Source organism: Malus domestica, chromosome 16 (assembly GCF_042453785.1).
Source record: "Malus domestica chromosome 16, GDT2T_hap1".
NCBI lineage: Eukaryota > Viridiplantae > Streptophyta > Magnoliopsida > Rosales > Rosaceae > Malus > Malus domestica.
The window spans coordinates 12,689,981-12,762,069 of record NC_091676.1 but is presented as its reverse complement, the minus strand read 5'-3'; the positions used below and the strand labels follow the sequence as shown (position 1 = coordinate 12,762,069).

The 72,089-nt window shown below is 37.6% G+C and overlaps 4 protein-coding genes and 2 long non-coding RNA genes across 17 annotated transcripts; 3 read left to right on the top strand and 3 right to left on the bottom strand.

The window, feature by feature from the left end:
* Positions 1-4,065: 4,065 nt before the first annotated feature.
* LOC114822196 (uncharacterized) lies at positions 4,066-5,318 on the bottom strand. The gene is made up of 2 exons (XM_029096428.2): positions 4,883-5,318; positions 4,066-4,785 (listed from the first exon to the last, which is right to left on the bottom strand). Exons 1-2 carry the CDS (start codon positions 4,967-4,969, stop codon positions 4,318-4,320), a joined length of 555 nt encoding a protein of 184 aa, XP_028952261.1. The 5' UTR covers positions 4,970-5,318; the 3' UTR covers positions 4,066-4,317.
* Positions 5,319-10,473: 5,155 nt separating this feature from the next.
* On the top strand, positions 10,474-11,899 carry LOC103452863 (RING-H2 finger protein ATL2-like). Its single transcript, XM_008392399.4, has one exon. The coding sequence runs from the start codon at positions 10,747-10,749 to the stop codon at positions 11,683-11,685; it is 939 nt and encodes a 312-aa protein (XP_008390621.3). The 5' UTR covers positions 10,474-10,746; the 3' UTR covers positions 11,686-11,899.
* An 11,380-nt stretch (positions 11,900-23,279) lies between these two features.
* LOC114822124 (condensin-2 complex subunit H2-like) lies at positions 23,280-28,238 on the bottom strand. The gene is made up of 11 exons (XM_029096242.2): positions 27,723-28,238; positions 27,539-27,638; positions 26,571-26,680; positions 26,345-26,487; positions 25,819-26,254; positions 25,548-25,723; positions 25,312-25,476; positions 25,131-25,226; positions 24,403-24,504; positions 24,092-24,250; positions 23,280-23,948 (listed from the first exon to the last, which is right to left on the bottom strand). The coding sequence occupies exons 1-11, from the start codon at positions 27,922-27,924 to the stop codon at positions 23,565-23,567; spliced, it is 2,073 nt and encodes a 690-aa protein (XP_028952075.2). The 5' UTR covers positions 27,925-28,238; the 3' UTR covers positions 23,280-23,564.
* A 5,419-nt stretch (positions 28,239-33,657) lies between these two features.
* LOC139192788 (uncharacterized) lies at positions 33,658-35,889 on the top strand. 4 transcript variants are annotated; one of them, XR_011577149.1, is made up of 6 exons: positions 33,799-33,997; positions 34,564-34,656; positions 35,039-35,108; positions 35,283-35,350; positions 35,447-35,545; positions 35,653-35,820. It is a non-coding gene; the product is annotated as an uncharacterized lncRNA (long non-coding RNA). The 4 variants fall into 4 exon arrangements; XR_011577150.1 differs by lacking the exon at positions 35,039-35,108 and having other exon boundaries at positions 33,658-33,971; positions 35,653-35,889; XR_011577151.1 differs by lacking the exons at positions 35,039-35,108; positions 35,283-35,350; positions 35,653-35,820 and having other exon boundaries at positions 35,447-35,551.
* A 76-nt stretch (positions 35,890-35,965) lies between these two features.
* On the top strand, positions 35,966-60,545 carry LOC108171068 (uncharacterized). 9 transcript variants are annotated; one of them, XR_011577142.1, is made up of 11 exons: positions 35,966-36,134; positions 36,222-36,317; positions 36,533-36,611; positions 36,731-36,844; positions 37,449-37,557; positions 37,642-37,695; positions 37,784-37,849; positions 51,459-51,531; positions 51,613-51,660; positions 51,932-52,054; positions 60,379-60,545. It is a non-coding gene; the product is annotated as an uncharacterized lncRNA (long non-coding RNA). The 9 variants fall into 9 exon arrangements; XR_011577144.1 differs by lacking the exons at positions 51,613-51,660; positions 60,379-60,545 and having other exon boundaries at positions 36,734-36,844; positions 51,932-52,227; XR_011577148.1 differs by lacking the exons at positions 51,613-51,660; positions 60,379-60,545 and having other exon boundaries at positions 37,670-37,695; positions 37,784-37,843; positions 51,932-52,227.
* Positions 60,546-67,926: 7,381 nt separating this feature from the next.
* On the bottom strand, positions 67,927-70,167 carry LOC114822193 (putative pectinesterase/pectinesterase inhibitor 28). Its single transcript, XM_029096424.2, has 2 exons — positions 68,989-70,167; positions 67,927-68,743 (listed from the first exon to the last, which is right to left on the bottom strand). Exons 1-2 carry the CDS (start codon positions 70,013-70,015, stop codon positions 68,049-68,051), a joined length of 1,722 nt encoding a protein of 573 aa, XP_028952257.2. The 5' UTR covers positions 70,016-70,167; the 3' UTR covers positions 67,927-68,048.
* Positions 70,168-72,089: the final 1,922 nt, after the last annotated feature.

Genomic DNA, 72,089 nt, shown 5'->3' with positions numbered 1-72,089 from the left:
TTTTATTTTTATGTGGTGGATACAAAGTAACTCGTAAATAACTAATTATTTATATTACTACAAGTATTAATTATGGTTATAAAAATAAAATAAGTATATGCGGGTTGGTTCGGTTAACTGCATCCGAAGAATTTTGAAAACCGCTTGCCAAATCGATTAAGATCGATGCGGTTCGGTTTAACCATCGAAAATTTAAAATAAAAAAAAATCGAACCAACCCATCAGTGCGGTTTGGGTAGTTCAGTCGGTTTTTTTTTAATGCACCCTAATTTATATAGTTCGGATTTATAGCCTACATCTAATTCAGAGACGACAATATTTCACAAATATCAATATGAGATTACAAAAAAGTGTTTCAATTAAGCGATGACAACCCTTAATTCACTAGTGTAGAAATAGGCCAATAACAATATTTAAATTCTTGCTCACAAACAAATGCCACAAAGAAAAGGAGAAGCCAAAATTTCTCAACACATGAGAGTCGAACTCTAACAAGATGAGGAAACACCAAATAGATCAAGAAAAAGCAAACCCAACGGTGCCCAAGTGTTTCATATCCCCCTTTCATGAAAGCTTAATAACCTTGTAAACATATTAGAACTGAGAGGTTTTTCTAGAACAAACGATATTATTAATTGAATTTAAACTTGAAATATAGTGAATTGAACGGAAACATCTTATTCACTAAGATAATCCACCGCTTGTAAAATTAGAAGCTTTTAGTTTAATATGAGATGACAGTTTCATACCCTTCATACACATTCTCAGGCCTACTCAACACAACGTTTGGGCTGTTTAAATAAGTAAAAAAATAGCGCAACCTTTGTATCTAAACCTACCATTCAGGCCCACTTAAATGAAAAGGTGAAAAGTTGGAAAACCCAGAAACTTTGAGGCTGCTCTCTCTCCAGCAAAAAAGTTGAGCTGGGCTCCGAGGTTCTTCTCTTCTACTTCCAATCCAGTAAGCAACTCCAATTGTTGCAATAAATTTCTTGTCGACAACGCCGCATATGGTGAAAGTTAAAGTTTCATTATAAAATTAATACATAAACAACAAAGTTCTAAAAGATGTTAGTCATTAGTCGGGTGGTTAGTTGGAGGCTAGAGCCTAGGTGGCTAGGCGGGAATTTAGACGGACCAAACGGATTTAAGTAAATTTATTATGTATCGTATATATAAATGCATATGTATACTTAAAAATACAGAATTCTATTGGAATACATAAATTGAAAAATAAAATGACATAAATTATAAAGTATTCGAACCTAATGAAAACTTGAGGAACAAACATATAATGTGTGGTATTCAAAAAGTCTTTTACAATTTATTGAAAAAATAAAATGCAAAATATAAGTTCTCTATTTTATGTTTAAGTGAGAATCGCAAAAGGTCTAGGTACCTTTTCTTAATTTTCAAACGCCTAGACATTAATCAGGCCGGTGACTAACCACGTAGCCCCTAGGCAAGGATTTTTAGAACAGTGATAAATAGTAGTCCAATTCCTTTTAAATCCTTGTAAGGTTGGGTCCTTCAACAACATGGGACTTTATCCTTCACACTTTCTCACACTTCTTCAAATGTGGTGAATTTTCAAGTCAAACACGTAGACAACACAAGAGTTACATGGAGTGCTTGTGGCAGTTGAGCTTCATACATGGGCCAACACGGCTATAATACCGTGAAGGAAGTTAATGTTTCACTATAAAATCAATTGACAATATAGAGTAACTCAACTCTTACAAGCCCTTGAAAAGTTTAATCATTCACTGACGTGAGATTTTATCCTTCGCATTCACGTTATAGACAAAAACTTAAATACATTAGTCTTCAATAGTGTGAACTATTAGATAGTTATGCTTTATATTCATTAAATTGGTAAGTAAGAAAAGAGTATTGTTTTCTTAATTCAACCATGGCATTTCATTTCATTTCTCGTACTAATTCAGAATGTTAAGAAAAATTGCTTCACATTATTGGTGGAGAAAGACACGGTAACTCTATCCATGTGCATAGAAATCCTCCCCAATCCCAAATCCAATGACAGAGACACGTTAATACGGATAGCGAAATGACGTGGTGAGCAGGTTAAGTTGCATACAAGATTGCAGAGAGAGGAGCGGACCAAACAACAAATGGCACATGAGAGATGTGGTTGTTTGTTTGTTGCCTGCCGCTCCTTAATTTGGAGCCTTGCGCCTTGTTTCTTTCTCTTTCCTTTCTGCTTTTCATGAAACCGATCCATCATTCCCTTCCATCCACTTTGACCATCTCCTCGTTCTTCTGCTTGGCAGTTGGCATATGATCTTTTGGTCACATTAAGCCATTGTACTTGCACATCTTATTGCCCTAGTCAAAAGATGAAAAGATGTGCGTCGCCATTTTTGCCTATTACTCTTCACTCACCAAGAAAAGTGCTTCAATGTTTCAAACATGGCTTGGTGTGTTTAGTTTAAGGTGATGGAATTTTATAGACTACAATGAGTGCTCTTATAGCTAGAAGTTCTTCGAGATAAATTTTGTCAATCGACCAGTTGCGTTGAGCCGATGAATCAACATCTGCAACTATCTTGTATTGGAGAAAGTCTATTTCATTTAGTCTCCAATTTAAACAATAGAATGAGAATTTCTCGAGAGAAATAATACCCATCATATTTCTAAAATTCAATTATCCATAAAAAGACTTTAAGATCAAATTATATTCCTCACTCGTCACACATGTCCCATCTCTAAACTTCGGACTCCAACCCAACCCTTGAGTATGAGACCTAGAAACTCGATCAAAACTCTTGACCTAGATTCTGAATCTTGAACATGAAAAATATCTCAATCTTAAATTCGAAGTCATGACTTAAAGTACTTAAGCTCTAGATAGTGGGAAGAGAACAAATCATTAATTTTGACATTTGATTCTTATTTTCAACACAATAATGTTATTTAAACACACAATACCACTTAAACACTCACTGATATACTCTCCAATAGAAGTGAACTTCAGCATTATGTATGGGACTCATATGCATAAAATAGTGTATCAAGTTTGTGCGTCTAAATAGCAGCATGATCGTTTTCATAAAACTAAACTGGTTTAAATAGAATAAATTTACTGATAAAGTTGGATCCATACTTCATAATAATGGACATTTAAGAGTTCAAGTTCAAACTAGCTAGCTACATATATTTGGGACAAAACAAAACACGTACACGGGAAAGTAGCCGAAGAGATTTGGCTCGTACGATGGTCTCTTGTGTTGTGGGGGCTGAAATTAATCACTCCAATAAACAAACGACAAATGAGATCGTATAAGATCTATCAAACGAGAAATTTTTAATGATGGCACATGAGGTTATACTCAACAACAACTGTGGGGAAAATTCAGAATTAATAATTTAATTTAAATATTTTTTACAAAGTTAATGAGAAGGGTTACCCGCCTCACACGATAGGTAACATGATTGGAGGTATGATGGGAAAATTGGAGGAGTTGGGTGACAAATAAGAAGATTGAATCGGTTGAGAGGGACCCTAATGGAGTTGAACCAAAGAAATTATAATTAACATACTCATTCTTTATTCTTTTAATTGTTGTTAGATAAAAATTATGGGAAATGCTTAGCATTATTCCTCAATGACAATTCGATTTGCCCTATCGACTTTCAATTTAGTTCCAAACCTTGAAGTCTAATAAAATCTGTCGAATTTTTTAGCAATGCATTCTATGTGTATAGAAAGTGGCCTCATTTAACGAAAAATTAACAAATTGAATGGCAAATTGATACGTTTTAAAAATTCTAATAAAGTCTTAAGTTTAGTGATAATAAGTGAAGAAATAATGTCTTATTTAATGTTCATCCACTTGTATTATTACACGTTATATATCGACCGGTGCCATGGGTACATAAAGAATTAGTCCACATAAAAATGTTGCTAGCTTTCGCTTTTTCGGTAGAACTAACTAAACTAACACAGTTTTTTCCAATACAACTAACAAACAGCTTTTTCCATTACAAAGTGATTAACAGTTAATAGGCATGATAACGAAAGATGGGAAAGTGGAAAGTGATCGCTCAGTCAAAGCGGGGTTCATTAGTTTCACAACTTAATAAAAGTGAGCAACAACAAACACCAAAAGGAGGACCTAACTTTCCTCCAAAGGATCAAACGCTTTTGCAGTTTGCAAAACCAAAAAAAGGGACAAACAAATCCAACCCCATTTGGCATCCCACTTAATTAATCAAAAGAAGACCAATTACTAAAATATATATGGCTCTCCAAAAGATCAACAATATAATTAAAATTTAAACACCCCAAATTACTAATTAAGTAACCAAATATATAGGCATGGCAGATGTAGAGCTCCTCTGTTGCTGCTGCTCCATGTTAAGCTCCCTCAGGCTCAGGTAAGGGATGCCCATCTCATCTTTACTCGCCGGAGACATTGTTCCGGCGAGCGGTCCCGACGACGGCCTGCTAGTACTCCGGTAAGGCGTGCTCGACCCACTTCTGCTCTCAGTGATGTAAACCGGCCCAGAAATCGAAGCCCGGAAGGCTTTGGCCCTGGCCTGATGAACATCTTCATCACCGGCGGGGCCACGGTGGTAGTGGTGGGTTGTCAGCTTGTTCCATTTGAAGAAAAGCAGAGCGCTTTTCCACCAGCGCTTCTTCTTGGTTTTCTTGTGGTGGGGTTTTTTGGGGTCGTCTTTTGAGATGGGTTTTTGGAGCTTGAAGTGTACGGAGTCTATGGATCTCGTCGTCTCCCGCTTGTGCCTCCTTGCGTCCTCCAGAACCTTCATTTTTTTTACATGAAAAGAAATGGGTCAGATTAAAATTTGTTGCAGAGTGAGAGAGGAGAGAGAGAGATGGGAGAGAAGGAAGAAATGGGACCTGAAAGTAGTCGATTTGGGGGTCGAAGCCATAGTCGCTGAAGTGTTGGGTTTGTGGCATCGGAAAGATTGGTGACTTGTTGGACATTCTGCTCTCTGTTTTTTTGCTGTTTTTTTAAGTGCTTTTGGGGTATCTGCTTTGTGGGAAAGCAGAGGGAGCAGGTAGTGGAGGGGGAAGTGGAGTGGGAAAAGTGGGAGGTTTGGGGGCTCAAGGGGAAGTAATGGCCGTTGGGTATTGGTAAACCCTAGTAAATGCTGTGTGCACCTTTTAGACTTCTAAGTTCCATTCCATTGACACTATCCTGCTCCCTTTTTATTAATTAAGTGCATTTAATCTCCTTCACACGCATACGCATGTAAAGATTGTATCTTTTTTCTTTCTCAGAAAGTAAACTTCATTAAAGTACAGGGAAATTACAATTTGTGATAGATGGATTAAGTCCAAAAGAAACACAAAATCGGAAATAAGCAGAGGGAGATAAAAGGAGTGAAAAGGCCCAAGCCGAAAGGTCGCTGTAACCAAAGATACAGCGGGAGATCCAAACAAACTTAGACATTTAGGCAACAAAACAAACAACAACAAAAAAAAATCCTAAATTCATCCCCAAGGTAAGCCATCGCCCTAAAATTAAAAAACACCCAAACTAAAACCTAGACCCGAAAGTGATCAGCAAGGTCAATCCACCAAGAACCACATCCGCAGCCACACATGGAAAGAAGGTCATCAAATGTAACAAGGGGGGAGGGCAAAGGGTTTGTGTAAAACACCTTGTTTCGACGTAAATTGTGTCACACTTCACCCACTATTTTTGGCATATGCCGATTTGGTAGTGGGCTGTTAGTGTAGGATCTTGGGTCAAGACCGAGTCCAATACTCTAAGATCTAATTCATGATTATGGGTTAGAGAAGAGGAGAGGGAGCAAAGGAGAGGAAGGAAAAGAAGGTATGATAGGGCTGGGAAATGGGGATGGTGGTGAATGAGTTCAAAACTAAGATTAGGATGGAGAAGAATAGGAGATGGAGAGAAAGGAAAAGCAAGACCAGAGGAGAGGGAGGAAGGAAAACTAAAAAACAAAAGGTAGTGAAAACTGACGAAGAATGCTAGAGAAACAGCGATGAACGCTGAACAAGGGGCATGAAGCCCAAATCCGAGACAAGCTCTTAGAAAATTGACACCAAACTCAAAGAAAACTGAAATAAAACTCAAAAGAAAACTAAAGCAGGAGGGAAGGAGGAGAAAGAAAAGGGGGGGGGGGGGGGGCAGGGTGGGCGTTGCCACCGGTACCCAAGCCAAAGGCTAGGGCTATGTGTTTTTAGCGAAAGAGTGAAGGTTAGCCTCCATGTAAAGACTGTACTAGTAAGAGCAAATAAATTACAGAATATTTTTTTGGAAACTTTAACGAAAAGCTACCGATACTGTTCACTTTAATGAAAAATCACATTTTTACACTAAAATATCAATCTTGATACTATTCATTTTACCCTTTATTTTATCTTTATCGTTAAAACTCAAGGTTTTCAAGTCCTTTTCATTAGTTTTCCTTTTTTTTTTTGGAGGTGCATATGATGTTTTATTTCTGAGGCTTATATGAATTCTTGTGCTGAGTGGCTCTTCCATGCTATTTAGTACTATAAGCAAGCAATTTACAATAGTAGACATATACTCTCTTAGAGTAGAAAATGTACTAATGGAGGAACTAATGGATTTTTTGAATCTGTAAAGCAATTTCAGGAAAAGAAAAAAAAAAGTGATCTATGAACTCAGAACACTCTCCAACAATGTATAAACTACTTCACTGTATTATACGAAAAACTGGTCATGCGCATTGATTGTTTACACAATTGTACAAATTGAATCGAGTCGAGTGGGCATTAATATGAAATGTTTGTGTGGAATAATTCACCATAACCTACTAACGGTTTGATAATCTTACAGACTTTTTTGGAATAGCTAAAAGTGTGCATAACATCGTTTTATAAAAATAGAGAGAAAACAAAAATGCATGTAGGTCATGGAACACTACTAGGTCTCTTCATAAGCAATTCCAAAGTGTTTATTCATGAGATGCTTGAATTATTTTCATAAAAAACTTCGACATGTTACTACATATATAGATCAATCTCAAACGAATTAGTGATTGGTGTGAAAATGGCATAGATATGTCAATTTGAAATCTCCAAAACTAAAGTTTTTGCAAAGAAACAGTTAGTCAAAATACAGTCACAACTCACAAGCATCATAAAAATGAGAAATGTATAGTTTACAAGTGACAAGGTAGAATAATAGAAGTTAGGTACTTTTGCTCTCAAATCCCCAAGCAACCTAATCATCTTGGAGACCCATATATCATGCATATGTTTAGTTTAATACTTTGATTATTCAATAGAAACCAAATCACGTGACCTCCATACAATCTTTGCTATTTTAATGTGCACAAAATTAAAAGAAAAATGAATGAGCAAACCCCACGGGGTTCATATTGCAGCATTAAAATTGTCTATGTAACCTCAAAGTGCGAACAAAGAAAAACTCGCTCACATCACGTACATGGTCACATGTGGGCGTGGGGATGTAAGAATATCGGTAGTTATCGCATCCCACTCAACCTTTGTCAAATAGTTCTCTCGACCGATGACTGATCGACCAAATTGGTTATGTGCTTTTCAACTGCATGCATGCATGTTGCTGCACTCGCTTCCTGAGATCGATATATTTCCATGTGAAAGATCTTATTGCAAGAAGTTTTTCTACTTCAAGTGAAGAAAGTAAGAATCAAACTCTTGTTGTGAGTGTGAGGATTAGTGTTTTGCCGCTGAAACTACAAGTCCACATTAAAAAAATATTAGAAATAAGTATAACACCACCACCAAGCACCGCCTTCCTTTTCTTTTGTTTTTCATGTTTTTTTTAGATGGAAGTAAAAAATGTCCTACATAAGCCAAAGCATCGGCAACAAAGTTAGCTTCCCAATAAATGTAGCAAAGCTAAATACAATGAAATATGCATACCAACTTTTGAACATTCATCAATGACATCATGAAGACCTTTGAATCCACCTCCAACTTCCCTTGGACAAATCCATTTATTTTTATGTTGAAAAAACTATGTTATGGATTTTTTCTTTTTCTGGTGAATTAAATTTAACAGAAGGAATGTTGCTAAAGCCCAGCAAATAAGTTTCATGTTTACTATTTGTGTCACTGGTCTGCAATAGGCCCGCCCAGTTTACTCCACCATATTATTTGGTTGCTGAAAGGCCCAAAATTCTTTGATGAGATATGGGCCAAACGCCTCCAAGTATATGTTAGCCCCCAATTACTTTAGATTCATAAATATTAATTGTGTTAATTTTTATCATAACACGTGGATTAGTAAAATTTCAAATTTTGTTACAAATCTATTCCAATATTTAGAAGAGATTAGCAAGAATTGACAAGATTTTTTTGAAAGCAAAATTTATCTCCACATTAGGAAGAAGCACTTTTGTGTGAAAATCTACATATGACATAAAAACGTTGAGTGAGACCAACTATGAGCGGGTGGGACAAGAACACGAAATTCTGGCTTGTTTATTAAGTAGTGTCGCATAGCTTACGTGGTATTGAGTTTTTTCACCCATAAATTTTTCGGTACAAAGGGCCAAATTTGAAACCCCCTAATCTCCTTTGTATCAAAGGGATTTCATCAACGACACAAACCTACATGATGAAATTCTCCGTATGAGGTATTCAAATCTCACTTGGTTTGGAGAATGCCGATAACACACCGACCGAACCGATCCAATATCAATCTCATCATCCTTGTCAATCTACAAGACACTATAAATCTAATCCCGACCAGTTGGGAACTTGGGATACTATCTCCTAATCCATCTCTTTGTGTTTCCCCATTTATCAACATCTAGTTTCTTAATAGTTTCAATATCATGCTTTGTTGGCGGTAGGTGGTATTGGACCATTATTTTCATTTCTATAACCAAACCTATAAATATCATAACACTTGCTCAAGAGATTTTTTAGTGCGCACAAGAACATGGACACATACGTAGTACGTCATTATACAAGTGAAAGGACATTCGGGCTAAAATTTTAAGCCATAACTATTGGTGGAGAAAAACAGTTTTTGGTTTATGGTTCAAAAATTTCAGACTTATTTTTAAGCTTTATCCCCCACCATTGGAGTTGGTATTATATATATAACATATGACGTATCGCTCCATTTTTCGGACACACTAAAAAATTTGTTCTATATACTCTACTAAGTTTAACAGGTCTGTGTAGAACCAAGCATGGTGCCCATCAGTGGATAGAGAGAAGAATGGTAAAGAGCGCTAATTGGTTGAAGGTTATGTTCATTGCTCGACTACTAACTCAACTACAAGATCGAATTGGCACTCGGGAATGAAGAAGCAGAAATCCTCCTTCCCACAAAAAAAAAAAAAAGAGTTTTCGCTTTTTCAATTATACTGCCTTTGGTTGTTGCGAGAACCTCGATTTCTAGAAAAGTAGATATTTAACAAAAAGACTTGTCGGAAATTTGGCTGATCTAGAAAGGCATGGAAGTCTTTGGGCGTATTTCATACGCTATTGCAACTTTTTTTATTTTTCTTTTTGAATAGAAATCCCCCTTCCTAATATCAAATATAAAGTGATTGCATTTTTTGGTCTATATGTAGATGTAGCTAATGAACCAATATCTAATGATGCTTTATGTACACTTAGAAGTTCCCAATTCTCTTTAATGCAGTGACGGAAATGCTACGAGTTAACCTTATAAAATAATTTTTTTTTATAAGATGTTCGCTAATCAAATGATATATCTGCATCCTGATACATATGCTTTTGTTAATATCTTAAACGGGTCTATCGAAAGTCCACTTTTTCATATGAGTTTTCCCATTTGATTGTGAGCGAGGAACATCTATCAACTCGGGGCAAAAAAACTAATACAAATCTTATTAAAATAAATAAATGAATGATTGATTTATTTTGTCAAAAGGGAGGGGAGGGGGAGGGGAATTCTAAGAAGCAGACAAGAAAACGTATCGAATTTTGGAGAAACTTTGGGTGGCAAGAAAGGGGCAAGACAGTAATTTCAGTAAATTCCGCGTCAACCTTGGCAGGCGTTTGAAAATTGAGACTAAACACAGTAGAAGCCGCGGGGTTTCTCTTTCTGTTTCTGTAATTAAAGGTAATGTTAGACCATCTAAATTTGAAAGCTTATGTAGCATTCATCATTTTATATATTTTGTTCTTACAAATTATATGTCAAGTTTAAACTATTATGTATTACTATATTTACCTTTTATAGTTGTAATTAGTATTTTAAAATAAAAGATAACTTTTAAAATTATAAAAAAACATTTATTAATTACTAAAAATAAATTTGAAGCTGCTGTCAAATTTGACAGCAACTTCCTCTGCTGCCTTTCCATATCATGCTATATAGGAATTGGTATTTCGGTTGAAAAACACTAGTGAAGTCTTGTATTACTGTCATTGTTGTGTGGGAGATTAAATTTGCAACTAAATAATGTGTTACCAATAAGAATAAACACATTTATTAATATGTAAGTAATAAATCAATCATCAAACTTTTCTTTCTTTTAATTTTCAAAACTTCATCGATAAATTTAATTTTCATAAGATTACTCGTAATTAAATAGTAATCAGTAGGAAAAAAGAGAGCAGCGGTAAACGCTAAATGAAAGTATCAAGAACCTTCCCCTCAGTCTCCAACTCCCGACATTTCCTCTCTCCTCTTTATTAATATTCGCCATACCCATGACACCCACTTCATATTCTTTCTTTCTTTCCATTTCTCTCTCAGATTAACCATCATACACCTTCCCTGTGCTCCAACCATGGGCCGCCGCCTGGAGCCCGAGCAGTTCAACCCCGACCGCCCGCAGCCCCACCCCGACCGCCCGCAGCCCGAGCAGTACGGCCCCGACCCCCCGCAGGGATACGCCCTCAGCGGCAAGATTATGCTCAGCGCCATAGTCATCCTCTTTTTCGTCGTCATCCTCATGGTCTGCCTCCACCTCTACGCCCGCTGGTACCTTCATCGCGCCCGCCGCCGCCATCTCCGCCGCAACCACAGAAACCGCCGCACCCACATCGTCTTTCATGAGGACGCCGCTACCCTCTCCGCCGGCCCCACCCGCGGCCTCGACGTCTCCGTCCTCAACTCCCTCCCCGTATTTGTTTATTCGTCGAAATCGGATCAGACAGCGTTGTTTCAGCAGCAGCCAATTTTGGAGTGCGCCGTCTGCTTGTCGGAATTCGAGGACAACGAAACGGGGCGTTTGCTTCCGAAGTGTAAGCACAGTTTCCATATCGAGTGTATTGATATGTGGTTCCATTCTCACTCCACGTGTCCCCTTTGCCGGGCCCCCGTGGAACCGAGCCCGGAGTCTGAAACCCAGCCCGACGTGGTTCTTAGTGTCTGCGAACCTGACGGAGGCGAACCGGGCCCGAGCTCCGATTTGTGCTCGGAGTGTTGCAATTCCGAGACGACGTCGTCAGGGGCGTGGAGAAAGCCGTCGAACATCGTGGTTCCGAGAAGGAACGAGAGTTTCGGGAGGGGGGAGGACTCGGGACTCGGCGAATCGCCGGCAGGTCAGTCGTTTAGGTCGCCGATGAGTCGGATGTTGTCGTTTAGGAGAATTCTAAGCCGGGAAAAACGAAACGGCGGCGTTTCACCTTCGGGAGTAAACGCGGGGAGTTGCAGTTCGGTGGCCGAGTCGGATATCGAACTCGGTGGCCGACAAGGGACCACCGAGTGCACTCGGAGAGAGTAAAAAGATGGTGACGTGGCGGTAATTTTATCGAAATTTTGCGGGCAGAGACTTCCGGCGGCTATCAGTCAGTCAAATAGTCAATGCCAATCGGGGCAAATATGGAAATTAAATTTATACGTGGCGGGATTGTAGCAGTAGTGGAAAATCTCGCTGTTTTTGGACGTGTATAAAAATTTTATTTATTTTTCCTTCATCACATAAAGTTTTTTTTTTTTATCTGTCGATTTTATCTTGTTTTTTCTTTATACAAATATCTTGGTACAAAAATTAGAATTAAAGAATTCTTAATGTGTTGAGTGGGTAACAATTAACAAAAAAAAGAGGGAGCAAGTGAATGGAGACGGAGAGAATATTTACAGAAATGATTTGGTTTTGGCATAAATTTGGCTGATTCCATTTGGATCTTTCAGAACTCTATGTTGTATAATTCAAAAAATTAATAACACATAGCTGAACATAAGAGTGAATGATCTTTAACCAATTGAGTTGTAATTTTCGTGTGTTAGAACCAAAAAAAAACTTTCGTGTGTGTGTTTTTTCTTGTTAGCCATTAGGTGTATAATATTTGTGTATGTGACTATGTCTTGGTAACCAGGGGTATAATATTTTATTTTTTGAACAAACGATATTATTTATAATCTAAGACTCACAATGAACTAGCAATAATGTTGTTTAGTTTACTTTTGATAAAAATCGAACATTTGATCTCACTTACAAATGAAAATGAATAAAATTAGACAATAGTTGACAATCATCTGTATAATTTATGTCTATTTTGTCATCTGGTATATACAATCCTATGTACATATGTATCTTATTTAGTATGTGACCAAATACTAATAACGTAAATATACTCACACGACATACGCATGGTGGAAACTTCAACTTCATATATACAAATTTATCATATTAGCTGGCCATATATTGGTGTAAATATTTTTCCATGTGATTTAGAAATAAGAACAAAAGTTTTGGTGGTTCAGTGAGTCATTACTTTGTTGCTTTCCAATTGTCATGATTGAATAATATATAATTACAGAAGTTCTTTGAATGATTGAAAATAGGTCCATTCAGTAAAATTTAACAATTTAGTTGTTGAGGAAGTGAAATATCTTATAAAAAGAAATCACATGGAAAATCAAATACACTGTAAACATTGAGGAAGAAAATAATAAACTGATGTAAGAGGTTGTAATTGAATTCAAATTTGAAGGTATAAAGTGTAATTTATCCATAATAAATGAGAGACCACCGTAACCGGCGGCAACAACAACATGCACGATAATGTTACTTGCAACAACTTATTCATCATGATTTTCTGCTGAAATATTCTTTCCTTTATGTTTGCCCATATTTCATGTAAAAAATGTAATTTTATTTTGAATCCAAATTCCTTAATTTTCCATGTTAATAGTATTTTCATTTCTTTGGAAACCTTCTTAAATAAATCATAGGATAATATATTAGATTCATCCAAAGTATGGTAGGTGAAAATCAGAATTCGAATTTAGATGCATAAAAAGTGCCAGTCAAATTGAGTAAGCTTTTTATAACTTAAAATAACTAAAAAAAAACCTGGTTCATAAGTAAAAAATAAAAAGAAAACTAATGAAAAAGATTTGAAAACTTTGAGTTTTAATGATAAAGATAAAATAAAGGGTAAAGTGAATAGTACCAGGATTGACTTTTTAGTGTAAAAATGTGGTTTTTCGTTAAAGTGAACAGTACCATGTGCTTTTCGTTAAAATTCTCAAAAATAAAATGTTTCCCAAAAAATAAAATAAAATCTTCCTTGACACGTTCTTGCGACCATGATTGCATCTCAGTCTCAATCAATATGCAGCCCCCAGAAAAGAAACAAATTATTGTCTATCTCAATCTCAATCTATTGACTTCTGGTCATCTAAGGATAGTGCTACTTACATATTTATTTTTACTTCTTACAAATTATCTTTTAATATCTTATGATCATACTGAATAAATTAAAAAATATTAATGATTAAAAACTAACAAAAATGTGTAAGAAATAAAAACGAATATATAAATAGCATTATCCAAAAAGAAAAGAAGACAAGATAAACATGTTTCATTTCCACGGAATTCATAACACATATTACGATATTTAGGTATTGATGAGTGCTCGGATTAAATTAAATTGGATAGCTTGTGAAATTTAAGATATATTGAAGGTAGACTTGTAAATATATTTAAGATATATTTTATTCTGAAGATATTTTTTTTAGTGCAATGATATATTTTAGAGAACTTTAACGAAAAGCTCTCAATACTGTTCATTTTAACGAAAAACCATATTTTTACACTAAAAAGTCAATCATGTTACTATTCACTTTACCCTTTATTTTGTCCTTATCGTTAAAACTCAAAATTTTCAAATCATTTTCATTAGTTTTCCATATATTTTATACCTAAGGAGACGGGGGAGTTCGGCTAAACCACATAATAAACAACTTAATTTGGTATCGAATTCGCTATCCACGAAATTCGAACCTAAGACCTCTCATTTACAAGTGAAGAGGAATATCACCGGACCATATTACTGAGTAATATTTTTTCAATATGGGAATGATAAATTTTCTTAATACTACATCATTAAAAATATAGTGAATAATAATTGTCTCATCCCATATATAGAGTTAGAATTTTATAATAAAATGGTCGTAAGTTTGGCAAAAATACTTTGTTAAATTTATTTCGTTGAGCTCGTAGTGTGTACCTACCGAGTTATGTCGAGTTCGATCGATTTCTGCCCAAACATGAGAGTTATGATGCTATTGGGATGTTGGCTCAACCACTGCATGGATACATGTTCCCTCCGTCGTCTATATTTGACCCGTTAATACTGTAGAGTGGCTTACCAAAGTATGCTACAGTTACAAAAATATGACCACCGTTACAAAAATATGATCTCTACTGTTATTTTTTTATTGTCGTCAAAGACTAATTGATCGTATAAAAATTTGTTTCAATAATTATTTTTTATTTTTTTTGCTGCTGGGTTATAAATTTATCGAAGAATAATGTAGAAGTTTTATCAGAAAAACTTATTAAAAATAAAGAAGAGTGGTCCAATTAAACATACGCAATGTCTATCATTTCATTAATATGAGATTTAATTTAAACATTTACGCACTACAAAGTCTGATTTGTTAGTGTTAAAAATTTACAAAATATTCATTTTCACGTGTATACAACTCAACTAAAATCCATTTTTGGGAAATTAAAGATTAAACAATCCAGTTCCCTTAAGCTACGTAACAAAGCGCAACATGAAAAAGAGACTATGTGAGGATACCTGGATTTTTTAATCACATTCGTTCATCGTTCATCGTGCGTTGTATGATCAGTTTTCGTCATATTGTTTATATTTAATTTTAAATAAAAAATTTACAATAATTTCTAATCACATAATGTATGATGAACGAATGCAATTTGAAGATTTCTGAAATCATCTCGTCACAAAAAGAATCTGACGAGGATTCTCGCTTCACCGGTTTACTGTTTAGGGTTTTTGACCAAATCTCCTGAAAAAACACGTCGGTTTGGCTTTTTCCACACGGCACGCGCTTTGTTAGTGGTGATGTCTGTGTCTCTTGACTCGTGGTCTTCGTCCTTCCCCGACTTTGCCACGAAAAATGGAGCAAGTAATTCGACAGTGACATTGACCCACATCAAGTGCTGCTACGACACGTCAGTTGACACAGCTTTTGACTGGGATCATTGTAGTTGTTGAAAAAATAAAGCTACCCAGATTACTTACTCAGATTCTCTTTGAGTCACCCTTGCCACACCATTGGCTCGTATTTTACTTTGCCGTAAGCTCAATGATGAGACTTTGTTTGACTAATTGTCCTGGTTGGTAGGTTTGAGAGATAGATGTTAGACCTTATTAAGTTATTTAGGAAATTAATTCTAATCCTTGAATAAGATTAACTTTTGATTAATACTTAGTGTAAGATTAAGAATTGAATTTAGTCATTTGATCCGCTTTACATGTCATCATGCATATTCTACGTCATAGTTACCCATTTTACATTGATTTTATGATTTTCGTTCTTCCAATTCTATTCCCGTGAACAATAATTGTTTTTATAAGAGAGGTTGCAAAATTTATTACTCATTTGAAATTCAAATATTTGAATTTTATTTATTACTCCATGGCGAAGGCCGAAGGCTCACATTATCTCCATAAACTCCGTTTCATTCTCCAAAATAAAATCTTGGACTTCATAAATTTTGATTTTGCATCTTCTAGTTTGAATTGCCACAAGAAATTCTATTAATCTGAATGGAACTTTCCATATAGTGATTGTTATACCTAAATATATGAAGCATTTTTTCCATTTTTCACAACAATAGTGATCTCAACAAGAAGCTTTTTTTCGAATAGCTACATTATACTTTTGAGAACTATACAGGTACATACATTTTGGTACATATGATTGATACAATATTTTGATACATATGTTTCGGTACATATATTTTGGTACATATGCTTTGGTATATATATATATATATATATATTTATTTTTTTTTCGTACACATGCTTCGGTACATATATTTCGGTACACATTTTTAGATACTATATTTCGGTACATTTATATACTTTGGTCCATATACTTCGGTACACATACTTTGGTACACATATTTAGGTACAATCATTTTATAATTGTTTGGTATGTACTCTTTACTTTGCAACTTGCATAACGATAGACTCTATGTATTTTGCATTTTTTTCTTAACGTTTCATTAATATTTTTTTTTGTTAAGGTTTTCCATTCAGGTGCATTTATTAATAGAGGAAGTCAAGGATGATGGCAAAAAATCTGGATCAAATAAATCAAAATTTTAGTTTGACAAAAAAAAAATCAAATATTTAATATGGGCATTTTGGGAATGAAAAAAAACGAATTTAAGTATCTAATAACAATTAATTATGAATTTAACTATAATAAATATTTGATCTTACCTTAGATTTTAATTGAATTTCAATCTTATCAAAGGATTAATATTCAATTGCCCTAAGTTATTTACAATTTGAGTTTCTCTACTTGTCTTGCCATTTTCTTTTTCAATTTGAAGCAACTGTCATATTTTCACATCACATGATGAAACATCTGTGGATATGACTTTATCATTTTTGTTTAGTAAGAAAATGAAATTACATCTCGTTTATCAAAGTTAAATGAGGTTACTATTTGAGTTGTTGAGCGATGGGCCTGAAAGAAGGGCTTAAGCTTGCTTAGGACTGGTTTGGTATTGCTGTGCTTTGAAAAAAAACTGCTGTGAAAATAAGCGGCTGTGCTGTGAGAATAAGCGGCTGTGAAATAAATCAGCAGAGTGTTTGGTAAAATTTTTTATAAAAGTGCTTTTGGAAAAAAAAGCAGTCAAATAGTGGGTCTTTTCATTAAAGAAGCACTGTAGCTCCGTGTGCTTTGAAAAAAAGCCATTTTTCCAAAGCTGCAAATAGCAGCTTCAGCTTTTTCCTTTGATTTCATCTTATTCTCACAGCAGCTTCCAAAATAAGCCATTTTTTTTCAGTTTACCAAACACCTAAAACCCTCACAGCTTTTTTTCATGGGTGCTTTTTTTTTAAGCACCTCACTCCCAAACCAGGTCTTAGTCCAAGGGCTTTTAAATGGTGGTTGTTGAGGGTGACTCGAAACTTGTTATTGAGGTGGTGCAAGGTAATTGGGAGGTCCCATGGAGGATTAAATCTAAAGAAAACTAATGAAAAGAGTTTGAAAATTTTGAGTTTTAACGATAAGGACAAAATAAAAGGTAAAGTGAATAGTACTATGATTAACTTTTTAATGTAAAAATGTGATTTTTCGTTAAAATAAACTGTACCAAGAGTTTTTCGTTAAAATTCCTTAAATCTATCATTGAGGATGCCCGTTGTCTTGCTTACTCTTTTTTGTGTTGAACCATATTTACCGAGAGATAAACTTTATCGCTGACGCCTTGGCTCATCTTGAACTTTGGCTCGAGAATCATCATATTTGGGATTATTATTTGCCTTCTATTGCTCTCAATGCCTTTAATTTCAACTGTATGGACAATAGTTGTACTAGAGGTTTTTACTTTTATTGAATTTCTTCCTTGATAATTTTTTTTTTTCAATCAAAGTTTGTTCACGGGTGATGATGGAGACGGTATTTCCAAATAGAAAATTAGAGCGTGTTTGGAACTAATCTCTATAAGGGCTAAAGCATTTGATAGATTATCCAACCCCAATCAATCTTAGTTTTTGCTATTAGTGGGGTTTCGATTACCCATTCCAATAGCTGGCGTCTTTTCAAATATGCATCACATTTTTTACAACCAAAAATGTTTTTAATTGTGTTAGAAAAACACGTTTTTAATAAAAGCTCTTCTAGCAAAAACTTATGTACATTAATGTTTCATATAAAAATTAGGGTAAAATCACAAAATTACCTTAATTATAGGTCGAACCACAATCTCATACCTTATGTTTTAAAAATGATAATGTCATACCTCAACTTATATATTCGTTGCAATGTTAGACATCCGTTAAATTTTTTGTCAAATTAGTTGTTAAATGTTAACGTGGCAGGAGCGAGGCCCACTCTTTCACCAACTAAAGTAAAAAACTAATTAAATATTAATAAATTAAGAATTTCTTATTTAACAATTAAAAATTTATTGAATAGTGTCATATCTTAGCAACTCATCCCCCATCACCATCGTGCATTCTCCTTAGCTGTCCCCCAGAACCAGTGATTTCAGCCCTCTGTGCTCCCACACCACCCTCACCTTCATAACTTAGGTGAAGACCGCTTCTTCTTCGGTCATCGGATTGTCCTCGCTGACGATGGCTCGCTTGATTATTTCTGATTTTTTTTTCTGGGTTGGTTTATTCTTCTCCTTGTACTAATTATTTCAAGGAAATTTTTATTTGAAAATTTTCTTCTCCCTCTACTGATGAAGATGAGTTGAGGGAAGTGAAGATGATTCCAAGGATTTCGTCCAAAAAAAAACCAGAAAAATAACATCTGAGAAAGTGCACAATAAAACCTAATCTCTCTTGCGGATCTGGATCTGGTCCTAGTAGGGGTGGGCATTTGGAACCGAAACCAAAACACGAACTAAATCGGACCCACCAAACGGTTTGATTTTGCGGTTTTGAAACGGTTTCAGTTTTGAAACCAAACCGCAATTTAGAAAACGGTGGTTTGGTTTTGGTTTTGGCTTTTGAAAACCGCACTGAAACCGAATCACACCGCAAATATTAATAAACATTTAATGAAATGTCCATATTAGATATCATGTTTTAATTGGTTATTTGTTAAAATTCATATATTTATTATGGACTCAACCACTAAAATATCAGCATTCATCACTCAATGCACTGATTGTAGGAGCTGTGCATTCCCTGCAAGTTTTTGGCTTCATAATTGCACTTATTTGATTTTAGGGAGCAAGGGTGCTCAACTTAGAAAAAATATTGATGCTAGTACACTTGGCAGCGGCAACCTAAGAGAATGCTTCCAACTAGAGAAGATTTAAATGAATGGCTTGCTGTCAACAGTTCTCTCTCGCTCTCTCTCTCGCACACACCCACACATGCCCCCATAAACTAGTGCCTGCCAATTTTTAGTTTGTTTCGTCCATTATATGGTTGATACGTCGTTAAAAGTTTTGTTTCATGACAAAGAACATATTTGATTTTAGGAGCTGTGCATTTGCTGCAGACAGTATCACAATTTTAGATGAAAATAGATTATTATCAAAATATCCTCACTCAATGTATTGATTGTGGTCATGGGTTCATAGATTAATGTATTGTATGAAAATTGGAAAATGACACTGTCTTATGCGTAGATAGATATAAATTTCAAACTGTACGTTTTTTTCTTAAGAACTGAACCGAAACCGTTTGAAACCGCATCGAACCAAACCACATGGTTTGGTTTCATTTCGGTTTTAGCCTCAAAACCGCACCGAACCGAACCGTAAAAAATTTTGGTTTCGATTTCGGTTTCACTCAAAACCGCACCGAACCAAACCGTGCCCAACCCTAGGTCCTAACGCTGATTCGTTGGGATTTCATCCATCCCGCCGTCGATTCGCTGGGATTCATGTTCCCACCACCCCAACACCCCCCCCCCCCCACCCACCAATTAAGAGTGCATATGAGTTGAGGGAAGAGAGTAAGATGAGTTGAAGAAAAAAAAAAACAGAGAACTGAGTGAAGGTAAGTTGGAGTTGGTGGTGGCGGGATGAGGGAGATGGGATTTTGGGAATAAGGGGAGAAAGATAGGATTATGGGGATAGGCGAATGAGAGATTTTTCAGTGTGATCGTCACACAGGATGATACGTATCGCTATATGAATGGTGGGATATATGTGTTAAAAAAGTTAATAACTTAAAACATAAAATTTCCCACCACTTACATAAAAACACGTGATGTACCACTCTTATTTCTGTCATAACTAAAAATTTCTCTTGGTGAAGGGGGTGAAGTGGAGGTCTGATCGGTTTTTTTTTTAATAATTATTTTATTAATTGTTAAATAAAAGTTCTTAATTTATTATTAATTAATTAATTTTTTATTTCAATTGACAAAGAAGTGGATCCGCTCCTGCCAAGTCATCATTTAACAGTCAATTTGATAGAAAATTTAACGGAAGTCTAACACTTCAACCAATTCATAAGTTGATGTATGATATTGTAATTTTTAAAATATAAAGAATGAAAGTTTGCCTTATAATCAAGTTTCTCATAGAAACGAGGCAAAGTAGAATATACCCTAAGTTTGTCAAAATCTTTAACAATAGAATTGGCTTCCGTATTGGAGATTTATTCGGCCAATGAAAAATATAAAATGTCATATACCCTAAGTTTGTCAAAATCTTTAACAATAGAATTGGCTTCCGTATTGGAGATTTATTCGGCCAATGAAAAATATAAAATGTCTGACATTTTGCATCTTTCATCAGAATCTCTTCATCATTTAAAGAGGGAATAAAATTCTCTTCTCTCTTTTTTTTCCTCACATTCTCTTCCCTCCTATTTAAACGGTCACGGTTAAGCCACGTCAATATCTTATATTAATTTTTTTATAGAAAGAGAAAAACAAAATAGAGAATGTGAACGGAGATTTTTTCGGCCAATGAAAAATATAAAATGTCTGACATTTTGCATCTTTCATCAGAATCTCTTCATCATTTAAAGAGGGAATAAGATTCTCTTCTCTCTTTTTTTTCCTCACATTCTCTTCCCTCATATTTAAACGGTCACGGTTAAGCCACGTCAATATCTTATATTAATTTTTTTATAGAAAGAGAAAAACAAAATAGAGAATGTGAGAGGAGGGAATGGAAGGGAATGGAAAGAGGAGGGGAGAGAATCCTACTCTCTTCAATTATTTATTTTATTTTAATGAAAAAAAAATATTTCTCTCCCAGCCCACACTCATGCGTCTGCCTCCAATTGACCCTAACACTTCTCAACTTGGTCTGCAATCCAAATTACTCTCACATTGTTTAAGTTTAATGCTAAAACTCAAATGCATATTACATTTTAATCTTCAAGTACAAGATTTCGGCTAACATTCTAAGACTATCTCTAAAGGAGATGTCAAAAATGTCATATAGACATATAACAGTAATAAATGATATATCATTTTCTCCAAACCAAGATGTTAAAGTTGACATGGAAAAAAAAGCTAAGTTGACATGGACATAGGGATGTCAAATATAAAGCTGCCTTCAAATATGATTTTTGCTATTTCCAAAGGCATTCCATTTGCCTTACCTTAAATGCTAGCATATTTAAGTATTATTTTATTATTTTTAAACCAATAACAACCCAATTTTTATTATTTTTGTTTGAAAAAATAAATGAAGCAATAAATTTTGGCATATCGGGTGGAAGGAAAATATTGACAGTATGTCAAAATGTCAAGTCAACCATCAAATTGAAATTTGATGTTTTCAATTTGATATCTCATTGGGAGATGTTTTAAGACCAACTCCAACTCATGGCCTAAAACCTATAATTTCCCTTCTATCCCCCCCCCCCCCCAATCCATTCCAACCCTAGTTCTAATTTGGAGTTAGAACCTAAAACCTAAAAAAATGCCAGATTCCGAGCAGGATTTGAGTTTGGCTTAGTGGGTTGGCCCATGTTTGCGCATGGACGTGCCAGCAAAAAGGAAAGCACTCAGCGCTTAACGCGCCTCACGCCTCAAATGCACTGAAGCTTTAAAGCCCAAAGGTCCCACCCATGTGGGTGTTGTTGGCCTTGTTGCTGAGCCCGACGATTCTTTCTTCATCTATGGCATGGATTAATTAGATCCAATGGCTATTTCTGCATCCCCACTCAAATTTCTTATTTTTTAAGTTTTATATTTATAAATTCATTGAATCTAACGACTGAGATATAATACAATTAAATTCAATGATAAGAAAAAGATCCAACGGTCCAAATTTAAATCCAATGGCTAAAATAAGATATAATATACATCTCTATCATGTATTTCATATTCATATTCTTCTATAGTGTTTTATGAGTTTCATGGTGTTGGTCTGGTGATTTTTCAATATTTATCAAAATCTAAATATCTTTAGGTTAAAATATTCATAAAATTAAATTATGATAGTGTACATAATTTTAAAAAAAAAAAATTACCTTAAAAGAAAAATTAGCCTAAATTTATTCTTTAATAATCTCAGGCTAAAAAATTTAGGCCAAAAGGGTTGGAGCTAAGAAATTTAGGCCATCACATATTTTAGGTTTTAGGCCAAGGGTTGCCATCTCCAACCCTTGGCCTAAAACCTAAAATTTTTAGTTAGAAAATTTAGGCTTTAGCCTAGAAACAGTTTTTCTGCTACAACCTTTCTGACCTAAATTTTTTAGCTTGAGATTATTAAAGAATAAATTTATGCTAATTTTTTCTTTTAAAGTAATTTTTTAAAGAAAAAAAATTATGTACACTATCATAATTTAATTTTATGAACATTTTAACCTAAAAATATTTAAATTCCGATAAATATTAAAAAATCACTAAATTTGGGTGAATTTGAGTTAAATAATTTTTTAAAATTATTTTAGCCGTTGGATTTAAGTTTGGGCCGTTAGATCTTTTTTTTACCATTAAATTTGATTATATTCGATCTCAGTCGTTGAATTCAATAAATCTTGGGAGACATGCTCATGTGGATGGGGTCCCGCTGGTGGTGCCCACACCATTTTCTGGGCTAAATCCTAGGGTACATTTGGCTTTTATTTGGCTTTTAGCTTTTATCTCACACATTTAGCATATGTTGGGTTGGGTTTGGAGGAGGGAATAAAACCTAAAAAATAGCATTTAGCCTAGGGTTGGGTTTGGTCTTAAGGGATGTTTAGACAAAGTAATCTGAAAACAAGTCCTTTTATTTAGTCATGTATTTTCAGACCCGAAAAAGCTATGTTCTTTTGACTTTGGTTTCAAATGAAGCAATGCAGGGTAGACTTGGAGAAATGACTTCCACACGCATCTTTCTCCTACCCACCCTTCGTTTATTCTATCCAAAAGCTAGAAATAGTCAAAAGTGTGCAGCGGTGAAAATGGATGTAAGTAAATCACTTCCCACTCAAGGAACTAGATCGAGTCTTCCTCTCGGATAATCATACATGGTGTTACAGGGTCTCAATACTAATGTGTACATTGAATAATAACGTTAACTCGACATTACAGGTTGCTACCATTCACTGTTAGTACACTACAAGTGCATCGATTAGGGTCGATTCTAAGTTCATTTCAGCCGTCCAGCAATGCGTTTAATGGCCTCCGTGACAGGGTTTAGGATCGATTCTACGTCGATTCACTGTTAATTGCCAATGACATTTTGTGTCACTCTACAGAATGTAGGTCAACTGGTCCAACAAATCGAGACTTTCTTCTCCGCTTGGCTTCAGGAGTGCACCGTTTGCCACCAACATTTCCAACTTTCACAGGTAACTTGCCGTTTATTTGAGGAGATGTCTCTGTTGATTTACGTGCCTTAGAAGATGACTTGACTGAAGGAGATTTCTCAGTTCCTGTGTTGCCGTTGTCCACATTTCGAGATGCTTTCCTCAAGGGAGACTTAACTCTCTTTCTGGACAACCGAAATCCAGTTTGCTCTCTTCTCTTGTCATGCCTAAGGAGCTGAACATGGAAGGGATTCGCAGCTGTGTAACAAACAGACTCACCATCAACCCCACTCCTATTCAACTCAACGTCTCCATTGTTAACCTGAAAATTATAATATTAAATCGGAACTCAATTGTTAAATCAACACCCAGAAAGCTACGAATAAAATCTGAGCTAATACAGATTGGGGTTTAGCAACACCAACTAAATCAAAGAAAACATGTGCTTATATGTACAAGATATACCAGTTGCAGGAGCGCAGAAAAACTCCGAGCGACATCATACTTTTCCTGACCTTTTACAACATCAGCAAATGACAAGACATTCTCATTGTCTGGTTCGAAGGATAGTCTATCAAGAATTCTTTCTCCATAGTCATGAATATCAAAAGCAGGGTGTGATTCCTAAGAAAAACATAGCACACACTCCTTTACTGAACCAGTAGAGGAAATACAAGAAGAGAACATGTAATACAGCTTGAGGCTATTCTGATATACTTTTCCGTAAGGAAAGTGTTGTTGACACACAGAAAGGAAGCTAAAGAGATGGAACCTACTTGCTCTTCCAAGTTGTACTCTACTTTTTGTTTCCATGTTGAAACACGAGCAGCCAGTTCAGTTTGTTTCTCGGTTTCAGCTATGCTAGCAAGGAGAGTGTCCTACAAGAAGGAACATAGTTAGCCACCAAGAAGTTGCAGTTAATCATCAAAGTATAATATAGGGAAAAAGACTATGATTTTGCCCAAAGGTAAAAGAAAAGAGACGCAAAAGAAAGATAAATCAGACAAAACACATAATTGCCAGCAAAAAGAAAATGAAGCGGGCTCTTTCTTCCATGATCTATTATTCACCTGAATGTCTTAAAAACTATTTCCGTGACTTCTACAAGATACTTTTCAAAGTAGACAAACAAAACCATCCTAATGAGAATATGCATCCTTCTTAACATGCTGAAATAAAGAATCCATCCTAATAAACCTATAAAGTAAGACCACATTTTCAAGAAGAACTTGGCTTCAGAGTCGGACCGCATTTTCAAGAAGAACTTGGCTTCAGACTCTTGGCCTCCATTACAAAGTGTTCTATGTAGATTAGAGTATCGAATGATGCTGCAGATCAAACTACCAAACTTCCATTGCAAATTAAAATATAACCCAATAATCCATTGACTAAATATGCCCAACCTCAGATGGAGTTTCTGAAATCCAGTTAACAAGATATATCTTGCATCTCAACATTTAACTACTGCCAAAACCCAGAAACAAAGTTAGAAATGTATACTTACCAAGTGAGAGCGACACAAATCTTCCAGGCTTGCATGAGGATTTGGATCGTCGTCAAATGGTTCAACATTACCAAAGTGAGGACCACTGTCCTCATTCTGTATAATATCAACAGATTAGCAATCTAAAATGTTCCCAGTTCATTTTAAGTCATGCAATAATCAATTATCTGTGCAGTCTAACCATATCACTGTGCCGTGGTACATCATCCATGAATTCTGGCAAGTCAGCATCTGGTTGCCCAAAATTAGGGATCTCATTATCATATTCAGTATCCTCATTTCCATCCAGAGGATTGCAAAAGGGATCAAAGGATTCTTCTCTTCCATTAACAAGTGATTCCCGTAGCTGCAAATGAGAAAGCAAGTTCACCAACCAACCAAAAAACAAACATCTACACAAATTTCTGTAACACAAACCTTTTCAAATAATGGAGGAGATTGGGACCCCTTTTGTCTCTCCTCGGCATGACATCGAATCTGCCACATTTCTGTGAGCTCTGGACTAATAGTACCATGCAATTTTGCAGGTGGAAACAGTGTAATAATAGAGACGTGCTTAGTAGAATTGAATCCTTTGCTTTTAGAAGCTCTGACTGCTTGCGGAAAACATAATGAAAGAGAAGCATGGTGTTAGGTACATAATAATTTATAAGTGCAATTTAAAAAAAAACTGACATTTGAAAACAACCTTTCCTAAATGGTTTCACTTTCAAGTTCCCGGGTTCATGGGGATTCAGTGGCTTCCATGGATCATTACCATCATCATCTGAATCATCCAAGTCCCTGGGCTCTGAATATCTATCATCCATATCAAGTCCCTGAGTACCATAATCAAAATCATTGCAGGCAGGAGGATCAGGTCCAATATTACAATTATTTGCCTCAAAACTGCAACCGATGATAGGAGATTGATTAATATTAGGATCCTGCCCCTTATGAAGAGATGACCTATGTGCAGTTCCACCTGAACGTCTGGGAGTCTGATGACTTTTTCGTGCTGAGGTGACCCTATAAGCACTATTTTGTCCTTTAACAACTCCATCCACACTCAAATAATCATTTACTGCTACAGCATCACATGGATCTAATAAAATGAAATCCTGATATAGATCGTTGGTGGCCAGCTGCAAATATAATTTTTGTGACCAAACAACTTAGATACATATGTTGAGTAAATGATCCAAAAAATTAACAGATGGAAGAAACTATGGTACCAGATATGCCTCTAATTCTCCGAAATCACCAGTAGTATCTAGGCAATCACCTTCGAGCACAACTAGGTTTGCTGGGGGCTTCACAAAGGGATTCAGAGGAGCATCTCTTCCCGATGGACTATCTAAGCAATTCTTTGCTTCCACTGCAAGGAAAATTGATTTTAGTGGATGAAGATTGCACAATTATATCTCCATAGTCCACACAGAGTTAGAAAGTAATGGGTACCTGCAATGTCATCTAAGCTCCAAAACATATCATTTTCTTCATCAGAAACAGCATGGGAACTCCCACCTTCTTCAGGTCGAACAGATGTTCCTTCGGATTGTTCATGCTGCCTATATAAAAGATACAGTAAAATAAGAAAACTAACGAGAGAGAGAGAGAGAGAGAGAGAAGCAATTCCAAAGCACAGTTTCATGCAACACAGCGCTTATGCCCAAAAGTGATGATATGATCATGATCACTATCTTTTCCTAGGAGTGGAAATTTTAGACAACAGAAACTCTACACAAAGTTACCGACTTACCTTGATTATTACAAGACATAACACAATCATTATATGGATCTCTTCAATTCTTTTTTCTTATCCAGTATCTCCTGTTACATTTATTTTCTTTATTTAGATTTATAGTTTTGTATTGCTTCTTCCCATGTTAGTTCAGCCTCTTGTTCACTTTTACCTTCTACTTCTAAATATCTTCCTGGGTTATAGGTGAAATATGAAGCACCAATTTCCAGTTCACGCTCCAGGTCGGGAAAGTAGCAGCAAACTTTTTGATTCACCTATCAAAAGCCCATTATTATGCTCATACCGCCTAAACCTACTTTCTCTAATCTTATCACAGGTAGGTGTGACTCCCAATGCTTCTCTAGTAACTGCATTATTTAGAAAGTTGATGAGATACGATAATCAACCATTTTGAACACATTAGCCAAGTTAAGTATAGACTGCAGAACCTTGGGACAATTAATTTTCTAAACACTCAAAAGCAAGTTAGCAACCTACGACGGAAAAAAATCACACACACAAATGCACATATCTGGGTGCATATCGACAAAGAACAAATCTTTACTGAAATAATATCATAAACTTTAGAAAAAATACCAACATCACGAAGCAGAATATTCAAATTATATAAATTTACAATAAAATCGAAAAAAATAATTAAAATGGAGGGGAAAGAAACACCAACCCCTTTTGGGAAAGGAACTCCAAAGCACGCAAAACCAACGAGTACAGATACTCCACCTTCCGGCTATACACTTGGACCGAACCTTGAAGAAGCAGCGCAGCTACACCCAACAAAAATCATCACAAACAATTCCGAAAGTAAAAAAATTTAAAAGAAAAATAGTAGTCTGAAGTAAAAGGAACACCTTCTGCGAAATTAATAGCGACATGGCCTTCTGCTTCAGTGGGTATTTCACCGGAGCAAATCTTGAGCAAATACTCTTCGAGTTTTTGTGCGAGATCGAGTTCCCAATTGGATTCTAGGTCACGCTCTGCTTGCACTCTATGAAATCCGCCTCCACCGCCGCCGCTGTTGCTTCCACCCGGTTCGTCTCTGGCGTTAGTCATCTCCTGTGAGAAGAACTGGGCATTGGCGCATTGTGGAGGTGCTGGATTCACATTTGGTGGATACTAGGGTTTTTCAATTTGGGGGTTTCGGAAAGCGATAAATTTTTTGAGTCGAAATTGGAATACAGTGTGTGACAGACGGACAGTCAAAGATTTCCTCTGAGACTGCAATTCGTGAGCTTGGTTTCGGCAGGAAGATGATAGAGCGAGCAGAGAGAGAAAGAGTGTGTCTGCGCGTGTGAGAGTTTCAAAAAGTTTCGATAGCCGTTTCCCGCTCCTTTGTAATTTGCACCCCTTTTGTATTTTCATTTTTTGCATGTCTTATTCGAGTATTCGCCCTTTTGAACTCTTTAAAATTTTGCTGTTAACTTAAATCCACCCATTATCCTATTTTTCCATCCATATTTTAATAAAAATATTATTGACATATTTATTCTTTTTTAAAAGACTTTTAAACCTTACCCCGTTTCTCTCCTCCCATTGTCCCTCTCTTTGTCCACCGTGTTTCCTTCTTTCATTTCATCTCTCTTTTCGGCTTCTCCACCGACCGGATTGGGAGAACATGGTGAACTACTTTTTCAATTTCGTGGCCTAGGAGCGGGAAGGGTTCGAGAAGATGGGTCTTGTTCTTCATCTAGCTCTACTTCATCGATTAAGACTGATTCCAGACTTTAGCAGGTGAATGAGGAGTCGGCGTGCCAAAGGGAATTAGTGCGTTAGTACTTCATTGCTGTATCCCATAGCTTGTCAGCTTTTAGCATTACGATTCCCGTGCCACCATCTGAGCTTGTGGTACCATTCCAGGAGGCCCCCCAACACCCATCCCAGGAGTCGCCACAATAGTCACCAGACCCCTCAGCATAGTAGTATACAATATTTTTTTCACAATAATTGGATGGACAATTTTTCTGGGTTGCAAATATTATTTTTTATTTTTACAATATTTACTTTTTAAAATGTTATTATTAGTATTACTACTACTTTTATATTAATTTTTGGTGGGATATTTTAAATTATTTCAATAATTTTCTGGCCTTGGAGCCCACACCCACACCAAACTTACCTCTCCGTCTCTTCCACGTGGCATTTTTGTTCCACACACTTTGGGAACTCTCTCTCGTCCCTTTCGGCTCTCACTCACTCACTCTAACACTCTCTCACTCTAACTCTCCCCTTCTATGCTTCACCATGCAGGAGCACCACCACCATTTCGCCATTTTCACGACAAACAACTCAAGCCACCCCGATTTAGGAAAACCTTGACACAAACCCAAGATTGAACCCAAGCCAAGGTATCTTTCTCTCTCTGCCACTGTTCACGATTTTCCCAAAATATTCTGGCGAGTTCTCGCAGTCTCCGGCGAAGGTAACGTTAAAAAAACTCTTCTAATCTTTGTAGATCATGTTTAGGAGTACAATTAGCATGTTTTTGAAATGTTTTGGCATTGTTTGAATGCATAAACACTGCGGGGGAAAGTTTCCTAGTTTTTAGGCAGACATCCAGTGGCTTTCGAGCCATTTTCCGGCCACGGCTGAGGAACCCAATGGTATATTTCGATTCTTTGTTTCTTGGGCTTCAATTTGATAAATTGGATTGCTAGTTTTAGTTGAGATTTGGGGTTGAACGTAGCTTCTAAACTTTCGACTTTCTTCTTCGCGAAAATTGGCAACAAAGACCGGGTCAACTTGACCCGACCTGAAAAAAAAAAAAAAAAAAAAAAAACTAAACCCGGATCCAAGCCTAGATCTGAACCTGGGATCTGACCCAGCTTATTTCCGAAATGGATCTAGAATATTCCTTGTGTTGACTTTTTTCGAAATTTTCTCAGAAACCCTCTTAGGTTAATTTTGACGTCTTGGGTACATTGTTGACATCCATTTTGTGAAGCTCTAAAGTTTTAACGTAGTTGACCGCCTAGGTGCGGTTAACTTTTTGGTTGACCGTTCACTTTTTACGTAAATTATTCAGGACCTTTCTTAAGGTATTTCGACGTGCTGATTCCGAATCTGCCATCCATTTTTTGCAATTCAAACATTTAAATTGAGTTTTACTAATGGGTCCCAATATTATGTTTAGGTGCGATTACCATCGGAGACTCCGGATTTCCTAGTTTAAACGGCTACGACCTCGTAAGTATCTGAGTGGGTCTTGGCTTTTAAATATTAAATATTTATTTAGTTTCCATATATGATTAATAAAGAATTTTCTACATTATACCTTGATTAGACCAACGTTTTAAGAATTAGTGTATTGACGGAATTTATGAAATTTTCATGAATTATGTGGGATGCACGTTTATGCATATTTTTTCTTGATGTCATAAATATATTCACAGTTACGGATATTTTATTTTATTGTTGTAGAAGTTTCCATAGTATGATCATATTTATATTACTGCTCATCATGCATGCTACACTGGTGTTTTTACTCGCCCGAGCTAGGGTTAGGCTTCACGTGTATGTTCACATCACAACGTACGTTCACTTTGGATCCATTAGGTCTCAGTCCTATCCTAGATTGCTATAGGCAATTAGGACTCATATGTGATACGCATAAAGCCAGTCTTCACGTGATTGTAGTACTAAAGCATAAATCATTGTTACACTCGGTCATGTTCATGTCAGAATACCTCTGCATGAACTCATGTGTCAACATATGTCGATGAGCACTCGATATTATATGTTCGTTTATGTGAGATATTGCGAGTACCGGTTGTTATACATTCTATAGGTGAACTATTATGATTTATCGTACTTTTGAAATATTATTGTTTTGCAGTCAGTGTTTTCACACTATACATAGTATGTTATATTTGGAAACTATACTTGTTTTACGGCGATGAGTTATTACATTTTTGAAAAGGCTTTGCAAAGCTTTATTTTTAGGCCCACTCACCCTTGTTTTTCACCCCTCCAGGTTTTAGTGGCAGAACTTTCGTGTCAACGAGGATTCTTGGCAAATATTAGTATGAGAGATTACCTTCGATGATATAATTCTCATTCTACTTTTACTCTACTACTTATACTCTGACATCATGTGTGAAATAGATTCATTCCTGCTCACATGCGCACTCTTGCATTTAGACACTTTAGGGTTAAAATTTATTCACATTTTCCACCTCACTACACTTTATGGTTTTGTCACCTTCGGGTGTCGGCCAACACAGCTCGATTCGGAGTCGAGGTGACATTTTGGGTCGAGGTGTGTCAATTGTTTTTCAGTTAATGAATTAAATAATAAAAAATTAATTTGATAAATACCAGAACCTCCGTTGCTTAAATCTCAGCTTACCCAACAAATTCCGTTGTCGGGATAACCTCACACCATTATTTAATTTCCGTCTGTCGACCAGTTATATTTTGTCAGTTCAGTTTATTTCCGTCGCGTAAACCCTAATTTGACCAACGAAAATATTCCTCAGGTGAGCTACTACTTAACCAACAGAAGTGTTCGTTCGTCATTTAAGTATCCGCGAGACAAGGTTTACCCTACAATTCTTTCCAACGAACTTCTGTTGGTTAATTTCATGCTGACAAAATCCCTTTTAAGATAACAATTGTAGTCTGTCTCGTATACTGTTTTTTTCTGTAGTGGCAAAAACTCTTAAGTGACTAAGTTACAAGTCACTTGCTTAATTTCCATCATTTAAAAGTAGGAAAACTAATGAAAATGACTTCAAAACTTTGAACCTTAACAAAAAAAACCATCTAATGATTTTATTTAAGGAAAACTAATGAAAAGAGCTTGAAAACTTTGAGTTTTAATGATAAGGACAAAATAAAAGGGAAAATGAATAGTATCAGGTTTGATTTTTTAGTATAAAAATGTGGTTTTTCGTTACAGTGAACAGTACCGCGGGCTTTTCATTAAAACTCCCTTTTATTTAATGATAAGAACAAAAGAAAGAAAAGAAAAAAAGTAAAAAAAAACCTAATAAAACGCATGCAACTCAAACCCATTATTAGTATCCAATTTTTGTGGCTTTGGATAATCAATGTTGTGGCAGCGTTAGGGAATCCTTTCTGCAAACAGGGATAGTTCCTTGATTTTGCCCCAAGACACCACCTTTGATTGCAGAATTCTAGGATCTGGAGCCTCTATTCTCTACGGCAGCCTATTGAATCCTTTAGGATAAGAAGAGGTAGATGTACCACCGGGATTCATAGGAAAAAGGTCAAGACTTCTTAGAAATTTTATTTTTTCCGCAACAACTGAATGATGGATGCTTCACTGTATTAGAAATAGACCTGACATTTTACACCCGACCCGTTAAAATTAGTATTCGGGTGAGTATTTAACGGGTAGGGTTGTTAACGGGTTAACCCGTTAATCACCTGTTAAATAATGGGTCATTTTGGGTCAACCCATAAAACCCGTTAGCATCCGTTAACCCCAGTTATTGAGGGCTTTTGTGTAATTTCAATAGTTATAATAAGAAGCCCTCAAACTCAAAGCCTATCTCTGCCACTTCAAGGAGGTCGCCGATATGCTCCAGGACTACATTCCCAGCTCAAAATGGCAACATACGACTCTTCCTACTCCTCTGGTGACTTTAACACTTCGTCTCAACCACTTTCTCTAGAGCGAGTCAAGCTTCTCTCCTCCAACAGCAGCAACTCATCCTCTGGCTTGCCGGATCGGGATCCTTCCTTCAAGTGCATCTCTGTCTTGGACTTGAAGAAGAAGGTCATGGCACACCTCTGTCAAATGGCGAAAAGGATGGATAATGGAGGTAACTGTCAAAATGGATTGATTCCATTGGTTTTGCATATTGGCATTGCATGTTGTATTTTTGAAATGGATAAATTTTTGAATTTGAATTGGAATGCAAAATTAAACAAAAAAATAAAAAAATTGTTAATGGATGTTAACGGGTGATTAATGAGCTTAACGGATTAGGTTCGAGTGACCCGTTAGCTTAACGGGTTGGGTTTTGGGTGACTCGTTAGCTTAACGGGTCGGGTGAAATCCGACCCAAACCCAATAAACCCTACCGGTTTACAGGTCTAATTAGAAACCTTATAACCACTAGTATCTGCCGCATACTCTTAAGAGTAAAATCAAAGGTCCTTGTAACCTTTGACTACATGAATAAAATGTAGAGAAATGCCTAGTCATTATTTTGGCTTCTTGTCTAATTTTCTGATGATTGAAGAAAAAAGCTCATTTATTACAGTCAATGCTTGTGATAGATTGCAATCCACCACGGACTGTGCATGTTAGTAATCTGGATGTTATAAAAAGTCTCAGTTTCTACCACAAGCTACGTCCGTTGTTAAATGTGATATAACCATGAATTGTGCCCGTGATAGACTGGGATCTAACACCACGTGCACTATTACTGTTGTGGATTACAAACTGACCATGACTAATGCCCGTTGTAAAAGAATTTCCAAAACTAAAAAAAATTGAAAAAAAAAGATTTTTATTTTTATTTAATAGATATAAGCTATCCTAAGAAAAATGACATTTACTACAATATAATAATTACATAAAAAATGACATTTAAAATCAATGAGCTATCCTAAGAAATTATTCCTATACTCAAACCCAAACCAACGTGCATTGTTTACGGACAGTGCGCAGCCGAAAATGCCCTCCATTTGGTTTTCCAACAAGCTTTTTTCTCTTTGTTTCAAAGTTAAATGACGGGTTTGCCCTCCTAGCCCAAGCGTCCATCATCGCTGCACCGTCTGCTTCGACTTCCGCTTCTCGACTCTTCCGCTTTATTCCGCTTACTCGTTCCCCCGTCTCAAATTCCTCTCTCTCGCAGTGAAACTCTGCCCCACCAATCTCAATCCACTGCTTCTTCTCTGATTCATGTTTGATTCTCTCAACCAAAAACCAGAATCTTGCTTCTCCAACTCTCTCTCCCCAGAGCATAGGAAGCATGATCGAAGTCGTCAATCGCCTTGTAGAAATTAAAGCAGTATAGATCGATAAGAGGTCGAATCACCCATCTACACGGGAAACGATGGCTTTCGATACCATCACATCAGTGATATGCGGAGCTCCTCCTTTCTGCGCCTCTTCTGAAACCTCCTTGGTAATTTTTTGAACATTACCCCAATTGTATGTGCTCTCTTTCTTAATCTTAAGCTTTATGTCTATAAAAGAATCTTAATTTTGTGTTTAATTTGGGTTTTTGCGTTATGAACTCTGAATTTTGTGTTCTAAATTTTGAATTTGTAGCCTGATTTAAAAGTGAAGAAGTGATTGCTACTTAAACTCATGACCATGATTGAGTAAAAATATACTAGTTATTCTTTTATTAAGATAAAGGTCACAAAATTAGCAAAACAACAATTATATAAGAACACGACATGCAAGGGGATGGATTTCTCAAAAATATATTATTTGGGTAAATTCATATGAGAAAAACGGTGAAGAAAAAATAAAAAGAAATACATGCCATAAATACATTCAAACAACCTCTAATAGAACTGAAGTTACATAACAGATTGCAAGTTTTCAACTTAAAATTTTGTTTTTTGTGATGACAAAGTAAGGAGAATATGACCCCCATTTCCCTTTGTTCAGGTTTCTGAGAATTCTTAAAGAATTAGAAAAAACCAGATTATAATTCTTGGTTTGAAGTTGTTTTTAATTTGGTCCACCATGTTATGTTTTGTTAATAGGAACCCAGAAGAGTCTCGAATTAAGTTTCCAACTCTTGACTGCAAATGGAACCTGATGCCATTAAGCTATCTCCCTCAGCCCTCAGAATTCAGGTAACCTCATGATTTTTAAATTGCTGCTTTTGTTTTATCTACTAATTATTGTTCGATGAATTGTATTCTTGAGTTAAATAATGATTAATTAGAATGTCTAGAAAAAAAATTCAGCCATCGCTGTGTTTGCGATGATAATTTATATCCAATATGGTCATTAGCCAATCAAAGAACCTAATTTGGGAAGTGGGTTTTAAAATTTCGATAGTTTCGTTGTGTGTAATTTTCTTGCTTTCACTTTCCGTATGTTTCCTGGAAATATTTAGGGCTAGAAAGTGTGTAGAACTGTATAAGTGGAAAAAAAAGCCTCGGTCTTTAAATTGTCCTGTACACAGAGAAATTGAATTTTAATCCCAATTTCAACATTCCTCTTTAATTCAAGGTCTTCGACTCCCTTGAAGGCCTAGTAACACCAGCAACCACAACACCAACAAATAACTACCGCACCTTAGGTACAATTAAACAACCATAATTCTCATTTTTGTTTTTATTTATTTATTAATCCGCTACCTTTTTAATACATAATACAACATCCATGTTGATATGAACAATCCATTATGTGTTTTTGGAATGTGAATTTTTATTTTGCTGGGTTCTTATTGAGTTTCTTTATTTTTTTTTTTTAGTTGGTCATTGCTGGATTATGCCCAAGTGTTTGGTGAATCTGTATTGCTATTGAAGGTTTTAGTGTTGGGTATGAAATAAAAATGCAATCTTTTGCGTAAGTAAAATACATTTTGCGTCCCTCTCACAGAAACGAACGACCATAACTTTGCCTTCCCTATCGCAGCCCTTGGTGGTGGATTCCTCTATTGACCCCTTACACCTGTGGCTTTGATCACTCCATTGTTAGTTGAGGAGTACATCACTGATGTATGTTGCAACTAAGGTATATCATTGAATAGAACATGAATGGAAGTTTTTTGTAACCATTTATTTACTAAATGGAACCAGGAAGCAGATTAATTTCATCTCTTTCTCTAATATCTTTAATAGGCTTATGCAAAAACGCATTGGACTTCACATTTGTTTGTCCTATAGGTAAGCATATTTTTACATTCAGCATTCCTGCATACAAATTTTAATCTTTGTTTGATGCTGAAAGAATTTATCTTAATCTGATTGATTTGTTCAAAATTTGTGAACCCACCTTGCAGAGATCACCGCTTTCATCATTCTTCCAAATTAGTGTTTACATATAGTTTTCTCTCATCCAAAAAAAAAAAAAAAGATCGTTGCTTCTCCTACTCTCTCTCTCTCTCTCTCTCTCATTTTTTTTTTGCTAGGATTGCTGTGTGCTTCAGATTGGTTTCTGGAAATCAGAGGCACCAATGAAATTGGCTTCTAGATTTCGAGGGGAGGTTGAATTTGGGAACTGGGTTTGAAGAATTTGCAGCCTTCATCTTCACAGGAGGCGCCGATCCCTTGAAAGCCAAATTCTCCATCTTCATCGAGGTCCCTTATCACTGCTGCAACAGGTCTTTCAAATTCCTCCACATTTCCCCATCCTAAACTCTAATTTTCAAACATTTATTCCTTAATTTAAAATTTTTAATTTTGTGCAGGCGCAAGGGCGATGTGTATTTCTACAAGGTCTTCAAGGTGTACACGCAACTATAGAAATTTCAGCAATAAACTCATCCCCTGTTCTCTCTCCTGAGGTACATGCCGTTGGATTCCGTTTGCTGTCTGAAATTTTTATTTTTTTTATTTGAGTTTGCTAGATTTTTTAATTTTTAATTTGGTTGGTCAATTTTCTTCGCCGTTTATTTTGTTTTTGTTATGCTTTTCGTTTTCGTTTGGACCTTTGGTTTTTCTTTTCAGTTTCTGTTGTTGCCGGCTGTGACTTTGTGTTTTTCTTTGGTTATTTTTGCAGCGCTTCAACGACATTGTGGTCGGGATTTGAACAGCTCTGTGGTCGTGATTTCCAGTTGCGGCGGTTGAGTTTTTCTCAGGTATTAGTTTTTTCTGGTGGCCACAGTTTATCGAGTGATGTGAGTGTTGTATTTGGGTTTTTTGAGTTGTCTTTTGATTGTTTTGGGTGATTTGTTGCTTAATTATGGATCCAAACCAGTAGAGACAAGGTATTCCACATAATCGCCCTCAGCCCCCACCTTAAGGCAGCGGCGTCGGCGATTCCTCGTCCATTTTCTTTGTCATCTTCGCTTTCCTCGCCATTTTAGCCGTGGTATCCCCTCTCACACTTTATACTTTGCTCTCCAACTCGAAGTACGGCTAGGTCTTCTTTTTCATTGCTAATTTGCTTTATATTTCTTCGACATTCGTATATTTCATCGCATTTTATCTTCGAGCTTAATCCATCACTTGATATACAGTACTAACTCAGTTGTTCATCAGTTTGTTTCACTTTTAGGTTTTATTATGGTTAAGTAATTCCTCTATTTCAAGTGTCATGTATATGTTCTTGATTTCCACTGAATGCATATATTTGTGTTAAAGTATTAATTTTGGTTTTTAACAGTTTCGTAATGCATTCTTTTGTCATGTCATTAATGATCTAATGTTTGCTAAGCATGATCATGTGCAATAAAATGCATCTGGTGACTTCATTAATCCTCTATCTAATATTTGTATTAGTTGATTGAGAATTACAGTTACGCGATTTCCTAATAATGCATCGAATTGAAGGTTTTTCTCGGAATTTTTAGTTTTCTGTAATGATAGTTGCCATAGACTTGGATTGTATTTTTGCTAAATATTATGATATGCTAGCTGGGGAACTTCAATTAGTATGTTAAATTCTTAAAACTGCGACGTCTTGATGTTTACAGACGGCTTTTCCAACATCATCAACCATATCAATTCTGCACCAAGTCCCAGAAGGTCATGTTGGGGTGTATTGGAGAGGAGGCGCACTTCTAAAGACAATTACAGATCCAGGTGATGTGCTTTGAGAAGTTGCTTGCATAGGGCCTTAACTTTGCATGCTTCTCATTATTTCAAATTTCATGTTTTCATCTCAAGCTGCCTCTGGTCACCCATTTTGAACCAGTTCAAGTGACCCTGCAGACTGATGAGGTAACTTTGGTAATCCATGTTTGGAAGATTGAGGATTCTGTCTTTCCATTCATTATAGTTTTGAAAGCTTCTGTTAGCAACATTGTAGGTAAGGGATGTTCCATGTGGTACAAAAGGGGGTGTCATGATCAATTTTGAGAAGATTGAGGTAAAGGTATGCGGTATTATTCTTTAGTATTTGTTGATGCACAAAATCAGTGAGAACTTTGGTACAACAGAAAGTGTTAAGTTTGTGACCTTCGCTAGATTGCTCCGGTCACTAGCGTGGATAAGTATGTAAATGGATAGGAACAGGGAAGCAAACACAAGATGTACGTGGTTCACCCAGATTGGCTACGTCCACTGAGTAGAGGAGTTCTCATTAATTGTGAATGGTTTACACAAGTACATAGGTTCAAGCTCTCATTTTGTGAGTACTAGTGAATGATTTAGTACAAATGACATTAGGAAATATTGTGAGAGAATGATCTCTATTTATAGAAGAGAGTTTCTAGTTTCATTCTGACATTGACACATGTCGCGCTATGATTGGCTTCTGATGTCGACACATGTCGCGCTGTGATTAGCCTCCTAGTTGTAGGGAAACTCTTCTAGGTCCTTGACGGTATAACGTTTACTGGTGCTCAGTAGTTTCGGGATTGGTCAAGTATAGTACAAACAGTGCTCCCCTAAGTTCCCGAGTGAGGGAAGCTCCTCGGTTGAGACTTGCAAGATCCAAGCCATTGAGTAATCACGAAACTTCTAAGTACCAAAATATGGTATCATTTTCACTTGCCTTATCTATCTCATACATAGATGTGGCATCTTCTCTGGAAGTACTTTTCCTCCATCCAGGGGTGGTATCTTTAACCGATGAAGATGTATAAGGTAATGTATCAATTTCACCTGAAGCTTACTTGTAGTTTCGGGCTTGGTCAAGTGAGATACAAAACCCTATAGTAGGAGTCCCCCAAGTCGTCGAGCTAGGAGATTTGTCAAAAGAGGTAACAGACAAGGTAAGCAATTAGACTTCCAAGTAAGCAACCTGGATCGGAGGTTCAACTTCGGCTTCCGGTTGATTGTTTTCATTTTCCTTGTGTCGTAAACAGCAACAAGGATAAAGAAAAGCAAATGGAGAAGAGATGATATGAGATACTTTTGCTTTTGAAGAAATAACTTTCCACAAGTTTATTCTTGAACTGGGCTAGAGGGTTTTCTGGTTTCCTCCAGAGTATAAGGCCGACTCAAGAATTTGAGGGTCAAAATAAGTCCATCAAATCAAGAGTGCGTTCGACATTGATGATATGGGATACTTTTGCTGTTGACGAAGTAATAGATGAATCAGCATGTGTTCTGTTGCGCTTGTCTCCACATGCTTCTTTGTATCCTTCTCACTTGCCCTATCTGTTCCTCAGACAAATGTGGTATCTTTTCTGGAAGCATAAGATGTTGAAGATGAGTACTCGAGAGCAATGCTAGGTAAGTAATCATGCAAGGGGTTTCAAGCAGTCAGTTCCTGACTGGAAGCTTGATTCCAAATGCTGACTGATTGCTCTCTTTCTCCTTGTCTTGCAGGTAAGAATAAGGCCAAAAGAAAAGACAGGGAAAAAGCATGATATGGGATACTCTTGTTTTTAACCCTAGTGGTATGAGATACTCTTGCTCTGGTGTGGCTTGTTTGCAGAGGTATTATCGGGAGGAAAATAAGCTGAGTATTTCGAGAGACTCTGCTGAGAGTTCCCTCTCGGATCTGAAGAAAAGTTGAGCATTTTTTTTATTTGCAGGTTTGCCTGGCTGTGGAGGATGGAGGTCGACATATATAGGAGTCTCCTTAACAACAAGTAGTAGTGCTATTCCTTTACCCTTCTTGGTCATAGCAACGTAGTGGGAGCTGCAAGTTTCACGTGTTTTAACTTTGTCAAAGCACTTTAAAAAAGTGGTCTATGGTATCTGGAAAGCTGATGTTGCGTGTGAAGATTGCAGATAAGCTTTATCCAAGGAAATCTGGCTCTCGAAGTTCGGAGAGTGATGCCTCTTCAATTTTCTAACAAGCAATCATGTCGGGGATCTGGCTCTCGAGATTCAGAGAACTATGCCTCTTCGATTTTTGAGAAAGCAATCTTGTTGGGAGTCTGGCTCTCGAGATTCGGAGAGCAGCGTCTCTTCGATTTTTGAGAAAGTTATCCTGTTGGGAGTCTAACTCTCGAGATTCGGAGGGCGGTGCCTCTTCGATTTTTGAGCACGTAATCTTGTTGGGAGTTTGGCTCTCGAGATTCGGAGAGCGGTGCCTCTTTGATTTTTTAGAAAGCAATCCTGTTGGGAGTCCGACTCTTGAGATTTGGAGGGCAGTGTCTCTTCGATTTTTGAGAAAGTAATCCTGTTGGGAGTCTGGCTCTCAAGATTCGGAGGGCGGTGCCTCTTCGATTTTTGAGCAAGCAATCTTGTTGGGAGTGTTTTCTCGAATGTGAGTAAAGGTTAGGTATTTTTGCCAGTCTGCCTTGCCACGGAAAATGGAGGTTGACACATATTGGGACTTTCTAGTTATCAAGTAATGGTGCTGTTCCTTTACCTTTGTGGGTAATAGTAAGGTAGCTGGACCTTCAAAATTTATGTGTCTAAACTTTGTCAGAGATCTTTAGCAAAGTTATTTATGGTACCCGATGAGCTGATGTTGTGTGTGGAAAATGGTGCCTCTTCAAAATCCGGAGAGTGGTGTCTCTTCGATTTTTGAACCAAAGGCCCCGTTGCCCCTTCTTTTATAAGGGCACCAATTGTGTGCAAGGAGTTCATTCAGAGAGTTATTGCTTGTAGGAATTTTCCCTTTACTTTAGAGATTTATTGCACCTCATTTCTCCTTCATCATTTCTGAGAATGTCTAGCCCATCTGATCGTCGTTTTGACTTGAACTTTGGTGAAGAGGCAACCATGCCTTCTCAAGAAAACATATGGCGCCCATCCTTCTTATCCCCTACTAGTCCTCTTACCGTTGGGGACTTTGTGATGAAGAATGATATGACCGCTGCGGTGGTGGCCAAGAACCTTCTTACTCCCAAAGATAACAGACTACTTTCCAAACGGTCTGATGAGTTGGCTTTTAAGGATTCTTTGGCTCTCAGTGTTAAGTGTGTAGGTTATGTGTTTAATATGGCCCAACGCCTATTTGCTCGACCCGCTAAGTTGAATAATTGGCGGCTGAAGTGATAAGTTTCAAACAGGAGATCAGAGGGCTCAAGCATGAGAATAAACAGTTGCACAGGCTCGCACATGACTATGCTAATAACATGAAGAGGAAGCTCGACCAGTTGCAGGAATCTGATGGTCAGATTTTACTTAATCATCAGAGGTTTGTGGGTTTGTTCCAAATGCATTTATTGCCTTCGTCTTCTAGGGCTGCATCGCGTAATGAAGCTCCAAATGATTAACCTTCGGTGCCTTCTCCTTCTGAGGTTCTGCCTAGTACTGAGGCTCTGAATAATCACCCTCTGGTACCTTCTCTTTCTGGGGCTATGCCGACTGCTGAGACTTCTCCTGAGCAACCTTTGTGAAGACTCCCTCTTGTTTGTTTATTTTGATTCATGTATATGTACATATTTGTAACTTATTGGAGATATCAATAAACAAGCGTTGCTTCATTTCAACGTATTGTGTTAAATACACCAAGGCTTTCTTCACTAAGTTCTTTGAATTTTTCCTTTTGTTGAAGCTTGTATGTTGAAGTTTTGTGAATGAAGCATGTAGGTTGAGGTAGGGCTCCCTTAATTTCTCGAGTGAGGAAAACTTCTTGTTTGGAGACTTGAAAATCCAAGTCACTGAGTGGTCGTGAGACTTCCGAGTATCAAGGTGCAGTAGCATATGGTAAGAGTCCCCCAAGTCTCTGGTCGAGGGAGTTGACGAATAAAGCATTTTCTTTCTAAGTGGTAGCCCAAAACTCCTTCTTCATATATATTTGTTATTAAAGTTGTTAGGCCTAAAGAAGAGGAGGCCTAGGTAATTTTGTTTTTTTCAAATTTTCGAATTTTTGAATTTCCGAAAAAAAAAAAAATATATATATATTTTAAAGCTTTATAGGTGAAGCTTTGGTGTTGAAGCTTTGAGGTTGAAGCTTTGTTAGGTACCATGAATTGATTTTGCTTCACACTATCTTGATCAAGATAGTGTGAAGCTTTTGTAGGTGAAGCTTTTGTGTTGAAGCTTTGTAGGTGAAGCTTTTGTGGGTCAAGCTTTTGTAGGTGAAGTTTTTGTGGGTCAAACTTTTGTGGGTGAAACTTTTGTGGGTCAAGCTTTTGTAGGTGAAGCTTTTGTGGGTGAAGCTTTTGTGGGTGAAGCTTTTGTGGGTCAAGTTTTTATGGGTCAAGCTTTTGTGTTGAAGCTTTTGTGGGTGAAGCTTTTGTGTTGAAGCTTTTGTAGGTGAAGCTTTGGAGTTGAAGCTTTGTAGGTGAAGCTTTGGAGTTGAAGCTTTTGTTGGGTACCATGAATTGATTTTGCTTCACACTATCTTGATCAAGATAGTGTGAAGCTTTTGAGAATTTGTAGTTGTCCTCCATTGATGAAGCTTTGTTGAATTTCCCTTTTTTTTTTTTTGGAAACTAGAAATTTGAAAATGTGGGAGAGACAACCTATACAAATTTTGGTTCCACACTTTTGAGCAAGAGATTGTGATGCAAGCCACATCTTGTAGTAGTTGAAGGTTTGGATGAACTATATAAATTGAATTTGCTTCAAACTGTCTTGAATTTGCTTCGAAGGTTTGAGAATTGTAATTGCCCTCCATTGATGAAGCTTTTGTTGGCACCATAAATTGGTTTTGCTTCACACTGTCTTGATCAAGAGTGTATAAAGCTTTTGAGAATTGTGGTTGAACTCTTTTGATGAAGCTCTTGTTGGCACCATAAATTGGTTTTGCTTCACACTGTCTTGATCAAGAGTGTGAATCTTTTGAGAATTGTGGTTGAACTCCTTTGATGAAACTCTTGTTGGCACCATAAATTGGTTTGCTTCACACTGTCTTGATCAAGAGTGTGTGAAGCTTTTGAGAATTGTGTTTACCCTTCATTGATGAAGCTCTTGTTGGCACCATAAATTGGTTTTGCTTCACACTGTCTTGATCAAGAGTGTGTGAAGCTTTTGAGAATTGTGGTTGAACTCTTTTGATGAAGCTCTTGTTGGCATCATAAATTGGTTTTGCTTCATACTGTCTTGATCAAGAGTGTGTGAAGCTTTTGAGAATTGTGTTTGCCCTCCATTGATGAAGCTCTTGTTGGCACCATAAATTGGTTTTGCTTCACACTGTCTTGATCAAGAGTGTGTGAAGCTTTTGAGAATTGTGGTTGAAATCATTTGATGAAACTCTTGTTGGCACCCTAAGTTGGTTTTGCTTCACACTATCTTGATCAAGAGTGTGAAACTTTCTACGAGTTGTAGTGTTTGCATTGTTACAGAGGTGAAATGTCTGAAGCAGATGCAAGAGGGCTAAATAGCTTAATCTTCGTATGCCATGCACTGAAGTTGTTGTTGGCTTGCAATAAAACTTTGTTGGTGACTATAACTCTTGTTGGGCATAAGTGCTCCCTTAGTTGAGTTGTCAAGCTTTAGGGTTTTTGATTATTTGTGAATGCTAGGAGTTCACATGTACAAGTTGTACCGCTCGTCTTCTGGTAGGTGTAATGAATGGTGAGTTGCTTTCATCACTTGATTGGTGGTATGAAGGTAAGTTCCTTTATAACCTTTCATCACATTTCATCACCTGGTTGGTGGCACGAGGATGAGTTCCTTCTTCCCCTGGTTGGTGGCATGAATGGCAAGTTGCCAAATGATATTAGAGTACGGTTTGTACATTTCTTCACCTGGTTAGTGGCATGAAGGAGAGTACAGGTTGTACATCTCATCACCTGGTTGGTGGCATGAAGATGAGTTCCTTCTTCACCTAGTTGGTGGCATGACTGGCAAGTTACCAATGATATTAGAGTATGGGTTGTACATTTCATCACCTGGTTGGTGGCATGAATGAGAGTACGAGTTATATATTTCATCACCTGGTTGGTGGCATGAATGGCAAGTTGCCAAATGATATTAGAGTATGCGTTGTACATTTCATCACCTGGTTGGTGGCATGAAGGATAGTACGGGTTGTACATTTCATCACCTGGTTGATGGCATGAATATAAGTTCATTCTTCACCTGGTTGGTGGCATGAGTGGCAAGTTGTAAAATGATATTAGAGTACGGGTTGTACATTTCATCACCTGGTTAGTGGCATGAAGGAGAGTACGGGTTGTACATTTCATCACCCGATTGGTGGCATGAAGATGAGTTCATTCTTCACATTTCATCACTTGGTTGGTGAGAATAAGGGCAAGGTGTCTAGGCACATTGTAGCAAGTGTCGAATGACACAAAGTATGTTGAACCCTTTCGAATAACAGTTGGCTTATGTATGAATGTGTTGGAATGTATGATTGAACGAATATACTATAAAGCTGTTCGTTTATTTGTATAGTCTTGTTGACATATACTTAGACTTTGTTTCATGTTGGAAGCATTCATGTTGAAGCTTTGAACCCGAGTGTTTCATTGCTAGGAATGTAAGAGGATTAGGATCAAGTTGTCTAAATTATCTCTTTATTGAATTCATGCCAAATAGTCTTCGTTACATAGGATGCTGAACGGCTGAAGCTTAACACTTGTACAATGTGAGTTTACTTGTAATAGTACTTCAAGTGATCAGCGTTCCATGGATGGCCAAAGGTGTTGCCATCGAGGCCTCTAAGCTTGTATGAGCCAGGACTACTGATGCCAACAACTTCAAACGGTCCATCCCAGTTTAGACTAAGTGTTCCTTCACTCGGGACTCTGTCGCAGAGTAATCTTTTCTTCAATACCCAGTCCCCCACTTTGAAAGAACGAGGTTTGACCCTTGAGTCATAGTAGTTGGAGATGCGTTGCTTATAGGTGACATTCCTCAAGTGAGCCTGATTTTTGTGTTCCTCGACTAGATCTAAGTTGAGGGTAAGTTGTTTGTCATTTTCGCTATGCACGTAGTTCTGGACTCGGAACGTTGCTTGTTCAAGCTCAACTGGGATAACTGCCTCTGTACTAAAGGCAAGTGAGAATGGGGTTTCTCCTGTTGATGTTCGATACGAAGTGCGGTATGACCAAAGAACTTGGGGTACAAATTCTGGCCAACAACCTTTAGCCTTGTCCAAGCTGGTTTTCAAAGTTCGCTTGATTATTTTGTTGATGGCTTCAACTTGTTCATTAGATTGGGGATGACCTGGGGAGGCAAAACATAAGTTGATGTTGAACTTAGAGCAGAACATCCTGAACTTATTGTTGTCGAATTGTCGCCCGTTGTCAGTGACTATCGCATTGGGAATGCCGAATCTGCAAAGGATGTTCTTCCATATGAAGTCTTCTATTTTTGCCTCAGTAATGGTTGCTAAGGGTTCTACTTCGGCCAACTTTGTAAAGTAGTCAACTGCAACGATTGCATAGCGAACCTTGCCCTTCCCTGCAGGTATTGGGCTGATCAAATCAAGTCCCCATTGAGCCAAGGGCCAAGGGCTTATCATAGGAGTGAGCGGCACGGGAGGGAAGTGAGTAATAGTTGCGTAGCGTTGACACTTATCACATGAGCGAGATATTTTGATGGCATCTTGGTGGAGTGTTGGCCAATAATATCATTGGCGAAAAGCCTTATGTGCTAGGGATCGAGATCCAGCATGATCTCCACAGACTCCTTCATGTATTTCCCGAATGACAGTTTCTGGCTTTGCGGGCGTAAGGCATATTAGGTATGGTAGGTTAAAACCCCGCTTGTAGAGTTAGTCATTAATAATCAAGTAACGGGTAGCATCTATCGAATCTGCTTAGCTTGGACTTTGTCATTTGGAAGAGTACCATAAGCAAGGAATCTATAAATTGGGGTAATCCAAGTATCCCCCTATTGTAAGTTGCACACTTTCGCAGCCATGGTGCTTGGTGCTACCAACAATTCGACTTGAATTTTTCTCCCAATCTTGTCTTCCACCGCTGAGGTGAGGCGAGCCAAAACATCTGCATGACTGTTTGCCGCTAGAGGAATTTGGGTGATCTAGTAGTGGAAGTGCTTGAGCAATAATTGTGTTTGTGCCAGATATGCTGCCATGGAGCTATCCTTAGCGTCAAAGTTGTTGGTGACTTGGTTAGCCACTAATTGGGAGTCACTGAAGATATCAATTCGTTTAACTCCAAGGTGTTTGGCCAAACGTAAGCCTGCTAGGAGGGTTTCATATTCAGCCTCATTGTTCGACGCCTTGAATTTGAAACGAAGAGCATACTCCATCGCCACTTTGTCAGGGGTCGTAAGGACTAGTCCTACTCCACAACCCTGTTAGTTAGATGAGCCATCAACATATAGACTCCATGTTGGGGCTGTTGATTCTATTTTTTGAGCTTCCGAGGGTAATGAAACCACTTCTTTAGGCGTAGAAACAATGTCAACAGGATATATGAAGTCGATGATGAAGTATGCCACTGCTTGGCCCTTCTCAGTTGGCTTTAGTTGGTAGGAGATGTCAAACTCACCCAATGCTATCGCCTATTTGATCATTCGCCCATAAGTGTCAGGACTTTGAAGTATCTGTCGAAGATGATGATTGGTAAGCACGATGATAGAGTGTGCTTGGAAGTAAGGGCGAAGTTTTCGAGCAGACATGACCAATGCTAGAGCCAATTTATCAATGTTGGAGTATCGTGTCTTCGCATCTTGTAAAGCCTTGCTAGCGTAGTAGACAGGCCGTTCGACATTACCATCATTTCGAATGAGAACATAACTTACTGCTGAAGCTGATACCGACAGATAGATAGTGAGAGTGTCACCAACTTCAGGTTTAGAGAGCAAATGGGCTTTACTCATGTAGTCTTTGAGGTTCTTGAATGCCTTAGCACATTCATCAGTCCATGTAATGTACTTCTTACTTCCTTTAAGTGCTTTGAAGAAAGGAGCACATCTGTCTGTGGCCTTAGAGATGAACCTAGTTAAGGCTGCCACATTGCTAGTAAAGCTCTGGATGTCTTTTGAAGTTACCGGTTTCTTCATGTCGATGATTGCTTTGATCTTTTCGGGATTAGCCTCAATGCCTCGTTGGCTTATCATGAAGCCTAAGAATTTGCCAGAGCCTACGCCGAAGGCACATTTGTTAGGGTTCAACCTCATTCGATACCTCTTCAGAATGGTGAAAGTTTCAGATAGGTTGGTGATGTGTTAGTCAGCATGTTTGCTCTTGACTAGCATTTCATCAACGTAAACTTCCATGCTCTTCCCAATCTGTTCGGCAAACATTGAATTGACCAGTCTCTGATAAGTCGCTCCTGCATTCTTGACTTTATAGCAATATAGTCCATTGTCAGTAGTGAAGGCTATGTGTTCTTGGTCCGGAGGGTTCATGAGGATTTGGTTGTATCCTGAGTAAGCATCCATGAAGCTCAGGAGCTCACACCCTGCCGTAGAGTCTATAAGTTTGTCTATGAGAGGAAGAGGAAAACTATCCTTCGAGCATCCTTTGTTTAGGTCGGTGTAATCGACACACATTTTTCACAAGACCTTTTGGAGCAGGAGACTTTCCTTGGTCAGATTCTTCTTAACAAAGACAACATTTGCTACCCACGTTGGATAATTGACTTCGCGGACAAAGCTTATGCTTTTGAGTTTTTCAACTTCTGCCTTCATTGCCTCGTACCGTTCAGCGTCATAAGATCTTCGCTTCTGTCTCACTGGCTTGGTCTTGGGGTCAATACTTAAGCGATGACAAATTATATCGGGAGATATGCCTGGCATGTCCTCATATGACCAGGCAAATACCTCAGTGTTCTCTTGCAAAAAAGAGATCAATGCCAACCGAATGGGTGGTGATAAGGTGGTACCAATCTTCACCATACGATCCAGATAATCTTTTGAGATAGAGACCTTCTTTAACTCTTCAGCAGGTTGTGTTTGCTGGGTGAAAGAGTCATCTTAAGGATCGTCGGGTTAACTGTTGCCACCGTGAAGATCCAAGTTGACTTCGTCTAGGCTGGTCTTTATGACTTGGTAATGTATAGAAAAGGTTTCCTTGGGCACAGGCAGGTGCTGTTGCTTGACTGAAGTATTGCAACATGATCGTGCACTAAGTTAATCTCCTATGATGTAACCATTGCCATAGGGGGTTGGGAATTTCATCAACAACATATGTGTGGATACCATGGCCTTGAGATCATTGACTGTGCGTCCGAAGTTGACATTGTAAGTCGTTGGGCAATCAACCACCAGGAAGTTAGTGGTAATGGTAGCTGTGTAAGGGCCTGTACCAATGGTGAAAGGTAAGTGTATGCTCCCCAAAGGTTGCACGATATCACCGGAGAAGCTTATCAGAAGGGAAATCAAGCGATCGAGTAAGTGTTCAGCTACATTAAGTGCCCTAAAAGCTTCAGCAAACATGATATTGACCGAATCCCTCGTGTCTACCAGGATTCATCGTACTTCAAAGTTGGCTATATGAGCTTCCACAATCAGTGGGTCGTTGTAAGGGTAGATGATACCTCTTTCTTCCTCAGGGTAGAAACATATTGGATCCCAGTTAGGCTTTTGATATTTACCTCCCCTGATGTCTTCTACGTGAAACACTTGGTGGCCAGACCTTAAAGCTCGTTCATTATTTTTCATGGCCCTGTTGGAAGATTTAGATATGGGTGTGCCACCACTTATGGAATATATCACATTCACCTGGCGTTGGTTACAGTTACCCCTTGGAGGGTAAATGAGGAATTGATCAATTTTTCCTTCACGTGCCAAAGCTTCAATATGATCACGAAGGGTGATACACTTCTCGCCGTCATGGCCGTTATGCTCGTGGTAGTAGAAAAACGTGCCCGTGTTCTTCATGGGCTTGTAATCCGGGTGCCTCGGTTTTGGCTTCAGTATCAGGTGTGCTATGCTGGGGTAAATGGCCACGCATGTGGTGTTCAAATGTGTGTATGCCTCATACCTCGAGGTAGGGGCTGTCCTGACACGTACTTGACCCACTGTGTTGACTGCCTGAGGTCGGGGATTATCATGGCGATACCCTTGGTTATCGCGGTAGTGTCCCTTACTTCTTTTACTAAAATGAGACTGGTGAGGATGGAAATCTTTCCTTTTGCCCTGAGATTGATATGTCTGTTGACTTGTCAAAGTATTAAGTAAGGCAAGGGAAGGCACCGCTGCCGTTTTAAAGGTCGATGTCTTCTCATTTGGTTAGATCTGGCTTTCATTCCCTACTTGCTGATAATGGGTGGTTGTGGGGGGTTTCCCTTGATATATCCTTGCCTCGGCGGATGCATGGTTGTAAGCCTGTGCCATAAACTCAGAGTAAGTCTTCCAAGTGTTGGCATTGATCATATACTTAAAGAAACAATCACGTAGGCCTGCCATGAAGGCCTTGAGGGCGGTTTTGTCATCTGCCTCTGCGCAGCGAGAATACTTATGACTGAAACGATCGGCATACTCTCGTAGTGACTCGTCCGGCTTCTGGCGAATAATGTACAAGTCATCTGCAGAATGCAAGCGATCGGTCTGGAAGATGTGTTAAGAGACAAACAGTTTCCTCAGTTCCTCAAATGAGTCTACTCTCTTAGGTGGAAGACGGCAATACCAGTTTAGAGCTCCGCCAGAGAGGGTGGAGGGGAATAGAAGACATCGCTCTTCGTCGGGGTGCATCCGATATGTCATGGTGGACTCAAAGAGGTTAATGTGTTCAATTGGGTCCTCCCTTCCAGTATAAAGTTGTAAACCAAGCTCTTGTTTTGTCTTTGCTTAAAGGGGGTGTCGAGGATCCTCCTTGTAAGAGGGCCAGGCCTAGGTTGGTTCCAATCAGGTATCTCAATTTATCGTTCGGCCTTCAACTTGTTTACTTCCTTAAGAAGCTGTAGGACAAGAGGGTCCTGAGTAGAGTCATGTACCACTGGAGCTTTCTTTCGTAAATCTCCATATCCTCTTAGAAGTATGAAGGTTTGATCAAGAGCATGTGATTTTTCCCTAAACTCATCGTATTGACTTCCAAGGTATGTCTGTCGGAACATCTCTAAGTCCCCTATACCTTCGTGTTTCTCTAGGACTTGTTGCCTCTTCCCCAAATTGGTAGCCGACCTGGGACATGGGAGGGGGCCGAGTCTTTCAGAGACCCTTGGGTCATTGATCTTCGAGCTTACATGGATGGGATTGTCTCGACGTTGCTTTAGGAAATCTCGACAGTTGTGAAAGACGGCTTTCGATCCTTCCACTCCTTCTGTAAGGAGATGTCTTCCTCCACTTCTCATACTTCGGGTTGAAGCAGCTGGGTTGAGAGAAGTCTCATATCGATCAATGTTTTGATGATTAGCTCGCTCCTCATCAAGGATACCCATGTCGAAGGAAGGCGACCCTTCGTGTTGGGGGGCACCCAGATGATGGTTAATGTCCACAAGGGGTAACGAGCTCGCGTGTTTGAGTACGCCTAGTTTCATGGAGCGCCTGAAAGAGCTTCTCATATTGCTCCTATAGGACCTCATTCTTCATTGCTATCTTGTTATTCTGAGCTTCTAACTCATCGACTTTAGCTTGAAGAACAGTCCTCTTTCCTTCATTCTTTCGTTACTTTGCACTAGGTACAAGAGGGGTGTCATTATGTGTGTTGTGGCTTCCTTCGCTCCCCATGTTGGAGAGGGATGTTTGGTCAAAAGAAAGTGTACGAATGGTGGAAACCAGCTTAACAAAACTGAAGAGAGTGGGAATAAGTGCCGTTCCCACAGACGGCGCCAAATGTTGATGCACAAAATCAGCGAAGACTTTGGTACAACAGAAAGTGTTAAGTTTGTGACCTTCGCTAGATTACTCCGGTCACTAGCGTGGATAAGTATGTAAATGGATAGGGAAAGGGAAGCAAACACTAGATGTACGTGGTTCACCCAGATTGGCTACGTCCACGGAGTAGAGGATTTCTCATTAATTGTGAAGGGTTTACACAAGTACATAGGTTCAAACTCTCATTTTGTGAGTACTAGTGAATGATTTAGTACAAATGACATTAAGAAATATTGTGAGAGAATGATCTCTATTTATAGAAGAGAGTTTCTAGTTTCATTCTGACATTGACACATGTCGTGTTGTGATTGGCTTCTGATGTTGACACGTGTCGCGCTGTGATTGGCCTCCTGGTTGTAAGGAAACTCTTCTGGGTCCTTGACGGTGTAACGTTGACCGGTGCTCAGTAGTTTCGGGATTGGTCAAGTATGGTACAAACAATATTTGTATATTAGTGTCACTTAGTTAAAGGTCTTGAAAAACTCCATTTAATAAATCCAAAATGTGTATTCCTTTAGGAGTCGTTTGATAACCAATTGGTTTTTAGTTTCAAGTTTTTGTTTAGATTTATTTTTGGTCATTTTCGATAACTTTACTTTAGTATATGTAGATTTAATATTACAATTTAGTATAAATTTATATATTATCTTCTTCTTAGGTTCTTCAAGCATTTAGCTTCTTAGAATATCATTTTTGAAAAAAGCTGGAGTAGTGCATTTTATAGTGTGGCCTAACTTCCTTTTCATTGAAGTGGGATTTTTGAGAAGGACTGGTGGATCTCTGAAAAGGAACTTGGTGGAAATTCCTTATTACATTGTTCTGTCTCAGAAGTTGTGAATTATATGCAGATATGAATGTTGTCTTAGCTAGATCGTTGTTTTAAACAATCGACTCATTTTTTGATATTACTTTTCAGATTTTACTTATGTAGATACTAGCTCTTCATTTCTCAGATGGTTGACAAATTGGATGATGAAATCATGGCAATAGAACTTGGTCCACCTAATTTTAAAGAGGCCCTATAAGGTAATATGCTCTGTCTCAATTTTACAGAGCTTTTACATTAGTTTTTTTCTTGCTCCTTTTTAACTCTTGACATGATATCAGGATGTTGGAAGAACCCTCTTCCGAGCATATGTCGAGGGTCAACTAAAGGTTAACATATTTGTATATTTATTATTAGCTAACTCTTAATATGATGCCGTTAAAAAAAAAAAGTCAATGATAAGTTGAAGGGTTTGAAAGAAACTAAAGTGGAATTAATTGGAACCGAACCATTCACTAGAAATCGATATATGTTTAGGTGTATTCGGAATACAAAGTAGTATAATAAGTGGTATATGTGGTTTATATTTTCTATACTTTTTCTTATAATCTCTTATGCCTTGGTCTAATTACTTTCTTGAATTTGATCTATTTTTTGTAGAAACTTGGTTGCAAGGCAAGTTGGAAACGCACAAAAGTTTGATCGTATCCTATAGAATTGCCAGAGAAGGTCATCTCCATTTCCGTGCAAAATCAAATTTCTTTCTACACACAAAAACACTAGGTGAACATGCATTAGCCTTATTTTGTTCATGATATAATTCTATTGTCTATAAATTTATTTCAATTTTTTTTTCCCTTGCCTGGGATGCTTTCTTAATGACCAACATAGCAGAGGACAACTTTTAGTGTTGTAGAAAACAACATTTTCCATTAATGTTTTTGGACAGGAAGCAATTTGTGTTTTTTCGTATCCAAAGAATGTAATAGTTTTAATGGACGAAGTAGGTTTCTCTTTTGATATTTAAATTTGTTTCATTCATGATGAGGTTGTGTATAATTTGCATTGGCATTGGTAACTTAGTTTTTGACTCAAACATTGTTTTATGAAGATTGAAATTGCATAATCTTTCATATAGTTTTCAATCCCACAACAACGTGCGGGTACAAATTCTAGTATGAAACTATTTGTCAAGTATGAAATACGTCTCCATTTACAAACAAATTATCACTTAAAATACTTCACTTTTCCTTGAATCGTATGACAAAGATTCGTAATTTGATAACCACCGTTGCCACTGCCCTTTCCTCCTGGTTGAATAATTCACCTATACACAATGAAAAATAAGTTGATCACACGATTACTTCTAAGAAAACAGATGCTTAGCAATTTGGTATATAACACTCTAAATTCTGGCTATACTAGTAGACTCATTAAGCTCATGAATAGAAATGATTTGATTCCATGAAAACCTTGACATCTAAATGTCATCTTAGAAGAAAGAAGATTGCAATGCAAGATTGATTCTGAGACTGATTGAGAAAAAACATATTCCCTATCTCTACCACAAAAATTTTCTAAGATTTATGAAGACAACACCACTTCCTTGCAGCAGCTCCCAACATTAGGACAAACACAACTGTAAGGGGGCGTTTGTTGCGCCGGATTGTCTCGGACTGGACTAGCTGCAGGGACTAAGCTGGACTGGTTTAGACTAGACTAAGCTGGACTAACTTAGTGAAGCGTTTGGTGCAGTGTCGGACTAAGAAGCAGGATAATAAAAACAGTATTGTTCATCAGATTTGTGTTTGCTTACACTAGGACTACAAATTTTTGCCATTGTGTAATAAAGTAATGCTACAAATGTCATGAGAAGATACTTGTGTAATAGAGTAATCCTAAACTTTATGCAATAAAATCGAACATTAACTAATGATAGTTTTCTTGGATTATAGAGTTTAAGAAAACGGAACTCATATTAGATATTTGTCTGAAGCAAGTAAAATTGCCATGGAAAATGTCACTTAAGTTCTTCACGTGCATGATATATGGTGTTCTGGTTCTCTGTTGGGTGAAGATGACTAGGATCCAATGGTGGTAGGGTTTTGAAGGAAAGGGAAACGTGAGTACTAATACTTTGGTTTCAAGAATCCTCCAAGTGTACCCAACAAACCTTGCTCAAAAGAAAAGAAGATAGAAAAGCATGGTAAGTAAACAGGCTATAAGGGCCGCCTCTTTTTCCATGTGGCATAATTCATAGCTGACTAGCTTAACAAGCAAGAGCAAGTACATAAGAAGATACTTGTGACAAGTCAATCTTTGCCATTGATTGACTCTTAAAACATTATTCACTAAACTTTCATCTAGGATATTTTAAAAAATACCAGTGAACTATAGTATACCATTCAAAAGTAGATCTCCATAATTTACAAACTCCTAGTTAACATTAGCCAAAATACTTCATAGTGGAAATCTAAGTTATAAGTCATAACCTAAGATTGTACGATTAATAAAATACATCCATATCAAAAGGCACCACATAATATACTCATCCGCTTGCTTTGTCGCTTAAAAGCCTTTGGACAAACACTTTCTTGAGTTCCAGTTTGATTGCCCTGAACACTCCCACATTTTTTTGTTTATCCAAAATAAGAGACAATGCATTAATTTGATCCATAGGAGAAAGACCCATTTCTTCAAGTTCGTTAGCTATGTCACTATGATCTGCAGTACCTTGAACTAAAGCTTCAGTTACCATTTGCATCATCTTCCCACTTTCAACATAAAATTCTTTCAGTCCACTGATAATTGCCTCGGTTTCATCACTTGAACTTCCCACACCTCTTTTCCTCTTTCGTTGGCTAATTTCATATGGGATGCTTTGTTGGCTTTGTTTGTTCATTGAAGAAACAACATTTTCACCTCCAATATCACTTGCACCAACCTGATCATGACTTTGTTCCTCCACCATTTCAGCAGGGGTTTCGGCTACATTACCCGTAGCCCAATCTTTTCCAAATATATATGCGAATCTATCATACAGTGGAAAATGTTTGCTTCTCCATCCATCGGCTTCTTTATTTTTCTAAGATTATATCAACATAGCAAAACTAAAATTGAGCATGCGTAACAAATATAGCAGCAAGAACAAAACTAATGTATAAATAAAATAGGATATGAACCTGCACATAAGTTTGCCATGCGTCATCACTATCAACTTCAACGCACTTTTTGACATCATTCCATGCAAATTCACTTGTGTTTATCATGTCAACGACCATACTATATGTTTTTTTTTCCATTTCTTCAACTTTGACTCAATATGTGAAGTTGCCTTTATATTGGAATGAGGACATAAAACATTGACAACTTTCGCTATTTCAATCAAAGTACCTTGTTTGAAAGCACCGGTGTCACACCGTTGCTTCCGAGCAACAAAATCCTCAAGAACGGATAGTAATACTTCTTCCTCAAATGCTTCCCATTTACGCCTTCTTCCTTTTGGCTCTTGAGTAGCATTCAAAATATTGTCTTTATCCATACCTAAACAAAAAATATTTGAATGTACTAAAATACAATACAAATAATCAATTTGCATAATATCCAAATAATTTGCATACCATCCAGTCAATAAAAAGGTTTTAACATTCACTGATGAGCAATCTAATAATTATGCTAATATCCAACAAATGCATGATAAAAAGGAATACTAAAATAAAATGTTATCATTAACACATATAGCTAGTTCGGTTACTGGTTCCTAATTGCTCTCCAATCATTATACATTTCCTGAGCCATGGCATTCCTCTTTGCAGTCCACTGGTCAAATGTTTCAACACTACCAACATATTCACCTTCTTCTGTATTTTGTCCATCTTGTATTATTGGCAAATTTTCCAGTGGATCTACAGACATCTCTTGCCTAATAAGATTGTGTAGTAGGCAACAAGCGGTAATTATTCGACCTTGTGTCCTTATCGGATAGAAAGATGGACTTCTTAGTATTGACCACCTTCCTTTTAGCAAGCCAAAACAGCGTTCAATTACATTCCTTGCCTTAGAATGCTTCATGTTAAAATACTCTTCCTTATTAGAAGGCGTTCGTCCCTCCCATTCAGATAAATGATAAGGTATTCCTCTATAGAGTGCAAGGAATCCTTCACCATTTGTATAACCACCATCTACAAGGTAATAATAACCTAATAAAAAAAAACGTTATTAGTGTTTTGTAGTTGACAAACAAAACTAGACCTAACTTACAAAGTTGAGACTAACTAATACTCTTACCCGTTGGTACCTTAAAACCATTAGGCCTAGTAATTGCATCATGTAGCACTCTAGAGTCTGATGTGGAACCCTCCCACCCCGGAAACACATATATGAACTGCATATCTCCTGAACACACACCTAACACATTAGTTGCGACTCGACCCCTTCTTGTTCGGTATCTTGGTTTGTCAATTTCATGTACATGCACATCAATGTGTGTTCCATCTATTGCTCCCAAGCAATTCTAAAAAAAAAAAAATTAAGCTTTTGTTAATTTATACAAAGGGAATGAAGAGTTAAAGCTTAGGGAAAATGAAAAAAAATTATCATACCTTAAAACATCACCACCTAGGATTTGTAGAATCAATAGGCACATGCTGAGGGACTTTTAGTAGGATACCTTGTAATCGCAAAATTCCTTGCAATACGCTATTGAAATACCTACTTATAGTCTCTCCCGACCTATAAAATCTACCACCAACAGTACGATTCTTAGTATGATGTGCTAGTATTTGTAAAGTCATACACACCTGCTCCTCTACAGACACCAAACCATCAGTTTTTACCCTCCCATCTTGATGAAGTAAGTCACATAATATGGCAAAAGTCCTTCTATCCATTCTCAATTCGTTGACACATTCAATATCAGTATTCCCTATAATACCATTCAGATAACACAAACTAATCTCTCGTCTAACAAGTGAACGGTTAGTCAAAGTGGGTCGTTCAACATGTCTCTGTTTGGCCCTTACCATCATCAACACAAGAATCGTACAAATGCAAATTGTCTATAAATGAGACATCTCTAACAATAAGATCAATAAAAGCTTCCTTCGATCCATATCTATCCAAACAAAAAAAAGGAAAATTAAATAAGGACATTATATATGTAATATTTACTGTTATGAAGGGTGATGGAAACGAAGTGATTATGATACGAAATGAACTAGATCAAAATAAACGGTATACAAAGAATTCTGAAACAAGTAACTGCATTAACAGCCCAAAAAATAACCAACCAAGTCACAATTAATGTTGGATCAACAAAAAAAAATAACCAGTCAAGTCACAATTGCTAGGCATTGCATGTCAAGACGGAAATTAAAGGACACCTGTAATGCAGTAGCCTTAGCTTTATCCTTCCGTTTATGCTCCTCTTCTCTGCAACCAACAACTACAGAATATTGCAGTTCAGCATAAAAAACATTCACATCGTAATATCATGGTTATAAACTAAATACACACACACGCAGACACACACACTTACAGAGCACACACACACACTTAACAGTGCAGAATACACACACACACACACACTCACAGACCAACTAAAGATACACACACACACACACACACTCACAGACCAACTAAAGATACACACACACAGAAACACACCAACTAAACTCACAGACCACAAAAAAAACATCCATTCTAGTTCAAGATCAAAAGATAAGCAATTAAGTAAGGACAAAAATAGTTCAAACCGGACACTAATCTTTTGAATGAAACTCAATCGCAACATGAGGAGAAAAGCAGAGAGATTGTTGCAGGGAGGACTTCCAGTTGGAACAAAAATTCTAGACCAACCCTACCCCCTTCCCTGCCTCACCCTCTCTCGCTCCCCCCCCCCACGTTAATGAGTACACACATACACACACACACACAAAAATTACACACACATACACAGTAATGAGTACACACACACACACACACACACCCCACGTTAATGAGTACACACACACACACAGAAATTACACACACACACAGAGTACACAAACACACACACACAGAGTAATGAGTACACACACACACACACACACACACACACACCCCCCCCACGTTAATGAGTACACACAAACACACACACACACACAGAAATTACACACACACACACACACACACACCCCACGTTAATGAGTACACAAACACACACACACATAGAAATTATATACACACACACACAGAGAGTACACAAACACACACACACACACCCCTCCCACGTTAATGAGTACACACAAACACACACACACACACACACAGAAATTACACACACACACACACAAAAATTACACACACACAGTACACACACACACACACACAGTACACAAACACACACACACACACACCCCCCCCACGTTAATGAGTACACACAAACACACACACACACATAGAAATTACACACACACACACAGTACACAAACACACACACACACACACACACACCCCCACGTTAATGAGTACACACAAACACACACACATACACACACAGAAATTACACACACACACAGAGTACACAAACACACACACATAGTAATGAGTACACACACACACACACACACCCCCCCACGTTAATGAATACACAAACACACACACACACACACACACAGAAATTACACACACACAGACAGTACACAAACACACACATACACACCCCCCCACGTTAATGAGTACACACAAACACACACACAGAAATTACACACACACACAGAGTACACAAACACACACACACAATACACAAACACACACACGCACAGTACACAAACACACAAACACACACACACAGAGTACACAAACACACACACAAACACACACCCCTCCTCCACGTTAATGAGTACACACAAACACACACACAGTACACAAACACACACACACACACACAATACACAAACACACATACACACAGTACACAAACACACACACACACAGAGGATAGTAAGACCCAAAAGTTCCATCTTACCCGCCAATAGCTAAATGTTAAATTTCTTGAACAACACAACCTATATGCCAAATACCTGAACAGTTAACTAACGTTGGACATTCGTTGTACTCAATCAACATATATCCCAGGACCAAGAAAGTTATAAAGAAACAAAATGAAACAAGAATTAAAAAAATGAAAACAAAAACTTAAGAGAAAAAAGAAATGCACAATCAAGTTATCCATGCTCAGTGACATTAGAATATGCAAACAGAATAATTGACCTCATCATCCAGAAAAGTTAAGCTAAAGAAACGCAAATGTTTCAATATGAGCTAAAGCATACCAAAACAACTATGCCCAGTTATGTTCGATTAACCTAATTTGGCAATGAAAGGCCTTCTAGTGAATGACATGACTTTAACATTAAATCGAGAAGAGGAAACTCTTCTGCACTAACTCATCAATTCATCCTAATTTGGTAGATAGAAACATACAGTGAAAGAGGTGTTTGGAGAGAGTATGCTTGGAGATGAGGATTTTTGGTAATGATATACACATAAATTACACACACACACACACACACACACACACACACACGTAGACACACACACGCACAGAGTACTCTCATTGTTGAAACCCCAATTTTTAAAAATCGAAAATAACATGTGGGTAGGACTTCGAAGTTTTACAACTTTGACATCCTAAATTCCCAAGTTCCATCTCATCTTATGAAAAGCTCAAATTCTAATTTCAATTTCACCTAAATATCAAAACCCTAATTTATTCAAGTGCAGATCTCTATGATTCAAAAATTATCAAACCCAAAACAACAAAATCAAATAAAGCTCAGTAAAATTACCATCTGCAACACAAATACATGAAATTAATAGAAGAATCGAAGTTTACCATACAACTCAGATGAGGGCGAGCAGATGCAGAGATGAGGGTGAGGAGGACGAAGATGAGGGAGCACGGCAAGGACGACGTTGAGGGAACGTAGAGATGAGGACGAAAGGAAGACAGGACGAAGGGAAGACGCATAAAATCTCTCGGTTTGCTCTGGCTTACGAATCCGCCCAATTTTGGGGTTGCTCATTAAGAACGGCTAAGGAGGTACTTAGTCCAAGTGAGTCCGGGTTAAGCTCATTAAAGCTAATCCGGATGCACACCAAACGTCGGACTATAGTCTAGTCCAGTCCAAGCCCTCTTAATCCTGTCAAACAAACGTGCCCTAAGTGCCTTCTCCAGGACTTCACCCAACATCTCTGATAGATCCCCTTACAATCATATTATTCTAACACATAGTATTTAAGAATTTCATCATGCAGCCATAGTCTGACATCATTAAATTTGCCACATCAAAGATGTTAATCTTAAGGATAATGAAATTAAGCACTTACGTCTTCGAGCTACTACTCCAGCGCTGTTTGGGCTCCACTCTCAATGTAAACTTACCTTCCAACTAAATGAATTGGAGATGCCTACATGGAACAGGGAAAAACACACTTTCAGGCCATGCACACAGATCATCGCTTTATAAAAATAATGCTTTTTATGGAAGCTTGATAAAGTTTACTAAAATGTGCTAAACATCAAACTACAACAGCAATGGTCCAACAATCCACATGATACACCCAAAAAGGGAAAACACTACAATCAAAACTATATTGTATACTAATATTATGCCCCAAAGACAACATAACCTCCTAATAGAGGTAACTGATTGAAGAAACAAGAAGCCATCAATCCTCATTAACAAAAAAAAAGAAAGGAATGATCTTTAATTCTCGATACCAAATTCCATAGAGATTGTCTAATAACTGACCATAGCCAACAAAATATCCAAATAACACAGATGCAGCAGATTCATCGTCGTCAATCTCCAGATTCAAACCAACATCATTGACAACGCCTACCAATTCAGAGTCCAAAAGCTCATGTTCCTCGGCTCCTCCTACATTTACTCCAAGTTCACTCCACCGTCCATTCTTGCTTGTTTGCTTAATTTGGTTTCCTTTTCTTCCTCTGATGTGTAAATTACATGGCTTTCTTTGATTTTCTTGGTTGAATTTGGTTTTTGCTTTGTTTTATGTGTTGCCATTTATGATTCAGAAATTGGGTTTGATTGCTTTTGCAGAAATGGTGGTTATGGGTTCATGCGTAGCGAGAGAGAAGTGAGGGGAAGTATGGGTGGGGTGAGGGTCGTGAGGATGGATTTTATTTTTGATTTTCGATTTTTTAAAATAATATTTTAAATGAATTAAAATAATTTTAATAATTAAATATTTTATTAGTTTTTTACCATTGGCACAAGTTGGCTACCACGTTAACAAAATGTGCGCCTTATATTTATTACGTCATCACTTAACAGTTAATTTGACAAATTAATTAACAAAGGTATGATATTACAACAAATTCATAAATTAAGGTATGACATTGCAATGTTTAAAACATGAGGTATAAGATTGTGATGTGACCAATAATTAAGGTAGTTTTGTGTAATATTAATTAATTAATTTTTTTTTGCAACAATAAAAAGGATTAAACAATCATCTTCATTCACCCCCTCCAGCAATCACACAGCCAGTTCCTTTCCCACCCATGTGCATTCTCAAACCCAGAACAACTATTTCCTAATACTAATTTTGAACCACTATAAAACCAGAAAAAAATGGAGAGGTGGGATATCAAATCACACCCAAAAAATCGAGATGGCCGCTCCTATGGACACAGCAGAGACAACCCATCTCTTTCGGATGAATGCAAGTTCCTGATGAATGCGAGTTCTAGCTCTTCGGATTCGAGTGGTGGGTTTTCTTCGTCCAAGTCGGACATTATGTACAGATCAAAATCGAGGTCCTCATCTCCATGCTACGTCATGCACAGGCTGTAAAGGTCCACCACCGCGCCCTCGTGAGAAGAAAGAGGTTGTGGGTTCGACTGAAAAACCCACGATCTAGATTTGAAATTCAACCATGAACTTGTTTGGGCCTATTGCATTAACTTGTTTGGGTCAATTGCAGTTCAGTCGCGTGGGGAGTCACTGGTCTCGCCGGAGTTCGAGTTGGTGGAGTTGGGATGGTGGCCCTGCGACTAAGATGTGAATTGGGGAATAAGGTTAGTGGAGTTGCGAATCATGATGTTGGATCGGCGGATCTCAATTTGGAGCCGAGGGGTGGGGGAATAAGGGTTATTAAGTTTTTAATATTTTTTTTTTGAATCAAACGATATTATCTACACTAAGAGAAAGGATGTGAGCTTAGCCTTACAATGAGCTAGCAATAATATGGTTCAAATTCTTATTTGGCGAGAATCGAACCTAAAACTTTTCATTTACAAGTGGAGGAATACCACTAGATCGTAGTACTAAGTAGCATTTTTTCATTTACTTTTAATTTTGTTAAAATTGTAATTAACTAACGTATTTATATTTTGAATAGATTTTCTTGTTTTTGTCATTATGACATTATTAATTTAAATTTTTTTTATGTTATGATATTAAACATGTGGCCCTGCTTTTGCTACGCCAATAGTTAAAAGACGGAATTTTTAACGGAGGTATGACATGAATTCGTAAATTGAGGTATGACATATTAAAGCTTAAAACATGAGGTATGAAATTGTAGTGTTATCCACAGTTGAGGTAGTTGTGTGTAATTTACCCTAATAAATATTATATTTTTATATCAAAAATAAAAACGGTTCGATTTCAGGTAGAGGTTTGGGGCGGTACTCCAATAACCATAACCGAATCCGAGGCCAACAAATTTACCCGATAGTTACCTATAACCATAAAATACCTTAAATTTAATCTCTGAAATCGAACATTTTGGATTGTTTACATGAGGGGATCAGGTTTGACGGGTTAAATTGTCATCTCTAGACAACCCTTTCAAGTTCATCCAACCTACCCATATCACATTGTCCAATGATACTAAATTAGCCATTAAAGAGGCCATTTTCTCACCCCACTTCGAAAGAACATTGTTAAGCTTTAAGGATAACTATCATGTCGAAACTACTGAAGAGAATGGTTTGGAATATCTTTGTATCACTTCATACGAATATGGCCATAAGTGTACCTCCCAAATGGATTGTATATTATAACCGTACAAGCTGTGGAGGCCCACCATGTGGCCGGCTAGAAGTCTAAGTTTCAGAGCACTTTCTTGCTTTGGCCTGATCGTTTGGGATCTCCAGGAGAGATATGATGTGCAATATCCTCAAAACATCACATGGGCATCCTCTTACCAGAAGTTTGAAACTCGTCCTTGAACATGCATCATGTCAAGCTTGCTCTTTGGGGAAATTGTTAACTGAACCCTCAATTACAAAGATTACCCATGACCGTTCAAAGTTTCTTCAGCAGATTCAAGGGAATATTTGTGGACCTATTTAACCAACATGCAGACCATTTAAATATTTTATGGTGTTGGTTGATACATTGACACATTGGTCACATGTTTTCCTACTATCTACACACAATGTTGCATTTGCGAAACTCTATCACAAATTATTAAGCTTAGGGCTCACCAACCTGATTATCCGATTATGTCGATTCGACTGGATAATGATGGGGAATTTACGTCGTAGACCTTCGACGATTATTGAACGTCAATTGGGATTAAAGTTAAACATCTTGTACTTTATGTTCACACAAAAAATGACTAGCATAAGCATCCACAAAGTGCCTTCAATTGATCGCTTGGAGCTTGATCATGTGCACCAAGTTTCTGGTCTAATTGGGGCTATGCAATTTTGCACATAGTTATGTTGGTCTGTCTGAGGTACACCGCCATCCAATCCTTTCACCATTATAGTTGGTTACTGGGTATGAGCTCAACATCTCGCACTTACACATGTTTGAGTCTGCAATTTTTGTTCCAATAACGCTACGTACAAAAGTAGGTCCTCCAAGAAGAATGAAAATCTGTGTCAGTTATGAATCACTATGTATAGCCCTTGACAAACAATCTTTTTATCACACAATTTGCGAATTGTCACATAGTTGAGACAGTCTTCCCGTTGAGGAGGTAAGAACATTAACGTTCCTGAAGAAAGTGTCGAATTGTCGTCGATTACCCCCACTATGTCTCATTTATATCGCCACACTACACAATATGAAACTAAAGTGCATCATATTTTGGATCTATAGAGCATTGCTCAAAGCATGCCTGATGCTTGTACTAATATAGCGAAAGTGTCGAGATCACATATACCAACTGTAAACCTGCTTGCAGGGATAAACTTACCTCACGTATGTCGAAACATCACCCTTGAATGACAAGCCACCCTGGAAAGACGGTTGGCCGCATCTGCTGCACAGCCCAATACAATGGCAATCTACTCTTACCTTAAAGTGTAGCAAACCTGTAGGGATTAATTTTTGCTCCACATAAAAGTCTTAGGAGAAACGAATTGGCTTCTCAAGAATCATAAGATTTCGATCCATTCTGCTAGCTTGGATGAGGTTTGTGTAAAACTCTAGAAATATATATCTATTTATATGAAGCTTGAAAAGATTTAGATGGATTAAAATGGGCTGTGTGTCAAGTTTTTATTGGGTAAAAAAAAATAATGAGACAAAAAGAATGGAGAGCACGTGAGTTCAAGAAGATTCTTTCATCTTCTTGTTTTCGGTGGATAGTTTCCAAAAGACCAGAAAAGAAGAAAAAATAGCCATGGTTCTTCTTTAGGTATTAAAAGAAGAAAATTCATAGGTTGATCCCTAGACAACCGATTTGCAATCTGTTTTCACCTATGTGATCACAACATTGAGCTCTACAAATGAAGGTAAGAATTCAGAGCTCATTTATAGATTCGAAAATTTTATTAATTGGGGATTTCATGTTAATAAGTTTAAAAATTCATGTTTGAAGTGTTGCATGGTTGAATTGAGAGTTTTGGAAGTCTCAAGGCTAGTCGAATAGCAACATTGAAGAAGATAGAGGTAAAATTTTAGTTGATTTGGTGTTATGGGATTCAATTGTGCATTGGCTGTTAGATGGCATTTGCTATATGGCTAAAGCCATGAATAGATTTCGTGGAAAAGGCTAATTAAGCTGGGACTCAATATGAATAAATATTAGATTTGGTTATTTTGGGACATACATGCACTATGTTAGACATAATTGTGAAGTATTAGTATGTGTTGGTGCATGTGAAGTGTGTAATGATATGTTTTTTTTTTCAGGTTAGGCATTCCCGTGGCTTAAGCGAGTTCAAATTATAAGAGTGAACACTTGTGGAAAGAGTTGGTACCTGAAGCTTGGAATCCCAGGTAGGGGGGACTCACACCCTGGTTTGTGGTTTTCGGTATGTATTATGTATGTAAATATTGATGCGTGCAAACTATGCATTGGATTTTTTGGTTGTTAGGAACAAGAATTTTGATTTTTCTAGCATGTGATTTATGTTATTTTATATTGTACTGACAATCTGAGAGTGAGGGGGGGCTGTGTGACTACCTTAGGCTTCGATCCCCTAAACCTCTTGAGGGTCCTATACAAACAGACTCGTACCATTAACTGTAAGGGGAGGGTACTTGTGTCTATGTGGTATAGGTTGTAAGTGGACACTCTCATTACCCTATCTTTTGTTGGTATTATTTGAGAATATTTTTTTAGGTATGGGTAGTTGGCTGCATGTTTGGTTGTCAGGACAAAAAGAATTTAGGGATCCCACTATAGTTAACTTGTATGAGCATGAAATAAATTTTAACTCAAGTCAAAGGTTTTTGTTGTGCAAATTGTTTCCTTTATACATAGTACAAAGGTATATCTAGTTTCAAACCTAGCTAGGGTGCCTCTCGAGGGGGTGCAAATGATTGAATGTGATGCTCACCCCTACAATTTCAGGTGTTGTGCGATATTTAATGGAAGAGTTGGACTAAGTTGTGTGGTTGTAGCTTGTCAACCTTAAAGCTTTCGAGTTAGAAAATCATCTTTGGAAATGTAAATATTGATTTTCTGGTTTCAATAAAAAAATGTCTATGTGTAGCCTCTTTTGCTTATGTATATATTTATCTAAAACTTATTACTCCCTTGGCTTTTGTAAACTGAACTTTGGGGATTTCTTTTGTAAAAAGGTTGCTTATAAAATGGTTTGAATGTTATGGCTTTTGCTTGAACTCTGATATTTATTTTGTTAATAGTATTAGAGGCTTTGTGTATCTTACAGATACAAGAGAATTGTCGTGTTCTGAGGCAGAGTATGCAACTCTCATGCGTTTTTAAGATTCGTGGCACTGTCACGATACATTTTGGATCGTGACTGTTTGGAATCGGAATGAGATAATAGTCAACGATACATTTACATACACAGTAGCTATTGGTAATATGCTGAGCAAAGACATTGAACTGTGTTTCGTTGATAAATGATGACGTAGAATAGATTGGTCAAACTAGAAAGAAGCAATCGGGGTCAAACTAGATTCACTTGTGAAACGCAAGGTGTTTGAGCCCATAGTTCCTACACCTTCACATGTAAAACCCATTGGCTATAACTGGGTTTTCGTAAGGATGCATAATGAGAAGAATGAGATAGTGAGATATAAGGCACACTTCATGGCGCAAGGTTTCTCTCAACACTTTTAGATTGATTGCAAGGATACGTATTCCCCCATAATGGACGTTATAACGTTCTGTTACCTTATTAGTTTAATAGTTTATGAAATACTAAATATGCAGCTCATATACGCAGCAAGCGGGTATCTCTATGGAAAGCTTGATATAGAAATATATATGAAATTTCTTGAAGGACTCACATTGACTGGATCAAATAATTCTAGAACACGGAACACTTTCTCAATTAGATTGAGGTGTTCACTCTACGGATTGAAACAATCTGAGCAGATTTGGTATAACAGTCTTAGTGAGTATTTGATAGTCATGGATATATGAATAATGAATTATGCACATGCGTGTTTAATAAGTAGTCACATTCTAGATTTGTGATAGTTTCTGTTTATGTCCATCATATAAATCTCATTAGGACTTCCGAAGAGCTTGACAAAACTGCTGCACTCTTGAAATCAGAATTTAAGATGAAAGATCTTAAGTAAACTCGATATTGTCTCAGCCTAGAGCTAGAGCATTGTTCAAATGGTATTCTGGTTCATCAATCTAACTGCACCCATAACGTGTTGAGACACTTTAATGAGAATAAAGCAAAACCTTTGAGTACTCATACAATCATTTGTACACTAGATGCAAAACGAGATCCTTTCCATCCTAAAGATGACGAGGAAGAGGTTTTGGAGCTTGAAGTTCCATACTTGAGTGCAATTGGTGATTTATTGTACTTAGCTCAGTGTATTAGACCAAACAGCTTCTTCGCTATTAATCTTTTGACAAGATAGCAACGCGTCTACATGTAGATAATGGATTGGTGTTAAAAGACATCTTTCCTTAACTCAAAGGTACTACAGATTTGGGCTTGTTCTATCCCTATGTATCCTCGATTGGAGCCGCTCCCCATGGCTCTCAAGTTGATTCTCACCTTGTTGGTTATGTTGATGCGGGTTATATCTAACCTGCACAAGGCATGTTCTCAAACGGATTAGTCTTTATGGTTGGAGGCACTGCAATATCTTGGAGGTTAACTAAGAAAACCTTAGTTGCGACTTCTTTAAACCATGCTGAAATTATCACCCTACATGAATCTACGCGTGAATGCTTCTGGCTGAGAGCCATTATGGAGCATATATATTCGAAGCATTAGTGGGCTTTCTTTTATTGTTGATGTCTCTACAACTTTATGAAGACAACACGGCCTGTATCGACCATATAAATAAATGGTACATCAAAGGAGACAACATCAAACATATTCCGACGAAATTCTTCACATTAGGAACAAAGAACATCAAAAGATTGGAGTCGAGCAAATCCATTCCCAGGACAACTTTGCTGACCTCTTTACGAAGTCACTGCCAAAGTCTACTTTTCAGAAGCGTGTTCAATGAATTGGTATGTGTAAATTATTTGATTTGAATTGCTTGCAGTTCTCAATTGCAAGTTTTGTTAAATTCAGGGGGAGTATCCAAAAGTATACTCACTTGATCTTAATATACTTTTTTTCCCTACGATTATGAGCATTTTTCCTTTGGCTTTTTCCTACCTAACGAGTTTTTAATTAGGTATCCATCCTGAGCTCATCATACCCTTATGTGCTTTCTACTTATTGAAGACGTTTTAGTTTTGACTTAATGCAAGTTCTCATTTTTCTTCTTAGACTATTAGTTTTTATCTTACATGTGTTTAACATAGCGAGGTTTTGTGAGTTATAGTCTTTATGCATAAATTCTTCAATTTGTTTTGAGACTTGCATTCACTCATTGTTGCGACGACCTCATCAATTGTTTTTACTTCATTGTTGAATATTTGATGCAATGTTTGTGTAAGTATTTACACACTCAATGGAGAGTGTTCTAGTCCCAAATTAGTAAGGAGTGTGAATTTATAAATCCTTATGGGATTCCATAGTATCTTTAGATAGTTTTCTAGTTATAATGTATTACTTGAAAGGCAAGGGGTCTCCCTTCTTTACTAATATAAATAAAGGCACAATGAGAAATCATCACTACAAAATGACCAAATTCTCTCTTCTTTCTCTCCTTGCTGCCAGCCACCATCTCTCTTTCTTTTCCCTCAATAATTAAAATAGGCCTACAACATAGTCAGGTATATACTTTATAATTAATTTAATTTTTTATTTGTCTGATTACAATATGTAATTTAATTTAATACATATAAGAATAGTACATTTTTTTCTTTATTTAAAAGTATAAGATTAATCTAACGTCTCTATCTACACTCCGGGCATCATGCCAGCGACGTAGGGCACACCGCTAGGCTGAATCCATCTATCACCGAACACGAACCTCCCTGCGGTGAAGTCCGCGGCGTGCTGAGCGGTAAGCTTCTTGATTCCACGCCATGTCGCCCTTCTAGTCTGGTCGGCACCGAGTCCTCTATTGCCAAACTCACCGAACCAGCAAGATTGGTGATTGTTTGATCCAATCCAATCCATCCACCCTTCTGGAGCAATCACGTCATCGATCTGGGACTGTATGACGATGGTCCTTGCGTACTTTTTCCATGGTCTGCCCAAGTATGCCTTATTGAGGTCCTTCTCGTAGCCTAGTTCACCAGAGATGGTGCAGTTTTGGATGGTGATACCCGAGGGAGAACGCCTGTCGAGTCTCCCGTGGGCAGTCACCATGCAGGCCTGGTTCTCGAGTGGCTTCCTGACGATCATCTTGCAGTTTTGGAACACGGCGGCAGCATCACCAAAGATGAAGTCGATGGTTCCACTAATGGTGCAGTCGCGGTAGAATTGCCTGTAGGTTTGGGTGTACAGGGTGTCTTGGTACCCGTCCATCTTGCAGTTGTAGAAGATGGACAAGTCTGACTGGACACGTAGAGCCACGGCTTGGTGTCCAATGGCTCCGGCTGTGTTCTCAAATCCAATGTCCTTGGCAATGAAGTAGTCTCCCACAACACCTGTAAATATATTGTACATACCAATCATATTTTGAATCTAAACTTACAACTATATATTGTACATACCAATTATACTGTGAATCTAAACTATTGATAAAAGTATAATCATGTTTGATGACCTCGTACACAATATGGTAAGATACTAATATAATATGCACGTTAGATTGAACGTATTAATTCATAGTTTGATAATATCACATGTCAGATCAACTTATGTCTGATTAGAGAGGAAAAGATTGACTTACCAACTGTGGCAGTCTGCATGGTCATGGTACCCTCTGCAAAGTTCTTTCTACCGGTGATCACGGTCTTAGTGGGGCCATCTCCGATAAGCATGACATTGGTCATGTGCTTATCAAAAATGACCTGCTCCTCATACACTCCCTCCTTGACATAAATCACAAAGACCTTCACTGCGTTGTTCTTTGGGATATCCTTCAAGGCTTCGTTGACAGTTTTGTACTTACCACCCCCGTTCTTGGCCACCACCACATCGGGTTTCAGCGTCTGAGGAGTGGCGGTAGCCAATTCAAGCCTTCGGCTATCAATCCAAGCGGGAATGACCTTAGCCTTTTGGAACTTCTTCACAGCAGTTCCAGCTGCAGCCTCAAGAAGTCTGCGGCCGGATTTAACATTAAGAGCCCCGAACATCGTGGAAACTCCATCGGCCATGGCAAGGGCGTTATTGGTGAGCTCTTGCGATGTCTTCAAGAACTGCCTCATCTTCTCACCGGCGTCACCGGTGGTGTTCTCAAACCCATCTAAGCAAGTCTGCTCGTATGTCATGGCGGCGCTGAGCCACACCTTGAGATCCTCCACGTAAAGATCGAGCTTGCTCATGTCAAAGGCCCCGAGTCTTTCGGACGAGTCACTCAAATCATCGATGGCGTACTCCAGGAGCTCCTTGCAGTTCTGGAGTGCGTCGCCTGTGCTCGGGTCCTTGGCCAGCTCCTTCAACGTGACGGACTTCTCGATGACACCGCGGAGCTTGTCCATGGCGACTTGGAACCCTACTTTGATAAGCTCTTTGGGATCGGTGACGTTGCCGGCCGCGCCTGCAAGGCTTTCCTCGCAGGTCTTTTTGTAGTCTGTGGGCTGGCAAATGGCCTGGACCGCCTTTGTGGACGTGGAGGTGTGGCCGTCAGACGACCCTCTGTCGCGGCGTGACACTGTGACCCCAACAGTTACAGCAACTACCATTGCCACCAGAATCAGTGCGGAGGCGCCAATGATGGCGACTTTTTTTTTGTTAGATCCGTCTGCTCCGCCCATGTTTGGAATAATATATATAAATAACTAAAAATCTAACTAATATTTATTTTCTGTAGATTCTGGTGGTGAAAATGAAACCAATAAGATTTCTTATTCAGGTGAGTTGCTGCAGAGCTGTTGGGGTCACTTATTGGGTGTACTGGATAATACTTACTTTTTGTGCCCCCTGCTTCCCAAAGTGGTGTCATGGAGGTATTTATAAAGGCAGGAGCTCCGAATGACGGTTATTTCTGTTAGAAAATGTGAGGTGGGGAGATCATTGGTCTCGACTCATGACAAAACTAGGGGTCGTTCTTGTTCTTACTTTTTTCTTCCAAATTTGGAGCATACAGATGATTGGCAATGCTTAACAGTGGCTCCTTCAAAAGTGGATTACCAGTGCCTGGCTAGAATTAATGTAGCATTTCAAATTATCTTCCATCAACTACCACTAAATTTTCAACATGCCAAATTATCCGACGATGTGACATGCTAATTGTTATAGGCGCATGCCGAAGTATTGGACGACATGCGATGCCAAAATTATCTGCCAACTACCAGTAAAGTTTCACGACTTGACAAATTATCCGACGACATGCGATGCCTATTTTTTTAATTTTTTTATTTTATTGTATAGTTACAAATATATGAGTATTTTTTTATATTTTTAATTATGGTAAGAATTCAATGATTGAAGGAATGAAAATAATGAATTTGGATGCAACAACAATGAATTTATTTTATATTTAAGTGGTTTTCGTGTAAAGTTCACAAACCATTATACTTATGTTTGTGAAAATTAAATTGAATAGAACGTTATATATGGGTTGAGAGTTTGACCATTTAACTCGCTTTACATTGTTCATATACCTATTTGTCACTGTTCTACACATTTCAGCTTAGCACTGCATATGTCCCGCCTAGACTAGGAGGATGGTCACCTTCTCGATTAATTTTTAGACGTTTGAAAATTAAGAATGACGCGTAGACTTGCCTAGCCCACCTAAACCCGCATAGGTCACAACTCCCACTTACATAGAAAAAATAGATAATTTTCATTTTGCATTTTATTTATAAAAAAAAAATTGTAAGAAACTTATTGAATATTTAGCTGAACACTCAGTATATGTTTATTCTCCATGTTTTAAATATGTTCTAAACTTTATAAGCTATATGTCACTGATTTTGCAATTATGTATTCCAATATTGATATATATATTTTTGAATATAAATAGACATTTATTTATATGTTATATAATAAAATTTTATTAAAAAAAAAAAAAAAAACTGCCAAGGCACTAGGTCCTAGCCAGCCGCTCTACTAGCGCTTAACCCATTTTAGAATCTTGCTATTTGTACAAGACATGGTTATGAATTTCATAAGAAGTGTTCCCTTGCCATGGTCACCCACTTTTGGATTTGATATCAAAGGATGGGAAACAAATGAATATGCTTCTAATGTTTTTATCTCAACTTTTACCATCAAATTCGAAGATAAGTGACCATGAATCCTTATTCGTCATTAGGTGACCAAAAGAAATGAATTTTGGACTTCATATACTGCGTGAACCCAATTATGATGGGCTTCTTGGTACTGCTTTTATAAAAGCTCGATAAATCTTAAAACTAAAACAAGAGTAAATGACATTTTGCTCCTTCGGGTTTGGGTGCAATTGCAACCTCATACAACATTTTTAAAATATTTCAATCTCATACACAAACTTATATTTTGTTACAATTTAATACGTCAGTTAGTTAAGCGGTTAATTTGACCATTAAATGATGACGTGATAAATGCATGACCCACATATTTGATGACGTAGCATATGAAAAATAATTGATTATCAAAAAACAATTTAAACAATTTTGTTCTTATCGTTAAAACTCAAAGTTTTCAAGTTCTTTTTATTAGTTTTTATTTTAAACAAATGATTAAATTAAAACTAAATAAAAGGGGGCCCACCTCTCTTTTTCCACCACTCATCCCAAGGGGGTAAAAAGAAAGGAACTTTGGACTTCATATATTGCGTGAACCCAATTATGATGGGCTTCTTGGTACTGCTTTTATAAGAGCTTGATAAATCTTAAAACTAAA

Bases quoted from the DNA above. Each gene is read 5' to 3' on its own strand.
- LOC114822124 (XM_029096242.2), bottom strand. From the start codon at position 27,924: ATGACTAACGCCAGAGACGAACCGGGTGGAAGCAACAGCGGCGGCGGT. The intron at 26,681-27,538 runs GTTGGTGTTTCT...TCTTTTATATAG, and splicing joins GAGTTCCTTTCCCAAAAGGG to GCAGCATGAACAATCCGAAG. The intron at 25,227-25,311 runs GTTAGACTGCAC...GATATTATACAG, and splicing joins TACCACGGCACAGTGATATG to AATGAGGACAGTGGTCCTCA.
- LOC103452863 (XM_008392399.4), top strand. From the start codon at position 10,747: ATGGGCCGCCGCCTGGAGCCCGAGCAGTTCAACCCCGACCGCCCGCAG.
- LOC114822193 (XM_029096424.2), bottom strand. From the start codon at position 70,015: ATGGGCGGAGCAGACGGATCTAACAAAAAAAAAGTCGCCATCATTGGC. The intron at 68,744-68,988 runs GTAAGTCAATCT...ATATATTTACAG, and splicing joins CATGCAGACTGCCACAGTTG to GTGTTGTGGGAGACTACTTC.
- LOC114822196 (XM_029096428.2), bottom strand. From the start codon at position 4,969: ATGTCCAACAAGTCACCAATCTTTCCGATGCCACAAACCCAACACTTC. The intron at 4,786-4,882 runs GTCCCATTTCTT...AAAAAAATGAAG, and splicing joins CCCAAATCGACTACTTTCAG to GTTCTGGAGGACGCAAGGAG.